This window comes from Terrapene carolina, unplaced genomic scaffold, assembly GCF_002925995.2.
Source record: "Terrapene carolina triunguis isolate 2854851 unplaced genomic scaffold, T_m_triunguis-2.0 Scaffold130, whole genome shotgun sequence".
Classification (NCBI taxonomy): domain Eukaryota; kingdom Metazoa; phylum Chordata; order Testudines; family Emydidae; genus Terrapene; species Terrapene triunguis.
The window spans coordinates 4,985,796-5,057,884 of record NW_020664481.1 but is presented as its reverse complement, the minus strand read 5'-3'; the positions used below and the strand labels follow the sequence as shown (position 1 = coordinate 5,057,884).

At 45.3% G+C, this 72,089-nt stretch overlaps 1 protein-coding gene across 2 annotated transcripts; it reads right to left on the bottom strand.

Moving 5' to 3' along the window:
* Nucleotides 1–26,833: 26,833 nt before the first annotated feature.
* On the bottom strand, nucleotides 26,834–57,974 carry OPRL1 (opioid related nociceptin receptor 1). Of its 2 annotated transcripts, XM_024219193.1 has the most exons (4): nucleotides 57,895–57,974; nucleotides 57,070–57,322; nucleotides 30,089–30,444; nucleotides 26,834–27,357 (listed from the first exon to the last, which is right to left on the bottom strand). In XM_024219193.1, the coding sequence occupies exons 2-4, from the start codon at nucleotides 57,291–57,293 to the stop codon at nucleotides 26,834–26,836; spliced, it is 1,104 nt and encodes a 367-aa protein (XP_024074961.1). In that variant the 5' UTR covers nucleotides 57,294–57,322; nucleotides 57,895–57,974. The 2 variants fall into 2 exon arrangements, with proteins under 2 accessions (XP_024074961.1, XP_024074962.1); XM_024219194.1 differs by lacking the exon at nucleotides 57,895–57,974 and having other exon boundaries at nucleotides 57,085–57,167.
* Nucleotides 57,975–72,089: the final 14,115 nt, after the last annotated feature.

Sequence of the window (72,089 nt, the reverse complement as noted above, 5' to 3'; positions counted from 1 at the left end):
GTGTCTTGGATATAGTTTGATTTCTGACGGGAGTCTGTTTTCCCCCAAGATTTCTCCTTTCCTGAATTCCTAACGTGATTCACATTGAAACCAAAATTTTAAAAAGCGTCTGAAAGTTACACTATCCAAACAAGACAATATACAAATATTGTGGTGATTGTAGAAAAAATATTTTTTGTATTATCAATGCCAAGATTTAACTTTTCATTTTTTAATGTTTAAAAAGATAGAGACTTTAAAGTGTTTGATGAAATAAATCACATTGAAAAGTGTCTGGCGTTTCTACTAAAAGCAACTTTTATAAGAAACTCTGTGTTATCCCACTCATCCCAATATCACTGCCCTGTAAATTTCATGTCACCTGATCTATAACCCTGCATTGTTGCTTATAATATAGCAAAGATGTGCTGCCAACCACAAGAAAAGCCCAGAAAAGGTGGCACATAGAGACCTTCATTCAGCCAAGCAAATGCTTAACTTGAAACAGGTGAGTAGTCCTATTAATGGATGATGGTCACGTGAAGTACATGCATATGTATATAAGGGTATATGTACACTGCAATTAAGCACCTGTGGCTGGCCCATGTAAGCTGACTTTGGCTTGCAGAGCTCGGGCTGTGGGGCTATAAAACTGAAGTGTCTATGGGACCTGGTGAGGGCTATGAACCCAAGGTTCAGATAGGTCAGATACATGGGAACTTAGGACTTTCTCTAATGCAATAAACCAATAGTCCCTCAATCCTGGCAGCCCATACTCAACAGTTCTCAGCACCTGCTGCTTCAGAAGAGGGTGTGGGGGAAAAGTCCCTAACATGTGCTTAGCGGATTGTGCAATGGTGCAGATGGGAAGAAAATCCATCCAGACCTTGAATGGTGCTGCCCTGAAACAAAAGGACTGAGAGCCTGTTAACTGTATTCCACAAGTAGTGCAACTGCGGATGTTCAAGGGATTTGCAGAGGGTGTAAGTCAGAGCAGAATCTGGCCCACTGTTCTCACTGTATTTAGCATTAGATTCCTCAAATGTACCCAATGCAATGTCTTTGGGCAACCGTGTTATTCTCAGGCAAAGCTAGAACTGTCAGCCAAGTCAAAATCAAAAGTCTCATGCTCAAAAATTCCCTCAAGCGCTTCCCTGCTCCTTGGGGTTTGGCTACCTTTGCGAGTTAGAGCTGCCCCCAGACAGCCGCGACACTAGCAACAGAGCCAAATATATGGGTGGATTCTTCTTTTGTATCTCACCAATATATTTCCTGCTAAAATATCCTGCAGCAGGAAGTTCTGAAGGTTAACAAAACATTTGTGTAGACTTGTGTCTCCATATATTTTTAAATCCTTTCTATTAAAGGAACTTTAAATATTGTTATTATTTATTATTTGTACTATTGTAGTGGTTACCTCCACGGTGGTAGGCTCTGTGTCATAACTTTCCCATAGACAGGGGGAAATGGACTTCAAGTAGTAAAAGAGCTACCAGTTTCCCCATCTCTACGATCAGGATGATGATACTTAAACCACCTGAGCTCTGAGCTCTAGGGATAAAGTATTGTTATTATTAGCGCAGGGGAGGATCATAAGAATGGCCATACTGGGTCAGACCAAAGGTCCATCCAGCCCAGAATCCTGTCTACCGACAGTGGCCAATGCCAGGTGCCCCAGAGGGAGTGAACCTAACAGGTAATGATCAAGTGATCTCTCCTGCCGTCCATCACCACCCTCTGACAAACAGAGGCTAGGGACACCATTCCTTACCCATCCTGGCTAATAGCCATTAATGGACTTAACCACCATGAATTTATCCAGTTCTCTTTTAAATGCTGTTATAGTCCTAGCCTTCACAACCTCCTCAGGTAAGGAGTTCCACAAGTTGACTGTGCGCTGCGTGAAGAAGAACTTCTTGGTATTTGTTTTAAACCTGCTGCCTATTAATTTCATTTGGTGACCCCTAGTTCTTGTATTATGGGAATAAGTAAATAACTTTTCCTTATCCACTTTCTCCACATCACTCATGATTTTATATACCTCTATCATATCCCCCCTTAGTCTCCTCTTTTCCAAGCTGAAAAGTCCTAGCCTCTTTAATCTCTCCTCATATGGGACCCGTTCCAAACCCCTGATCATTTTAGTTGCCCTTTTCTGAACCTTTTCAGGAAGATGGCAACCTTGACGCAGTCCTCCCTCTTAAGTGCACGGACACAATCAATGTGGGCAACCAAATGCCAGTTGACGGCCTCACGGTCTAAAAAGCCACTCAAGTGCCAGGACTCAAAGTAGGTGTAACGGGGTGCATGGTGCACCGCTCTGTGCTCAGCCCGTTGGCCCCGCTCCTTAGAGCCTCAGAGACACTCCTAGCTGGTGCAACACCCGTGCTCTTTATTTGGGTCCGTTTCCCACCACTAGTTTCCTGCTATTTACAGTGGCTTGGCCTAACACAGGCCTGGTCAGCAACAGAGTAACAGGCTCCTACCTCTCCCTGAACCTCCTTTCCCTCCTGGTCTCCACCCCCTCTTCATTCACTTCCTCCCTCCCAGCCTTATAGCACCTCCCTAATGAGGCTGGCAGCTGCGGTCAGTGATTAGGCAAACCTAGGCTATTTACCCAGCCCCAACCCATTCCCCCTGATTGAGGCTTCCCCAGCAGCGCCCTGCCACACACCTCCCCCCTTAAGCAATCACCTGGGGGGGGCCTGCTCCGGCCCCTTCTCCCCCTGCCCTCTCCTGCTCTCCCTTCTTCACTCTGGCTTTGTTGTCTAGGGATTTTCTCTGTTGGGAGCTGGGTCCTCCCCCTCACTAGGGTCGAGGGGCATAGCGGCTTCCCCTCCCTTCAAGGGGGTCTCAGCCCTTTTTCTGCCGGCGCATTCCCTGCAACGGCCTCCTTTCCCCTTTGGGAAGGGGCCCCAATCTGTCCCCAGTGTCACGGGGTACGGCAGCCCCTCTACCACCCCTACCTGTTGCCAGGCAAACCAGCCCCCTACCACAGGGTAGGGCCTCCAATCCCCCTGGATGCACTTAAGCATCATTCTTGCTCCGGGGATCAACCACTGGGGCTTCACTAGCCCCCTTTGAATGAGGGAGCGGGCCAAGGTTGTGTCCACTGAGCCTCTCTGGCAGGGCCGGCTCCAGGGGTTTTGCCGCCTCAAGCGTCGGGGGGGGGGGGGAAGCCGCGGCACTTCGGCGGCAGTTCCACCACGCCGCTTTCTTCTTCAGCAGCACTTCGACGGCAGGTCCTTCCCTCCGAGAGGGACCGAGGGACCCGCCGCCGAATTGCCTCCATAGAGCCAGACGTGCCACCCCTACCCCTTGGCTGCCCCAAGCACCTACTTGCTGCGCTGGTGCCTGGAGTCGGCCGTGCTCTCTGGGGCTTCCTCCCCACCCTCACGAGGATGGTGGCCAGTCCTCGCCCCTGCTTCCTCCCTCCACCATTCGTCCAGCCACAGAATTCGACTAGCCCACACTCCTTTTCTGGGCAATCTAGGCTTTTGTGTCCCGGCCACCCACATCGCCAGCAGATCAACTGGCCCTGGCAACTAGGGGCTCCCTTAGCCTTCTCCTTCTTTTTCTCTGGGTTCCTCCCAGGGGAGGGCTGTTCCCTCAGAATTTCTTCCCCGAGTCCCAGTCCCGGCCTGTCCACCCGTCCCTTCGAGGCAAGTCCACCTCGGTGTATTCCTCAGTCAGTTTAACCGGGGCGTCCACCGAACTCGGCTGGTGCTGCCGGAGCCAGACTCGAATGTTTTCCAGGAGGCCCCTGCACAAATTGCTCCAGAATCACCTGGTCCAATATCTCCCCCACTGTCTGGGTGTCTGGCCTTAACCACCGCGTGGCCCCGTCTATACGTTTTAGGGCAAAAGCTCGGGGCCGCAAACCCCCTGTCCACCGGGCCACCCGAAACTTTTGCCTGTAGCTCTCCACAGACAGCCCCATCCAATCCAGGACTGCCGCCTTCACCGCCTCATAATCTTTGGCCTGTTCATTACTTAGGGCCATGTAGGCCACCTGCGCCGCTCTGACCAGATAGGGGGCCAGTCGCAGGGCCCCGATTGCCTTGTCCTGCCCGGCGCCCATGGCTACCCGTTCAAAAGTGCACAGGAAGGCATCAGGGTCATCGGTGGGGCCCATTTTACAGAGTCCCAGCCCTGGTGCATGTTGGGATATGTAGGGTCAAAGTAAAGACCTGGGGAGACCACTGGTGTGCTGGCATGGTATTAGGGAGTAGGCACAGGCACGCACTATTCCTTCGCTTGATAGATAAAGTGTCATCCTGCCATAAAGTTCCCTTCTGCTCGTTAAGGATTGATAAGCGTTGCAGCTGTGTAAGGAATGTGGGGATCTAAGAGATACTCTTTGGGTAAAGCAGTGTTATTTCCCCCTCCCTTCCTTTCCCAGCTACATAAACAAGCTCGGGGTCATGGCCCCTTCCTCCCTTCCCTGTGAACTGCTGATCAAGGGAAATTTGTGACTGTAATTATTGCAAAAAAATTTATCTTCAAGGCAAAAATGTCGGTATTATATGTTTAATGCTGCAAACAGTAAACAGGGGTGGGTATGATCAGATTCAGCTTATATCTATTAATATTCATTGTATGGGCGTTCATATTACTCACTAAGGGTTTTGGGGGTGTTGTAGTAAATGTGGGTATTTACATAGTAACTTAACTAAAAGAGTGTGAGGTAATTAACTCAGTGCTTACTCGACAATTGAGTCGAGGGGAACAAGTCCTGCCATAAAGAAGCCTGTCTACTCAATCCGCCTCTGGGGCCTCCTGTTCTTCTTCTGACAGCGCGCGGTTGCCGTCCCCTCCTGGGGGACTCACCAACTGGTGCAGAAGCGGCTCCCAGATGAATTCCTGAAGGGTCTTTTGTTGCTCAGCCTGCCAGGCGAGTAAGGCTTGTCTCTGCACCTGGTGGGACTGCTGGAAAGTCTGCAGGGTCTTCCGCAGCTCCTCCTGCTGCTTATCCAGCCACGGAGTGCCCTCCATTCTCGGGTTGCCACTCCCTGGTGGTGGCTTCAGATCCCGGACAAGCCCCCATGTGTAACAGGGAGCACAGCAAGCACCTGTGTATTCAGCCCCTTAGCCCCGCTCCTCACAGACTCAGGGACACTCCCAGCTGGTGCAACACCCGTGCACTTTATTTGTGTCTATACACCTCTACCTCCATATAATGCTGTCCTCGGGAGCCAAAAAATCTTACCGTGTTATAGGTGAAATCGCGTTATATCGAACTTGCTTTGATCCACCGGAATGCGCAGCCCTGCCGCCCCGGAGCGCTGCTTTACCGTGTTATATCCGAATTCGTGTTATATCGGGGTAGAGGTGTACTTACATTGGCATGTAGAGTGCACACACTGCATGACCAGCTAACGCGGGTATAAGCAGCAGTGTAGACAGTGAGGCATTGCTTAGACAAGCAGAGTAGAGTGCCCAACATGCCTGACCCTGGTGTATATGCCCTACACACGTCCAAGCCGTGCCTCCCATAGCTACACTGCAATTTTTAGCACTGGTGTCCTGCTGCCGGAGTCTTTCCCCACTGCCTCCCCCTTCCCGGAGCCTTTCCTCGCTGCAGTGTAAGCATAGACATAGCTTAAGAAAGCCTAACGAGAAAAATCTGTTGCCATTCAGTTTCACAGAGTTTTCCTTTGTGCTAGTATCACATTGGCTCAATCGGGATACCTGTTCATTCTCTATACATCTGTATCATACCTCCCATGGATGGAAGGCACTATTTCAGTGCAGAGTACCGTGGTTACTGTTTGGTGCATGGAAATGCTGAAGTGCACAGCATGGCTTACAATCACACTCTGCCCCTGGCTCGGTCATCAACAGAGGTGGTTGAAAAATGGAATTTTCCTTTCGTGGGAAATTTCCACATTCCAAAATTAAGTCCCGTTTTGAATGGGAAGGAAAAGTCGAAATGCCGTTTTTTTTGTTTTTTTTTACATTGAAAAATTCCAAAAAAGTTTTAAATCAGAGATACTGAAACAGAAAATGTAGAGATTTCCAGTCAAAACAAAATGATTTGATGGGTCACAATGGCAATTGTCATTTCAGTTCTCCCAGGCAGGAAACTGAAAAAACTGCCAAAACAACATTTTCCAGGGCCAAATGACAATTTCAACACTTTTCCAGTGGGAAAATTTTGACCAGCTCTAATTGTTAACCTGTCACAAAACAGGTGCTGAATCCTCATGCAGAGCCAATTGTGGAAACAGGCCTGAACCATAATCCCAGATGATTAACTCCCTGAATTTCATTGTGTAAACTCCAGACCCAATTTTCATGGCTTGGTTCTATTCCCAGTTAGCTGTGATGTGTGACTGGACAAGGAACTGTCTTGTGTTTCATTTCGACAGAATGCTCTTTATTAGAAACCTAAGGAATCTGTCAAAGCAGGGTTTGCTGAGGTCTTGAGTTAGGTAATTTGTGCAAGCATCCCACATTAACTCCAGTGACCCTCAAAGCACCTGCAGGAGTGGGGGAAGATTTGGCAGATGAGAGACTACAAGTTGCTTTTCAGGAAGTGAATGCCAGAAGTGTTGTGCTAGGAACAAAGAATTAGATAGATAGATAGATGTTGAGCATTTGCTAGGGAAGTGAGGAGAGGCTGAGGAAACTGGGCTTATTTAGTCTGCAGAAGAGAAGGGTGAGGGGGGCATTTGATAGCAGCCTTCAACTACCCTGAAGGGGGGTTCCAAAGAGGATGGAGCTCGGCTGTTCTCAGTGGTGGCAGATGACAGAACAAGAAGCAATGGTCTCAAGTTGCAGTGGGGGAGGTTTAGGTTGGATATTAGGAAAAACTTTTTCACTAGGAGGGTGGTGAAGCACTGGAATGGGTTACCTAGGGAGGTGGTGGAGTCTCCTTCCTTGGAGGTTTTTAAGGCCTGGCTTGACAAAGCCCTGGCTGGGATGATTTAGTTGGGGATCGGCCCTGCTTTGAGCAGGGGGTTGGACTAGATGACCTCCTGAGGTCCCTTCCAACCCTGATATTCTATGATTCTATGATAACATTGCTTACCTTAGAGGCTGGAAAGGGAGTTTGTCACTGGAAGTTTGCGGTCTGTTGACCCCCCCCAGGGTTAATCTTCCAAGGCGGCAGACATGGGAGCTTAAGAGTGTTAGCAGCTGTTTGAGGAAGATGCAGGAGCCTTGTGCAAGGAAAGTGCTGGCCCTTGGGTGACTATGGTCATTTAGGCCCAGATCTATGAGCAGATTTATTTAATAAATGTCTCAGTTGAAGGGAGAGGGCATTTTGGAGGGTTTCCTATTCTTTAGCAAGTATGCCCCTGTGACGGGGTTGGGACTCACCACCTGGCGCCTCCTACTGGTTGTCTCGGGAATTAGCTCTGTCCAGTGGAGCGCCCCCTCCTGGTGGTGTCCCGTCCGTCGTCTCGCCCTCGGTTGGCGTGTCCGGACCCGCGTTGCTCCCAAGCTCGCGGCGTCCTCTTCGAGCTACTGCCCTCCGGCAGTGCCCCTTAGTCCATCCTCGCCCCCTTCCGGGGGGGGGGGGTATCAATCGGCTGCCTCTCTGCGTCCTGGCCGATGTGGCCAACTGCACCCTCAAAGTCACTCCCCTCTTGGCAGGGGGTTGGTGCAGCTCTAGATGGCCGCTCCGTCGGCCGGGTGCAAGGCAAGGGGGAAAGGGGAGGACCCAGGCCCGCCCACTACTCTGGGTCCCAACCCAGGGACCCTCTAGTGGCAGCCGCCCTGCCCTCCTTCTCTCCCTCCGTCTGTCCACGTCCCTGGACTGCTTCCCCTTCGGCCCCTCGCACCGGCTAGGCCCTTCCCTTCAGGGCCTGCAGCCTGACAGACTCCGGGCTGAAGTTACCCTCTGCTGTCCCGGGTGCTAGTCTCCCATCCTGGAGACAGACCTTCCCCTGTCAAAAGCCTGGGACAGACTGACTGCTCCTTTCCAGAGCAGCCTTCTTATAGGGCTGAGCCTGGCCCTGATTGGCTCCCTCCAATCTGGGCCCTGATTGGCTCCCTATAAGGCCTTCCCTGATTGGCTTCCTGTCTGCGCAGGCCCACTGGCCTGCTGCAGCCCAAATTCAGGGAGTGGGGCAGCCGCCCCACTACAGCCCCCTGGTGGAAATATATATCTATATTCTGTATATTCCCATATAAAAAAGGATCTTCAGTAAGGAAAATTAACCTAAACAAAATGAAGCTTCATTGATCAAGGTGTAGAAAATTAGCTTGACTCAACCAATGTGTCACAAAGAGAATTCAAGTGCCATCACTTCAAATGGGATGTTGGCCTTTCACCTGCTTTAGTCAAATGTACAAACACTATAGTATTACTGGTCCTAGAAGGACATCATTGTCAAGAAGTATGAGCCAAAGTCCATTACAATCAGCGGGCCTAGGCCAAAGAGTTATCTTTACACATTTGGTAACATATTGTGTTTTAGCTATTATTGTTGGAAAAAAACCAATATCGACAAGTATTTTCAATGTGTGTGTGTGACACACCATTTACAATGACTTTTCAAAGAGATATAAGAGAAAAATAATGCAGCTGGGAGCTCTCCCAGCATAACAATGTCCATTTAAGAGGAGAGTGATCAGAAACCATTTAGACTAAGCAAGAAGCTCCAATCTGGGATTCTTGGGCCTGACACAGCTAGAAAATGTTTGCTTGGGATGCCTGACTTCATGTCAGATGTAGAAAGGACTCCTATACGCTGTTCATCCCCTTAGAGCAATTCATTACCAACAGTTCTTTGCTTGGGGCAGTCACGGCTAAATCCCATTCTGGGCTTTCTTGACATATCTAAGAGGATTCTCCTTAATTCCGTTGTCCTTTAAACATAACTAGAAAGAGCCTGCTCCAGCACTGAGCTATTCTAGTTTTATGCCGGGGTTGATTTCTCCAGTCAGAATGACATAAAAACGGAGAAAGTTCATGGAGAATTGGGCCCAAAATATATGTAAGTAGAATGAATAAAGGCAATATATTTCCCACTTTAATCAGCACAGCCATAGAATAAGCGCCTTTATTTTCAGCTCTTACATAAAACTCAGGTTTACTTCTGCTACTGCACTGACTCTCCGGAATTCCAGAGTGTGTCACTATTAGTCAGGGATTCTGCAAGCCTCATACTCAGTTTCTGCTTTTGGGTTCCAGACAATGAAGCTCTCTCTGAGCATGCGAGGCCCTTGGTGGCATATTCTATCCCTGCCAAGTCTCATGGGAGATACAAGGATGCAGAATACTCCTTTTTGTCACTGATTTCACATCTGATCATTTTGCTAGCACGCTGGTTTGTTGCACAATATTGATGCCTTTGCACATCTTTACTGATTTAAACTATTTTGACTTATGCTACCAGTTTAAAAGCCTTTGCACAGATTATCATCCAGAATCTTTGTCAAGGTCTTCATCCACTCATGAATATTATATATCATGAGCCTGATCTTACAAACACTTTTTCTACCCATTGGCTCACTCCAGCTTCACTTCTGTCAAGGTCCCTTCTCTGAAAACATCTTGCCTCCATCTCTATCCTTTTAAAACCCAGGAGCAGATAGGTCCATCTTGGCAGACTAACATAGTAGTTGTATCACAACTGCATGCCTAAACAGCGTACAGATACGGTGAGTGCACATGCAAATGGATCAGCTATGCGCACAGATGTCTAATTAATTACAAAGCAATTACATGGTTTGCTTGCACATGCTTTTTGCATAGAATTCTGGTGTGAGCACGTGTGTGACTCCTTTTTTGAAAACCTCTCCCTACATCTTTTTTTCCCCTAAGCCTGTCATAATGCAGCAGGTCACTAGTGGCCCAGTAAACAATACTCCACTCTAAATCAGTCTTTTGGAAATCACCATAACAGAACATTGTCACAGATTGAGATTCCCATTTCAAATTAAATGGCTCTTTGCTGTCCCATTGTCCTTACCACTGTGCAGTGGTCAACACAGACACAGAATATAATAATCTAAAGGAATGCCTCTGAACTAAGCATGAAATGCCTATGAAATCTAAGCATGAAATCAACTATGTTGATTAAGCAAAACCTGGACCTACTACTGCTTTAAAATTAAATGCTGAAAAATCATATCAAGAATGCCAGCACACATCTCTGAAAACAAGCAGTTAATGATATATATTCAAATGATATTCTAATCTGAATAACATGGTCACAGCATCGCCAGCCCCACATTCAAAAATTACAAGTCAGGACCCCTAAAATCAGGAGATTGCTTTAAAAATCATGAAATCTTTAAAAGAATAACCACTTTGGAGTTCTTTAATTTGATTTCTTTGTTTTCGCACCTTTAGAATACACCTGATTCACATTTCCAGGTGTTTCTCTGCAGCCACGAGGCCTGGAATCTGACATTTTAAAAAAATGGAAGCTGAAATTCTTAACTTAAGGAGCTACTGCCTTAAGAAAAACTATAAATTTTGCAAGACTCAGGAGAATTGACAACAGTGTGCTCATTAAAATTCTGAATTTGTGCAGTAATGATCACTATTGTACATTTTTCTAAATATCAGAAAAAATGCAAAAGCAGACTTTGTTGTTAGTTTGTTTGTTTATTCTCTAGGTGTCACTATTTTCATAGATTCATATATTTTAAGGTCAGAAGGGACCTTTATGATCGTATCATCTGACTTCCTGCATGACAGAAGCCAGAAAATTTCACCCAGTGATTCCTGCATCGTGCCTGCAACTTCTGCTTGAGCTACGGCATGTAGAAATTTCCTGCACTTCACTTTAGTTCCACTAAGGGGCACTCTCCTTTCAGGTTTTTGAGCCTTTAAGGCAGTGGCTCTCAACCTTTCCAGACTCCTGGACCCCTTTCAGGATTCTGATTTGTCTTGTGAGTGTACCCCCAAGTTTCACCTCACTTCAAAACTACTTGCTAACAAAACCAGACATAAAAATACAAGTCACAACACACTAGTACTGAACAATTGCTGACTTTCTCATTTTTACCATATAATTATAAAATAAATCAACTAGAATATAAATATTGTACCTACATTTCAGTGTATAGTCTAGAGTCTGTATGAAATTTTAGTTTGTACTGACTTCACTAGTGCTTTTTATGTAGTCTGTTGTAAAACTAGGCAAATATCTAGATGAGTTGATGGACCCCCTGGGAGACCTCTGTGTACCCCCAAGGGCACACGTACCCCTGGTTGAGAACCACTGCTTTAAGGTTCCCTGTTTCCAAGCTTTTCTCCACAACGGTTATGGCTTGATACTTACTTTTGAAACATATGAATGCTGAGCGTCTCAAATAATCACATGACTGCTCATAGGAGCTGCTATGTACTACTTAGGGCCCTACCAAATTCAGGGCCAGAGGGTTTTAAAATTGGTCAATTCACGATTTCAGTTGTTTACCTCTGAAATTACCTGTGTCCCAACCCAAAAGGTACCCAGAAGTGTGTCTGATCTCCCCCTGATCCCCCCCCCCCGTCCCGCCTCAGAGCTGCCATGCAAGGGAAGGACAAGTCCTGTCTCTCTCAAGCCCAGCAGGGGCATATCGGACCCACCTCCACAAGTCTCCTCCAGCTGCAGGAACCTCCAGGGCTGGAGCTTCCTGCAGCAGGGGGAGGCACTCCAAGGTGGGTCTGATCTCCCCTGAGAGCGAGAGTGGCCCTGCAGGGGAAGGACAAGTCTTCTCCCTCCCCAGCCCAGCTGGGACGAGGAGCCCCATGACTGGAGCGCTCCCAGCAGCAAGGGGGAGATCAGATTTCATGGGGAAGGGCTTATTTCACGGTCTGTGACACATTTTTCATGGCCATGAAATTGGTAGGGTGGGGCCCTAGTAATACTTATCTGCAATCATTTCCTGAGTATTTTGTGTGATCTGGGACTCAGTCACTAGGATGCACAGTGAGATAGTCATTGTATAGTTATATTGGGTTACTGAAGTATGAATCTATTGATCTACTTAATAGGGAGGCTACTGGAAAAACAATCAGGAAGGCAACACAGTGGCTCTAGGGACGCAATCTCCCAAAAAAACATTTTGGGGAAAGTATGAGACAGTGGCTGAGCTATAAGTGGGGAAGAGGCAACTTCCATAATTGTTTTGCCCAGGTTAGCAACCTAGAGATTAAAAGGACACGAAATGATTCCAGAGCCTCTGTAGAGAGAGGGAGGTGGGAATTGTCAAGGAGCTGTTCTTGGTGAGAATGAACAGGTAAGATGGAACTGTCTGAAGGAGTTAGGGCTTTTCCCAGCTTCCAGAGAATGGAAAGCCTTAAGGAAAGACAGAATCATAGAATCATAGAATATCAGGGTTGGAAGGGACCTCAGGAGGTCATCTAGTCCAACCCCCTGCTCAAACAGCCTGTGAACAGACTGTTTATTGTTTTAAGACCTTTTTCTCTGAAACAATTCTAGATGAATACTACTTCCCTGTAAAAGGCTGTGTGGTCTCTGGATACCTCTGGTCACTGCTCCTAGAAGGAAATGACCTTGCAGGTATAGCACCTAAATTGGATGGCCTGAGGGAATCGCAGTTGCCACATGGGGACTGCAGCCCAAGGCCCAGGCTGAAAGTATCATGTGATTCCATGCCAGGAAAGGGGACAGCCCAAGACCTGAGTGGAGGTGCACTCAAGGAGAGCAGGAAGAGTCAGAGATGCCATTCCCCTGGTAACTATGACATTCAGGCTTTAAGAAAAACACCACATATCACAAGACTTGGCCCGCATAATAGCATACAACACTTTACCCACATCTCAACCAGAGTCAGAATCACAGTCTGTTAGCAATTCAATAGTCATTAGCATTGACAGTCTACAAATTTAGGTCTCTGAAATCAGTGAAGCTCACGTAGATTTTTTTCTCCATTCAGGAAAAGTTTTCATTCATTTTTCTCTTGTTCTATACATTTTAAGCCTGCAAAACCGGCCAAAGCATTTATATCTAATATACGCTTGTGATTTGTTACTGTCAACTATTCTGCTTATTTGAGCACGGCCTTCGTTTTATTTTTAAAAAGAGCGAGGGAGTGAATATTTAAATAAATGCAAGACCAGGAACATACCAGTGCTGCAATTAAAAAGCCTTAATCCTTGAACCAAACTATCCTTTCATGCAGAGGCAAAACCTTAGTCTCTGCTTTAACATTGGTTAACACTTAGGTAATTCCATGGAAGGCAATGGCATTATATTGGTATAAAACCAACACCACAGAAGGCAGTTCCAGCCCAAGGAAGCTAGCTACGTATTTCAGCAGAAAATATCACTTGCCTTTTACTAATTTATTAACACGTGCACACACCTGGGCGGTGCGAATGCAGCCATTGTGTGCATCGAGTCAGAGGTTTGAACACGGGACTCCTACTACAGAAGACAGCATGGCCCAGTTGATTGGGCTCTGCGAAGACATTGGGGCTCTTCCTGACTCTGCCACTTATCTCCTATGTGTATATGGTTGGGCCACTTCCCCTCCCTACGCCGCTGTGTCCCTTCCCACTGTTTCTCTGTCTCGTTTATTTAGAATGTAAGTTCTTCAGGGCTAGGGTGACCAGACAGCAAGTGTGAAATATCAGGACAGGGGGTCGGGGGTAATAGGAACCTATATAAGAAAAAGACCCAAAAACCGGGACTGTCCCTATAAAGTCAGGACATCTGGTCACCCTATTCAGGGCAGGAATTGTCTCCCACTATGGGCCTGAGCACGGTGGGGCTCAGAACCTGGCTAGGGATTTTAGCCTCACTGTAACATACAATCACTAAAAATGATGACTAATAAGTAACTTTTTACTGCAGCTCCAAAAATGTCTATAACATCTGATGTCCCCCTGCGTTCTTGACAGGGACTTTGAACCAATCAAAGAAGATTCAGCCCATGTTTGACAGTGGGCCAGGGACACTCTGGGATAGGATTCTGGAAGTTAATCAATGTTGTCTGAATACTCAGGCAGTGCTGATAGGATCAGTCTCACTCATAGCTATGCATCAACTCTCAGTGCTATTGTAAGAAGCCACCAGTGACCTAAGACAACAGTCTGCATTTCCCAAAGGGTCTGTAGACAAAACTCTCAAAGGCATACGCTGAGCAAATCTAATAACTAAAACACAGAAATGGGGATTCAACTGTATCGCACTTCTTTTATTTTTTATTTTTTGTGTAATTACCTCTAAAGAGATCAGAGATTGATCATTAATAAAGTCAGATTTCAGTGTAGTGAAAATGGTCTCAAAAACTCAGCCCTCTGCTGCTTTGTATTTATGTAAATGATTTGGGTAGTTAATTACATTTCACTTCTTATCAGTGCAATTCAGACAATACTCTCCTTCTGACTTCTCTCTGACCGAACTGCAAATTGTGTTCCCATCTGATTCCGTTCAATCTGAACTAGAATTGTGAAAAGAAATTAATACAAAACAGGTGATGAGGTGGCCAGATGGTACAATGGGTCAGATCTAGAGAGAGAGATTTGTGGGGCTGAAATGATGTAGCTTTGATCTTGTGGTAAGTAAAAAATTCTGGGAGGAGAATGTGGTGTATTGAAAACTGTGTTAAAATTATATGCTATTACTTTAAATTTCTGTGGTTTTTCTAGTCCAGTTTGCAGGGTAGGAGGCTCCTGGGGAAGCTTGAGATCTGGGCCTACCAGCAGTCAGTCAGCAGACAGACAGCCTTGAGTAATGTGGGGTGTATTGTGCCTCTCGGTTTTTAGGGAGCAGCCTGCTTTGTCTCTCTCTGTTTGGGGGTTCTGGTGTGTCACCATTATGGATTCTAAGAAATAAAGTCATGTTACTTTGCAACCTTCCAGCAAGAGTATTTATGGTTTTATCTAAGTTCATTGTTTGTATGCCATGTTTCATATTATTTTGTCCTTATGAATGACTCCAAGAGGCAAAATAATACCTATAAAAATCAAACAAAGACGAAAGCAAAGACATTTTGGACACCAAAGGTTCCTCATTGGATCCCGTTCAAGGTTTGCCAGAAGAAGCCACACCATCTGGAGCATGAAACAAATATCAGCTTTATCACTGGCCTCATCCCAAAGCACAGAACAGACAGGAATGGGTTCCCCACCGCCCACAGAGACACTGCCGGCCAGCACATAGCAGGAATCCTGGGGTGGGATGGGGCAACTTGCTGCAAAACAAATGCACTTTGCTACTTATCTGAGCTGGAGTAACTTGTTCATCATCCACCCCCTGCCAGCCAATGTTTGCCACTGACGGCAGCATATGTGTTCGCCCTGCATCTCTAACTATCTCATATCCTCTTGTGGACTCAGACGTGTGGATAGGCCTCAGTTCCCACTGATTTCATATAATTTTTTTGACTTCTCCAGAGACTTCTGTGCACTTTGGGGTGACTACAGTCCCTCCAGGAAAACCTGGCTCTGTGCCACTCTTGTGCACCACACGGCAGAAGGTCTTATTATTATTATTATTATTTATTCTTTGTATTAACATATAGCACCTAGAAGCCCAGACACAGATTAGGACCCCATTGAACTAGGCCCTGGATAAACACAGAACAAGACGACAGTCCCTGTTCCTGGGAGCTTACAAATTAAGCAGCCATTTCATCAGGGTGTGCCATGGCTCTGCATCCCACCAAAGTCTGACTGTCAATCTCAGAGTCAAATCAATGGAGTCGTGCTGCAGATGAAAGCAAGCCTGTCACCAGTAGAAACCACTGGCCATCACTGGCATGCACCACCCATTAGGGGGCATCTTCTCTGGGGAAAAAAGGTGCGTTCTTAACTTGTGTTGGCTCACATGAGGTAACTCACCTGAGGTAAAATCCAGTCGAGATGAGGCAGTTTGTAGTTTTCACACATATTAGCGGGTCAAGTTTAAAATGATGGGGGAACTTAGGGCTTGCCTTGACCAGCTAAATGATGTGAAAACTAGAACCAGCCTTATCTTCTGAAGGAGTTTACCTCATGTTAGCTAACACGAATTAAGAACAGGCCTTTTTTCCTCATCAAGACAAGGCCTTAGCATCCTTGTACAGGGCTTTGTAGTGCATCCATTTCATTGACTCCTGTGAGCCCCCGAAGTATCAACTGAGAGCCACCCCCACCCCACTAGTGCATGCCAGCTATCTTATTTGCATACAACCCTTTGAACTGAGGCAAAGCATAGGTGGCATTTACATTAATTCGGCCTCTGTGTCCTTATTGGGGTGCTATGAGAAGGGTGTGAGGTGGTCTTTGTTAGATTGCAATGATCACAGAGAATGAAGGATTTGATTCTGATCTGAATAATGATACTATAATCACCACAAACCAATCTTGACAACCGCTACAAGCCAAAAGGGCTCAGTTGCTTCCCTAATACATTCTAATGAAAATCTAGTGGCGGTTTTCCAGCAAAGCACATTCAAGCTAAGCCATAGTCTGGCAGCTGAAGCAAAATATGGAGGGTATCTCATCATTACAATTTCCATTCCCAGCTTTCCATCTTCTCCAGGAAGAGACGGGGCACAAAAACAATCTCTCTCTGGGTCAGGCTCATTTTCTGCTTTCTTATGCTTATTCCTTGGAGGAGGGTGGATTATCTCTCAGAATCCTCTCAGTGATGAAGCAAATACATTGAAACGGCGAGATTAGAACAAATCCAAAATATCATACAAAGGCATGACATTAAAATGCAGCGGGGCACTTTTAATGTTTCATGTTAAACAAACATTCAACAGCAAAATCTGCCAGCCGAGTCACCACCCAGGATTGAGTTTTCACACGGACGAAAGTAAGCCGAAAAGCCACTGAGCATGATTACATATCGGCAGCATTGTTCTGCAGAGTTGAGCCAATCAGTGCGTCTGGTGCAGTCTCTCCACACAACTCTTTGCAGAGGATGGAATCTAGAGCCTGGGGAAAGGAAAATGGTCAAAAGCATGGCCTTATAACCTGGGGAGAGCAGGGGAAAATGTTTTTGACAGAACAGTTTTCCACCGGAAAATGCTAGTTGGATAGATTCACAACATTCCATGAGCACAGGTCAATTCCATCCCATCCCAGGCTTCCTGGCTTATGGACTGTTGGAATGCCCTGCGGCCATGCTCGCCGGCTTGTGGCTTGCCCGGCCACCTGGCTTGCAGAACTGATATGTTTTCCGCTGGAAGGTTGGGGGGATTCCATTTTTTTTTTAAATGAAAACACAGAACAGTTAAAAGAACAATTGTAACGAAACAAACCCTTTGTCAGTTTGTTACAGTTTTTTTGCAGGAATGAAAAAAACAATGGGTTCCAGCTCTCATCCGCATGTGGGCCTTGCAGCGAAGGTTCTCCAGGCTGCTGACTCGTAAGCTGCCTGCTGATCTTTTGGACTGTGTGCTCCTATCCCCATTGCACAGAGGGGGAACGAAGGCATGGAGAGGCTGGGACTTGCCCAAGGTCACAGAGGAAACCCATGTGGAGCTGGCAATTGGACCCAGCTCCTCAGCCAGTACCCTAACCACTGGACCATCCTTCCCCCAGCAAGGGCTGGAGCATTGTCCAGTACTGACAGGGAGGGCTTATTGCTCATCGGCAGGTTCCCAGTGGGTGTGAACTATCTTCCTCCTGTCTCTGCCTGTCTTTAGCTACATTCCTTATAAGGCAAATACTGCTGCTTCCTCCACTCCCAAGGAAGACCCTGCTGGGGCTGTGTGAATAGTCCAAGTACTTTGTGGAATCCAGCACTAGGAGGACTTGAGAGGTGAGGCAGGGGAGAGGGCGGGACCGGGGAGATCGATAACTACTCAGAGATACAGCTGTTGGCCCCCCTCACTGTGCAAATGGAGAAGAGGCCCCAGCAGTCCTGTGGCAACAGGGCCGGTGCTACCATTTAGGCCAACTAGGCGGTTGCCTAGGGCGCCAAGATTTGGGGTCGCCAAAAAGCGGCGCCCTCAATTTTTTTTTTTTTTTAACAGCAGCCGCTGCGCTGGGAGGGAGAGAGAGTCTGAGCTGCCGCCGGCAGCCCAAGGGTTCCCCGGGTCAGTGCGCTGCCGACAGCCCAGGGGTTCCCCTGGTCAGTGCGCCGCCGGCAGCCCAGGGGAACCCTTGGGTCAGACCTGCCGCACGGATCCCCGGGCCGGGGGGTGGGGAGCTGCCACGGGGGGGTGCCTCAGGGCGGGGGGGGAGCTGCCGCATGGCTCCCCGAGCAGGGGGGGAGCTGCCGCAGGGGGAGCAACTCAGGATGGGGGGGGTGGGGAGCTGCCGCAGGGCTGAGGGAGGGGGCGCAAGGTGGAAGTTTCGCCTAGGGCGCGAAACTTCCTTGCACCGGCCCTGTGTGGCAGTCACGGCTGAGGGTATCTCCACCCCTTCTCTACAGCCTGGGAAGGCCCCTGCTGACTCCCACACCAAGTCCCTGTGTTCTTGCTTGTCACAAAGGACAGGATTTTCCCCTCTATGCGAGAGAGGGTCTCTGACTGTGGCTAGCTCCTTTCCCCAGGATACATTAAAAAGCATGTAGCCGTGTTGGTCCCAGGATATTAGAGAGACAAGGCAGGGGAGGTAATATCTTTTATTGGACCAAGACAAGCTTTCAAGAGTTCTTCTTCAGGCCGGCTTCTTCAGCTTGTCTCTCTCACCAGCTGAAGTTGGTCCGGTAAAAGATATCACCCCTCCTCCCCCCATCTTGTCGCATTAAAAAGCAAGCAGACTTCAGCAGCCCCCTTACGTGGCAGGGCTGTGGGGCAGTCGTTACACCAAGGCGTATTGCAGGGGTTCTCAAACCGGGGGTCGAGACCCCTCAGGGGGTCACGAGGTTATTACATGGGGGGTCGCGAGCTGTCAACCTCCACCCCAAGCCCTGCTTGCCTCCAACATTTATAATGGTGTTAAATATATTAAAAAGTGTGTTTAGTCTATTATGGGGGGTTGCACTCAGAGGCTTGCTGTGTGAAAGGGGTCGCCAGTAAAAAAGGTTGAGACCCACTGGCGTATTGTTCCTGTCAGTGTAAAAACAGTTCCTTCCATCCTGAAGTTGTGATTGTAACATCTGCAGAAAGCTATTTGCATCAGGGAGCAATTTCCAGCACGCCTGTTACTCAAGCCTAGCAAATTGTGGTCGGAGTGGAATTGCGAGCCAGCTCAGAGAGTAATGAAGTCTGCCGGAACGCGTGGGCGGGTGTCTGGTGCAGAGGCCTGCAAGAGCTACAGCAAGGTAACTCGCCTGATACTGTGAATATGAAGAACCAATAAGCAAGAAGCAGAACATGAGCGAGGTGAATATGATCTCAGTTTGTTTCTGATATTATGGTGCACTTCCTACTCCAGGGTGTGTTTAGAGTTTCCATGGTGCTGAAGCAGGAAGCTCAATGTTTTGCCATCAGAGGGAGAATAATTGCTCTGCAGAAGAGTCTGTGAAAAGGCCTTCTGCATTCCCCTGCAGGTCGAGACTCACTGCCAGGTTTTAACACACCCGTATCCAGGAGCTACTTTTTTTAGGTTAAAGATGCGTCACAGTGGATTTATACAATTCATTAATTAATGTCGTTGCCAAGATTTGTAACGCCTCTTGATGCTATTTCTGTATTAACTATTTCAGGTATATTATGCAACCTACCCAGGAATCAGGGTATTAAAAAAAATGACATGGCAACTATATAGCCAATATGAGCCATCGTTGATTTCTTTAGCCTCAGAATTGTGCACACCACTGAAAGCCTTTTGGCACATCCCATTTGTATTTGCAATTACTACCCTTGTGTGTACAACAGTGTTTCTCAAACTGGGGTCACCACTTGTGTAGGGAAAGCCCCTGGCGGGCTGGGCCGGTTTGTTTATCTGCCCCATCCGCAGGTCCGGCCAATCGCGGCTCCCACTGGCCGCGGTTCGCTGCTCTGGGCCAATGGGAGCTGCTGGAAGCGGCGCAGGCCGAGGGACATACTGGCCGCCGCTTCCAGCAGCTCCCATTGGCCTGCAGCGGCGAACCGCGGACGGGGCAGGTAAACAAACCGGCCCGGCCCGCCAGGGGCTTTCCCTACACAAGCGGCAACCCCAGCCTGAGAAACACTGATCTATGGTGCACATTTATAGGAATTTCTTTCTTCGTTTTGCTGGTTGTCATAAACACGTGGTTTGGGATAAGGGTTTCCTCTCTGACAGTTCACCGCCTCCCCTTATCCTGACACTGACTCTCCTTCCATACTTGTGCATCCTCCTATTATTGACTGGTTAGGACAAGTCCTCTAATCCCCCGCTGAAGTCCACCTCCATGACTTCATCTCCTGTCACCTCGCCCATTCTAGTTCCCTTCTCCAAGGTTTCCCCAGCTTCCAGACTTCCCTGTGAGCCGATTGCCACTGCCCCCAGTTCTCATGTGCACAGAAGCAGGATGGGATCACTCCAATCTCCGCACCACACCACTGGCTTCTCAGTCATTTCAGGAGCTTGCTTTCTTGATGAAGCTCTCCTGAGACTCACTTCAGCCTCTCTCATGGACCTCCACCTGTCACCCCTTTTTCTCCTTTTCTAGCACTTATAATACCCAGCTCTTACATAGCACTTTTCATCAGTAGGCTTCAAGGCACTTCCAAATCTTCAATGTATTTTTCCTCACAACAGCCCCGTGAGATAGGGAAGTGCTATTGTCCCCATTTTAGAGATAGGGCACGGAGGAACAGAGAAGCTCAGTGACTTGCACAAGGTCTCACAAGAAGTTTGTGGCGTGGCAAGGAAATAGACTCAGGTCTCTTAACTGCTGAACTATCGTTCCCCTCTCAAACATTCTTCCAGCTGTTGATGTGAGAACCTTCCCCTCTGTAGAAGAGAAGAATGAACGGGGATTTGATAGCTGCTTTCAACTACCTGAAAGGGGGTTCCAAAGAGGATGGATCTAGACTGTTCTCAGTGGTACCAGATGACAGAACAAGGAGTAATGGTCTCAAGTTGCAGTGGGGAAGGTTTAGGTTGGATATTAGGAAAAACTGTTTCACTAGGAGGGTGGTGAAGCACTGGAATGGGTTACCTAGGGAGGTGGTGAAATCTCCTTCCTTAGAGGTTTTTAAGGCCGGGCTAGACAAAGCTCTGGCTGGGATGATTTAGTTGGGAATTGGTCCTGCTTTGAGCAGGGGGTTGGACTAGATGACCTCCTGAGGTCCCTTCCAACCCTGATATTCTATGAGTCTATGCTGCTTTCACCATCTGGAACAAACCTCCAGTTCCTATCTCTTCAATTCTACAGTCAGCTACATTGTCCTTGCTAAGCACAGTATTCAGTGGCACATAGAGAGAGGTAGTGCCTCATGTAGCTTTCAGTCAGGGTTTTGAGAATGAGGACTATAATCTTAAATTGCATGTAAGGAATGAGAAATTAATGCAATGTGCAGAATGTGAAAGTTGTGCTGAATCCTGCAAAGTCATAATGATGAATCTATGCAATCATCAGCATAGGCATAGCAACACAGCATGAAGTCGGGAATACACAGAGTTTCAATTCAAGATGCAGCAAAAAGTAAAAGCTTCTTTTTGAAGAACAAAGGATCTTTTTTAAACAAATATCGTCAGAAGTATAAGAAGATGTAAATTTAGAAGATGTATACAGCAGGAACAGGGCAGATGTGGGAACAGACCATGCACACTAGTGGTAGCTCAGTTGGGAATAAAAATAAGAACAAAGAACAGATCTGAACAACAGAGATGGCCACAATATAATACCACAAAGCCAAAACAGATGACAACACAACAGGAGTTTAGAATTACACTAGCAAATAAGAACCTAAGAATGGTCATACTGGGTCAGACCAATGGACCATCTAGCCCATTATCCTATCTTCTGACAGTGGCCAATGCCAGATGCTTCAAAGGGAATGAACAGAACAGGGCATCATCAAGTGATCCATCTCCTGTCGTCTAGTCCCAGTATCTTGAGAATCAACACACAACAAGAAATGTCATTAATGCTTTTTGGGACTGACATAGAAGAGGTCTGATATTTCACATATCTTGGCAGCATTTTAAGCACAACACCGAAAACAAATTAAAGACATTAAAGCCAGAATAGTGACAGCCAGACATGTCTATGTAATTCTAAAGCTGATATGGAGAAACAGAAATCTTGTCCTCCAAACTAAACTTTAAATATTTAACACCATTGTAAAGTCAGTTTTACTATATGATGCTGAAACTTGGAGACTTATTAAGACCTTACTATCTAAACTCCAAGTTTTCATAAACAGCTGCCTTAGATAAATCCTCAATATCAGATGGCTAGGGGAAAAAAACACAAAGAACTCTGGAGGAGGGCAAAACAGAAACCGATAGGACAGGAGATTACAGAACAAAAATTGAGATGGTTAGGGCATACATGGAGGAAAGACCTGATTAACATAACAAGACAGACATTGGACTGGAACTCCTAAGGCAAAAGGTGGCATGGTAGACCAAGAATAACATGGAAATACAGAACAGAAACAGAACTGAAAGCTATAAAAAAATATGGGTAGATAGCTAAGATTGCAGCAAAGAGGGAAGGTCCTATGTTCTGCATAGACTAGAGAGGCATAAATGAGAGAAAGTTCTTCAGAAATCTATGGGGAAATACAGAAAATTAGTGGGAAAGTTAACACCTTTTGCGATAGCTGATCTCTCTTTTGTTCCATTTTAAAAAATCCCTTTCTGTTTAATGTGAAATAAAAGGGATTGTAGCTCTAATCTTCTTCTGGAGAAGTCTGTTTCATTAAAATATACAAACAATAGCGATCAACAGCATTCACTTTAAATGTGCAGCTATAAAGCAGCAGTCAGTGAGAAGAATCACAGAGTCTCTCTGCACATATTATCATGTCTAGCAATAATGTATCAGAGACTGGAGTGCAGAGGCGGAGGTGCAGTTCTTTGGGGATTTAACGAATCTTCACCAGGAAATCTGAGACGTTAATGAGTATTTCTGCATTAACATGAAGATCTTTATCGACTTTGTGCTTTGTCTGCATCAGAGGATGTTTTTACTAAGGGCACATCTTCCGTAGAAATATAAATAATAAGCATTCTTCCATAGATAAGCTGCAGCTGTAGGTTTTCACAATCAAGTTTTCTTCCAGGTACTATTCCTGTGTCTTTACCTTGGGGTTTTGGTTCACTGGAATATTGAGAATTCAGTATGGGGGAGAGGTGGTTGTTACCTTTTTCATGGATTCATTGATTTTTAAGACCAGAAGGGACTATTGGGACTATCTAGTTCAGTGGTTCTCAAACTGGGGCCGCCGCTTGTGTAGGGAAAGCCCCTGGCGGGCTGGGCCGGTTTGTTTACCTGCCGGGTCCGCAGGTTCGGCCGATCGCAGCTCTCACTGGCTGCGGTTCACCGCTCCAGGCCAATGGGGGCTGCGGGAAGCAGCGCGGGCCGAGGGATGTGCTGGCCGCCACTTCCTGCAACCGCCACTGGCCTAGAGCAGCAAACCGCGGCCAGTGGGAGCCGCAATCGGCGAACCTGCGGACCCGGCAGGTAAACAAACCGGCCCGGCCCGCCAGGGGCTTTCCCTACACAAGCGGCGGCCCCAGTTTGAGAACCACTGAGCTAAACCAATTACAAATGGCTAATTTTAACAGCACAAGAGCCAGAAGTGATTGGGTGTGACTAAATTTTAGTAGCTGGGATTATCTTGCTTATGGAATGGCCATCTGGTTTTGTCTCTAACGACCAATCAGCAGTTGTGGACTCTTTCCCCAATTGTACAATATGGGCCAGATCCCAGTCCATGAGATCCTTTCCATTGTCTTCAACAGGTTTTGGATCAGTCCTGTACTGATTAATTTAATGAACAGATACAGTTGAACTTGGGCTGTTAGCATCTAGCTACCTATTTTCTATCATTTCTATTTTAGCTGTTTCTAGGTTGCCTTGCTTCAAGTGAAGTCAACATCAAAAAACTCCCATTGACTTCAGGGGGTGTTGGGATCAACCCCACCAATCTTACTGATTGGGACTGACCCATAAATGGCTACTACCCTATAAATCAGCCTATGTATTAAAGAGCAAATATTCCAGTAGTTCCACTGTGGCAACAACCAGGCAGTTCATAGAATTAAGCCATCACATTCCACATCATTCAAAGTGCAGGAGTTTATTTTCCTTTATTAAAGCACAAGTAACCATGTAGGAAATTGCCATTTACACTGCAATAGTCATAAGCTCAATCATACCACCACAACAATTTCAGAAGATAATTAAAGGGCTTGCATTTCAGCCAGCCATGATTCTTTACTTCCAGAGGCACAGTACAATAAAGCGTCTATTGTTGTTGTAGTTGCTCTTCTTATAACAAATTCCATTGAGCATAAATCAGAATGTATAACACACTCACGGCAAAGGCCACGAATTATCCAAAAGCTGAGTAGGCAGACACTGAGTACATTGTTTCTGTAGGATTGTTGAGCATAGGTTAAGATAACAAAATCATTTCTGTTTAAAAAATGCCACCCAACTTTTAATATATATATATACGTGTGTGTGTCATCTTAAATGATAGAAGAAACCCAAGAGTTTTTCTTAAGGACATAAAAGTATTTAACAATCCAACCAAGAACTAAAAAGGGGTTCATTGAGGTTCTTTGATCAGTCATTCACTGAACCCTCTCCTGTCAAAAACCTCATTTGCCTGGGTCCCCTAACAGCACTTCAGAAAGTGATTGTGCATCGATTTCAACCTCTTCACACTTTGTGTACAACATGTAAACAACCCTATCAAAAGAGGTGATGGCTAATGGTTAAGAAAAATCAAGATTCTTCATTGAATAGTAGTGTTGTCATTACGTGCATTAAAAATTAAAAAAAAAAAAGAAAACTTATTTTTATCTTCCAAGGATATGGATGCAATTGCCAGCAATGGCTTTAAGATACATTGTTTTCAGGTGTTACTTCTCTGCATGCTTGATATTTTATTATGGGTAATCATATCAGTCCTCATTGCTGGTGCAATTGTTTGGGGGTAACTATCCATTGCAAAGTATTTACTGGGCCTGTCTTTTTCCCCTCAATGCTTAATAGAAAATATTAATTACAAAGTTTTCTACTGAATCCCTTTAAATCCCACGACAGATGCTTGAGACTCCTTCTGGTTCCCAGAGCATGTACAATTTAGCATAGTTTACAAGTGGTCTGGTTCCTAGGTGTGTGACTTAGGAATTTTAATTGTTCTCCAAGCCTTGCCAAAAGAGAAAAACTTTACATAGAAATATAACATTGTGTTCTCATCCAGCATATATATATAAAGAACAGTGCAGCATTAAAATGTCAGCATATCAACACATTAAAAATACATCATTTCGCAGAACAGAGCACAAGAAAATCTGTACAATTGGTATGAAGTGCAAGAGTTGCTGCCTCCTTCATTTTGGAGCCTACCACCCCCAGCTCAAACTGTTTTAAACAGTCCTGTTGCTTTCAGCCAGTCAGGAAACTTTTTTTCCACTCTTTGCCGCCCCCACTAGTCTCCTGGTCTCTTGTGCTACAGAAAGAAAAGGTTCCATTTTCAGAGGCAGCCCGTGGAGGGAGGGTTGAGTGGTTTATTCTTCATAAACACTTTCAGTTTTTAATGACACAACGGGGCAGATGATTTCACTTGAGGTGACAAGTCGGTTGTGTCATAAAAGCGACGCACAGCTGGGTGGGGGTGCCCACTAGCTGATTGGAGCAGTATGCCCAGAGCACTTTAGGGGGAAAGGCTCCCTCTTCCAGCATTCTGTCTGCAGTGCCACTCAGCCGATCTGTTTGTAGAACTGTTTGTCCATATTACAGGGAGCAGAAGGGAGGATAGCAGAGGAACTTGGAGTGTTTTCAGATGCCTTGCTGTCAAAATATCAGTACTTTCTTCAGGACATCATAACTAACTTGAAATGTCTTTGCATGTTAAGTCACTCCATTGATTTAACCTGTCATCTTGACTCCATTGGGAAATGCCTCTGAGAAATGTCTGGCAAGTTGAAATATTAATTATATCTCTATATAGACGTGTGTGTATATATACATACACAAACACACACAAACACACACACACACACACACACACACAAAGTACAATCCATTGTTATAATGAAAATGTAGAAAAAGCAATTCCAGCTCTTTCCTCTGAATTTACATTTGTCTCATTTGTCTTGCCTTCTACCCTTTCCAAGCAGTTGTTTGTCATTTTTTACAATCCCTTCACAGCCCTCCCGCCCTGTCCCCCACCTCTGTGGCACACGGTTTGATTTTAGTATGTTCCTTCACTGGAAGTTGTCCACTTCTCTTTCAGTGGCTTTGAGTTGAGATATCCAGCCATGCAGTGACACTGTCTAGTCTTCTTTCTTTCTTGGCTGGAGTGTCTGAATTCCCCCACGCGCACACACACACACACACACACACACCAGTCATAAGTAATTCTGGAAATGATCTTTGTTTTGTTTCACTGCTGTTCCTTGCTTTGGAGCCAATGAAGCCTCATTTCAGAGAGACGCGGCTGGCCTAAAATTCCCACACAAGCACGCGACAATCCATATTATTTGATGAGCCACTGAACTAACTCAAGCAAGAAAAGTTATTAGCATTTTGTCTGCTTTCCAGAAGCAATGGCAAAATAAACCTCAGGAGCAAAGTCTGAGTTTGATTCTAATTCCTGAATTCTTTATAACCGTAAGCAAAGTGCATGACCTTAGTGGCTCATAGGACTTAATGGTGGCTGAGTTAAAATATAGTATTTAATAGGGAGAGCAGTGTAATAAGAAAGGTGTCAAAATGGCTCACTTTTCTGCATGCTCTTGCAGTTCTTTTATTTGCCTTGCCCCCAGATTGCTGCCTAGGTTTCCAGTCTCCAATTCTGGTTCAGAAAGCTCCTGTTAAAGAGCTGTTATCTGAGTGAGCTCTGAAGTGGGGGTCGTTGGGCTCTGCTGGCTGACAGCCACCATGGGAATTTCCATGCCTAGTCATGCTGGATTGTTAGTCCCCTCTGAGTTCTTGCAGGCATAAACGACATCTTTTGCGATGCTGCACATCCTGTTGGACATCTGGAGCTCTGTTCTGAAGGCGGTGGGGAAGCAGAACTTTCTGAAGCACGTCTTGAAGTTCTCATCCAAGAAGGCATAGAGGACAGGATTCAAGCTGCTGTTGGCATATCCCAGTGCAGTACAGAAGCATGAGATGGCTAACTCGAGCTCGCTTTCGGCCTTTGCACCCAGGCACTGGACCAGCACGAAAATCTGAATGGGGGTCCAACAAATAATGAAGACAGCAACCACCACCAGGACCATTCGAGTGATGCGCCGCAGATTCCGATCCTTCTCCTTGGAGCCTGAGAGGACACGGACATTCTTAAGACGCCGGATCATAAGACTGTAGCAAATGGTGATGATCAACACAGGGATCATGAAGGAGAAGAGAAAGACACAAATCCCAAATACTGGATCCCAGTAATCCACAGGTTTAGGGAGCTTAATTAGACAATCAATCTCTGCAAAGAAAAGAAAAAGACAACTTGTATTGAGAACAACATTGGTACCATCTGTAAATCCGACAATTCTCTTGCAGTCACTCTTGTTGCTAATTTCATTTATTTTATTAATGCTCAACAGAGCTCAGGGCCTTGTTGTGCTAGGCTCTGTACAAACACAGAGCAGGAATCAGCCCTGCCCCTAAGAGTTTACAATTTAAGCAGACAAAAGGTGGGAGGGAAAACAGAGGCACGGTGAAGTGATTTGCCCTAGGAGACACAGCAGATCAGTTTCAGAACTGGAATAAAACCCAGGTCTCTGGAATCCCAGTCGAGTGACCTACCCATTAAAGTACGGTGCTTTCTCTGGGCGACTAGACACAGAGAGATGGATAAGCGACTTGCCCAAGGTCAAACAGGAAGTTTTCATTCCTTCTCTCTTCCAGCACCCTTTGGTCTCCCTGTAAGTGTCTTTAAACTGGAAATATCCGTATTCCCAGAGACTGTAAAGGCACTCCGAGTGGAATTCATTAACAAAGTCATGTCTAAAGGATGACACCCTTTGGGCTAAAACTTTCCGCGTCACACTGAGCATAAATGGACACGTAGGTGATGCAACTGCTCCTGTCCCACAGGAGCTGTAAAAAAAGAGCGATGTCATGTTAAGGAAGAGACCCTTTCACCACATTAGTGAAAGCATAAGGACAGCTAACAGCTCGAGGCATCTTGCCTTCGTGTTCAGCTTCCCATGTAGCCACACATTAGGACAAGTGCTTAGGAAGAATTTTAGAAAGTCTGTTGATGAAATGTAGAGAGACAACTTGGGGGAGGGAATACGTTTTATTGGACCAACGTGTTCTGGTGTGAGGGACAAGCTTTTGAGCTACACAGAGCTCTTTTTCGGGTCTGGGAAAGGTACTGAGAGCCTCACCGCTAAATAAAAGATCGAACCGATAGTTTAGCATAAGTAATGAACACATAGTCTAAAGAGACCATTCAAGGTCATGAAATGTGTCAGGCTTAATCCACCCGAAGGTCATGAAATATGATTCACTGTGCTTTATGGCGTCACAGATACAGTCTCTTCCTTCTTCTCAATTCCAAAAATTGTGCTGATCGTTTGAGTTGCATGCTAAGGATGGCATTAAAGCGAAAGTTAAAACCCTGGAAGCCCAAGATTACCCCGTCTCGTTTCAAGCCAGGCAAGCAGTCAGGAAAGCTTATTGGTCCCTTGAGGCTTGTGTGCAAGTGGAGAGAACAGGCGGAAGATAATGTTCTTTTCATCATTCTCAGCCACGTGAAACGAGAATCGGCAAGGGCTTTTATTTTATTTTTTTAATTAATTATTTGTTTGCTTAGAAAAAATACTCTGGGTGCCAAGATAAGGATTAATTTCCCTGGCTCAGGAATTGTTATGGCTTCAACACTGTGGACATGGCAACTGCTGGTTGCAGAGATTTTAAAGGCTGATAGTGTTACCCACACACCTTCTGGATGTGGTGGTCTGTCCCATCTAGTGGCCCCAAGACTACTTAGAGAGCGAGCTAAAATGAGTCTGGTCTACAGCCTTAGCTAACAGCCAATTGGCTTTTAGCTCATACTGTAGAGCAGTGGTCCCCAACCTTTTTCATCTGGCGGGTGCCGGACGATGAGCCACCGAGGACCGTGGCTGGCGGACAAGCCTTCGCCGAAATGCCGCCGAGAAGCGGCAACGTCAAGAGGCGTCGCCGCTGAAATGCCGCCAAAAATCAGCGGCATTTCGGCGGTGACGCCTCTTGATGACGCTGCTTCTCGGCGGCATTTCGGCGGATGCTTGCCCGCCGGCCAGTGCACGGGTGCACATAGATGACCCGGCAGGCGCCATGGCGCCTGCGGGCACCGCGTTGGGGACCACTGCTGTAGAGGCTCATGCACTAAGCTCCAGAGGTCCCAGGTTCAATCCCGCCCACCGATGACTGAGGTCTGTCAGTATTATAATAGCTTCTGTGAATACTGACCATCAATGTCGATTGGCTCTGAAGGGATCCTGCATCCAGCCCCCTTCAACTAGAAAAGCAGTGGCTCTGATAGAAAACCTTGCAGCGAAAGAGGGGTTAAGATGGGGGAAACCAAGAGGATTTTCAGAATTTCCAAAAAAGGAAAGATTCTAAGGAAATGGGCTAGGAAGACAGAGATACAGGCACTACATTTCTGACTCTCGTCCAGCAGCGATTGCTTTGAGATTGTCATTACATTTTTTGATTGGTCAGGATCCAACAGCTGAGTTGCCAGAGAATCAATTCCACCATGGTGTATCCGTACATACTATAGGATCACCATTAACACTCTTTTTTAAAGGACTCACTGTAAGATTGTAAGAGGGACTCTTGCATGCAGGAGGATGGATAACAGATGCATATGAACTGATTAACAGACATTAGGGAAATCAAGTCTCATGCTTCAGATTGTAAACTGAGTGCCACTGGGTAGGAAAGGATTATTTTCCCCAACCACGTGCAACATTGCTCTTGTCACCAGAGGATAAAAGCCTATTACAGCTACCAACTTATGGAACTACTACTTTATCTCAAGTAACATTTTATATATTGTGGAGATGAAGATTGTGGTTTAAAACATGCTTATAGCCCATGAGGGAAGGGGTGTTACAGTAGCAGACAGACTTAATGAGCTAGTGATATTGGAACTCTGTGCACCTATCACATGGATGCAGAGTCTAGTTTGGAGAATATCCCGTTAGTTCATTTTTACTGACCATTATTTTCATTCTCTGCTGACCCCATCACCATAGCTGGGATACCGAAGACTGAAGCCAGGGCCCAGATGCAGATGTTGACCACTTTGGCCTTGTGGGGGGTACGGATATCCAGCGCCTTGATGGGGTGACAGATGGCGATGTAACGATCCACGCTCATCATGGTCAGGGTGAAAGTGCTGGTGAACATGTTGTAGTAGTCAATGGAGATGGCGATCTTGCAGAGGATGTTTCCAAAGGGCCAGAACCCTAGGAACGTGTCCGTACCCTGGAAGGGTAAGGTTATCAGACACAGGGTATCGGCCAGGGCGAGATTGAAGATGTAAATGTTGGTGGCCGTCTTCATCTTGGTGAATCTAAAACAAAGGAGAGATCGATATACAAATTTCCACTTGATTTCCAGCCCCACTGCTTGTGATAGGACTAGCATCGGCAATGAGTTACACTTATGTGGCACCTTTCTTCCAGAAGGAACACAAGAGCATTTACAAATTGTGATCCGGATCCTGCAATCGAATCCACATAGGCAGAGCCCTGTGCCTGTGTGGATTCCCGCTGACGTCAATGGGACTGCCCATCCAGATCCATTCCAGGATCAACACTTATACCTAAAATCTCCTTCCAAATGCCCAGCCCAAATAACCCAGCAGGAGACTCTTCTCTTCCTCCCAAAGTCCACTGGCTTCTCCCAAGCACTGTGTTGATTAACACATTTCTAGATTTTTAAATTCCAATGCAACACCAGATCTGAAGGAGAGGACTTAAGCCCCTACCATGTTTGCAAGCCACAGATGTCAATGTTGTAGTGCAAGAGAACCTGAAGGTAAAACTGACCCATCTATTTTCATTGTCTCCCCAGACTAATTGTAGTGCAAAATGTAAACGGCATAAATGGTCAAAAGCAAATAATATTTTTAAAAATCCATTTTCCGAGTCTAAGGTATTATTAAAGGGAGTGAAGAGAAATGTGCTTTTGGGGGGATTGATCCTGTTCCATTGAAGGCAATGCCCAAATCCCCATTAACTTAATGGACAGCAAGATCAGGTCTAAAAGTGTTTTAACCTGGGCACCCCACATTTTCGGTTCGACATCTCCATTTTAAATCTCTATTTTCAAATGTATAATTTCTCTGTAAAAATGCACTCATGGCTGAAATAACAGTGAATCACAACTAGAGAGAACTTGGAAAAAATCAGTTGTTTAACAGAGAAGGCTTTCTAATGAAGGTGCAGTAAACTGTGCTTAACATGTTTGTGGATACTTTGAGGGCAACCTCTTAAGACAGAAGGTTGCCCATTAAGCGGCATCTTCTGTACAGGGGCTTTTAATTCCTTTAGCAGTTTTAGGCTCATTGCAGGTTTCATTAGAGATCTCCAAACACTCCATTCAATGCAAAGCAAATATGAATGATAATAGCTCAAAATACTGCTTACTTGTGGACTAATAACCTACAAGTACCCAATTTGGCCTAAGTGTGGTCTGTGGACAGTTTGTTACCAAACACAAACATCAAATTGTCAGATGTTGGCTTGATGTTTGCATTTTCTACTAATCAGCGTCTAATCATATTTATGACTATAGAGGACTTTTTAAAGCTGATGACGTTCTGGAAATAAACCTCTTTCATCTGTTGGCATTTAAATCTTGACGGAGAGATTAAAAATAAAATAAAAACCTTGGCAACCTCTTCTAGAAAGGGAAGAACATGAATATGTGGAGAATTTTGGAAATCAGCGCTGCTCATTCTTGTTAGCATTTTTTTGTGCTTAGTATTTACAGCACTGTATTTTTTAAAAAATGTTGTGGAAATCAGAAAACTGAAACATTGCACCCAGCTCTATTCATGTTAGTGCGGGTGACAGGTGCTGGAATAACAGCTGTATATCTGAAGATCTATTAAAGAGTAAGTGCTGTAATTTTGGGGAGGATAAGCTGTGTTTTTCATATATAACTACAGGTTGACTCCCTCTGCATTGCACAAAACTTAATCTTAACTATGGGGCTGCAACTGGCGCCTCCATAATTAGCTACGGGGGCAGTGAACGCACTTTTCTGTAGAATGTCAGCTTCAGGGCTGGGAAGACAGCCATTAAAGCCTTGATTGCGCAGAGAGGTATCAATTAATGTTAACTACAATGCGGACTGCTGGCCATGGCTCTGAGACCACCCATCCATTTCACAAAGGCAATCAGTCCTCGATCAGGTGGTAACCATTTTTAGTTACTATTGACCTGGGCTGATTTGGGCCTAAAGCTCCAAGATGAGGATGGTGGTTGACACCTTGAGTTCTAGAGCACAATGGAACTTTCTTCCACAAAGGTGAAGCTCATCTGTGCAGGAAACAGAGCTTTCTTGAAGGCTTGTCTGAGACTATGGAACAAACTCCCACAGGAACCAAGGACCGTCCTAAACCTCACAATGCCACTCACAAGGCAAGGCATACTTCTGTGACTTGCCTTCTCTCATGTAGACATGGAGCAGCATGGACATACAAAGAAAAAAACCAAATAACCTACCATAACACTACACTGCTCTCATGATTCTCCCCCTGGGGAGAAAATGAACCATGCGTGACAGATGTTAGTCATGTCATTTATACACTACTGGGAAGCTATCAGACGCTATGTTGATGAGGGTGATAAAAGAATGTATGTAGAACAGAATTTGAAGCTAGAAGCCAAATACTTTGCATGGCATTTTCATTCATTCTTCATTGTATTCAGCCATTCATCCCCCAACATACTTCAATGTATGTAAAGTATGTGTACAATACTGCACAACCTTCATCATCCAGAAGGCTCAGGAAATCCCAGAAAACATTGGAAAATAAGGGGTTTGGCTGGCTCTGCAGACCCTGAGGTCTGTGTTTCAAGCTCTCTAATTGATCATAGCCTTGAAGGCTCTGAATATTGATGGCCTTTGCCTACACAGCTAAATGTCCTACTTTATATAGATCTCCTGTCTATATCTGCATGCATGCAGTTAGCATATGACCATGCCTCCTTGGACTGTCTTATGATTTCTCACTGATGGATTTCTTCACGGGATATTTAACTTGGAGGTGCATGTTACTCCAAAATCAGGAGCCAACAAGCTTCTTGGTCAGACTGATTTTGCATTAAAAAGTAGAATTTTGAGTTCTTCTGCGGACGGTGATGAGATCAACAAATTCATGGACATGTACATCCACTCCAGTGAAGGTTACATAAAAAAGCCACAACTGTATGTCTTTCACCATTGTTGCAGTCCACTATAGACAGAATTTAAATGTTTTAAACAATAGCAAGGGGCATGAAAAAATAAATGGCATGGCTTTTTTTTCTGGTTGTAAAAATTAACTGGAAAATGCTGGGGGAGGTACAGCCCAATACCAACCTCAAATATGACATCATTTTCTCTTCAAGCTCAACTGCTCCCTAAACAACTCCCAATTATTTAGTGGTTTATTTAATAGGAACCTGTGTTTGCATCTAAATTATTAAAGCGGTTCTGGAACACTGCAAAGAGGTTATATGAATTGTTTTTATTTAAAAAAAATGCAATTGTGGGGTGTAATGAGATAACTATAGGTGGGAACATGTTCCCGTAATTTGTAGTAACAAACAGATTTCCATGGAGAGGAATGTTGTTTATAGATTCTCAAGCATCAGAAAAAGCAAAATGACAACAGAGTTTTCGTATTTATTTCTGCTTCAAAATTCTTTCAGCTGATTCCTATGGGACCAATTTTACTGTCTGACAGCTAAGAAAAGTTGAAACGCCCCCAAAGGTTCTGACTTTTTCATTTTTGACTGAATATTCTAAAAGCAACAATAATCATAATAATTAAGACAAAATATTAAATTGTTTTTAACGCCAGTGAGATGAGCCTGGAATTAATATTCTCCCATAATAGAAGCACTTTTAGATGGAACCTCATCAGCTTTTCTAGCTTATGCCCACCAGTAACAGAGGGGGAAACCCACACTAATACTATCAGCCAAATGAGTCATTCTCCCCCTCACAGACAGGTGGAATTAATCTTTCCCAGTGTTAGAAAGGGGTTGATGGTAAGATTTGGTCACAGGGGAATTTCAGATCATTTGTGGGGTTTGATTTGGGTAAGAATCCCTTATTCAGATCTCATCCGAACTATTCAAAACCTCCTGAGTTTGCAGAAGTAGGCTGGAAATATTGAGAGAGCCATCTCATGGGGTGCCATATATCTCACAGCTGCCCCCAGGCATTCTTTTCACTCTCTGACGCCTGTGGAAGTAAGTGAGAACACAAACCATTGACGGGTTCACTATCACCGTTGACACTGACAACGCAAAAACTCTGCAAGTGTAGACATAGCCTCAGGAAGGCTTAAGCCAGGAGCGTATCGCATATCGCCCAGGTAGGATAACGCTGCTCTGAATTTTACCCGAGCAGCTATCTGCAAGGCAGCAAATGGCTCAGAAGTCAGCAGCTTGGCCACTAGCTGAGTTGAAATAGCTAAACAAAGCCTATTATTATTTCTAGCGCCACTTCATTAGCTCACTGGTAAATAAAAGGCAGGCTCTAATCATTTATCACAAAGGCAGGGCGGCATTCCCCTGCAGCCATCCTTTCTGCAGACTTAGATTCGGTGGAATGGCATTCTTAGTAGTGCTGTCCCTAGGTTGCGTTTCCGAGAATGATCTGACAACATTCAGCCAGGCTGAATGGTCAATGCTGTCTCCTAGGCATGAGGAGTGACACTTGAAATGGGTGGGGGCGGCGGTTTTGAAATACATCTTCCTTTGGTTCCACTCATTTTAACAGGCATTGTTCTGGATAACTTCTGCGGGGATTCTTGTATATTAGGGGCTTGATTCAAAGCATGTAGAATTCAGTGGCAATCTTCCCATTGATCTCAATAGCCTTCAGATCAGGCCCTTGGTCAATAGTGAAATGATTAACATAAGAATTTAGTTGATCTAAAGATTACAGGTGTTAAATTCAAATTTTGGGATGAACAAAACCTCAATTTTTGGAGTAACTGATCCTAAACTAAAGATCGCATGTTGGATCTATATGCATGTACTGCCTGCCCCCCTTACCAATTCTCAGCTGGGGTTATATTTACATGTTAAGGGTTCATAAACTGCTTTACTTTAAAAGGAAGAGAGGCCAGTATCATGCCATGGAACAAACATCTCCTGGAGATTACAAACGCCTTGTTTCACGATCCACAGAGCAGAGCAACACAACAGGGTAGAAAGTCTCCTGTTGCAGATGAACGCAGGCTGCTTCTTCCCAACATACTATTTTATTCACAAACAAATATCTCAAAACAAATCGGACAAATGATTTCTTTGCACTTAAAGGGCCATTCCCTCCCCTTTAACAATGGGCAAACACCCCAGCAGCTCTTCTTGTGAAATAAAATCTCCTCAGCCTACCACCGCCCAGCACCACTCATGTCATTTAGGAAAAATGCTAGCCATCTAGAGAACTGGCCTATTTCTCAAGGTCCTGTACATTGGTTGTTCTTAGACACAGTGAGCCAGATCCTCAAACGGACCAGCGTGTTACCCAGCACAGCTGAGCAGAAAGGGAAGGCAAAAGTACCTTCAGGTCAACTCTGCACTCTCATGATCCCCTAGGCTCTCCGGGGTAGCTTTGGCCTCCAGATACGTTTAAAAGAGCCTTGGAACTTTTGTAGAAGGAATCTATGGGATGCCCAGGCACCATTAGGGCAATCCTCGGCATGAGGCTTTGCCTTCACTTTACATAAGGTCAGGGCCAAGGTAATGGGGTTTTGATCATTTTTAAAGTAAGTTTGGCTCTCCTCTTTGTTCATAGCCCGCTCCCATCTTGAAAATGTGAAACTGATGTTTATTGCTTTAGTGACATGTGTTTTCGTCCATCAGGTGCACACCCAACAGCCCCGTCCTGTCAGGCATGCACCACTGCCCTCACAGGCGCGATATTGAGGGTTGGGACTGGGTGCTTTGGCATTCATTCTAATTGGCTCTTTTTAGTCTCCTCTTGTAAGATAGATTCTTCAGGCCCCTGAACATCCTAGCAGCCCTTCTCTGTACCTTGTCCCAGTTACATTTATCTTTCCTGAACATGGGTGACCAGAATTCCAGATGAGGTACATGTATTAAGGCCATGTACATTGGCATTAATACATCCCTAGCTTGACCAGAAATTCCTCGCCTGAAATATCCTATCCCCCACACCCTCCTGAATGCAGAACTCCTGAGTGCAGCACCCTAACCACAAAACCAACTTCTCCTTTGCACAGTGATAATCCTAATGTAAGGTTTTAATCCTACCAATCTGTCCTGTCCGGCCATCTGCCACACTAACGGGTGTTTGCTGCATCATTGCCTGTTGGTAACAGATGGAACATGTGTGTTATTAACCAGCGCATGCTCCTTTTCCCATTTTGTTGATACTGATTAGCACCCCAGACCAATCTCTAGCTTCAAACAGGAAAGGAATGTCAGATGGCAAAGTAATAATATCACGACAAGGGTGCCAGAGATGAGAGTGAATCTGTGTTCCCCTGCGCTCAAGAGGCTTCAAGTAATCAGAAGAGGCTAAAGTGATTTACACTTGTCTCTTTTGCTACAACTGGATCAATGTGAATCTGAATTTCCAACAGGCTCTCTATTCTTGTTTTCAGTTACAAATGCCTAGCTTGCCTCCCTGTGTTTGTACAAAGGGAGAAAGCTCTTTGTTACACATGAGTTTGATACATAGAGTGCACTCTGCTAAGTGGCTGTTTGGAAGCTCTTTGACAAACCGGAAAGATTTTCAATACCCTACAGAAGGGAAAAGCTTCCAGCTACCTCAGCGTCAATTGCATTTGGAGCCCTGACTCCGAAGCGTACTCCCTCCAGTCCTGAATCCCATGTGGGAAGATATATACCGACTTTTAAAAGGGACTGTGTGTGTTTGCTGGGGTGGGGAATAGAGGGTGTAATAAAGTGGTATGCCCATTTAAAGGCCAAGAGGCCTGGGGCTGGCCAACCCTGTTTAATTCGCCCAGCCCTGCCACACCTGTGCTGGGTATAGGACTTTAAAAAGGGAGAAGCCCAGCAGTTTGGGGCTAGCTGTGGAGGGCAGCCAAGCCACTGGAGTGGAGCTATCTCCAGGAGCCAGGCTCCAGGGAGGCAGTCCTGTGGCCAGTGTTCTTCAAGGGGACAGGGAGCGGAGGAGAAGCCTGGAGAGGTGGAAGACCGTGGTGGTTTTGGTTGTACTTGGACACCCAGTGGGAAAAGCCCGGGAGACGCATTCTGATGAGAGTGAGAAGAACTGTGAGCTGAGCCCAGAAGGGGCAAAAGAACTTTTGTTCATGTGAATTTGGGACTCTTGTCAAATGTAGTGTTTATTTTGGGACTTTGAGTGCCCCAAAAGGGGAATCCAGCTGGAGGCATCAGCTACGTGAACCCGGGGAGAGATAGAAAACCGTGGGGAGGAGGAAACTGAGGCAGGTAACGCCTGCAGTGCCACACGTAGCCAGCAGGGGGTGCTCTGTGGCAGCCACACTACATGAGGGGGCTAATGCATGTTGAGGGTGGGACATCCCCTACCACATCACTTGGCAGGGGAAGGGAGCAGGAGATATTCCTATATGCCAACAAATGGAAGGGAGGATATGGTTGTATATTCCTAGGGACATTAACACTTGGGAGGGGAAGGATCAGGGCTATTTCCCCACCCTCAAAATGGACACCTGTTCTGGGGACATACGCAGACCAGGGAAGAGGACATGGCTATTATGGTGTCACACATGAAAACAGACTCAGGTTTTTAGATCTGTTATTCAATAGACTTTGGCAATGAAAGGAAGTCCTGGAATGGGTGGTAATTCTAGAGTGATATAATAAAAAAGCCCCATTGGGGGAGCAAAGAATAGTACCACTCACCCTGAGATACCCCTGTGATATATGTAAGATACATTTCTGAAACACATTTTCCTTTCGAGTGCCTGTCTGTAATGCCTATTGAGATTTTCAGTCTTCAGTCGGAGTTGGACTCAACTGGCAGCAATAGAGATGCCGATTGAATGATCTACTTTTAAAATCTAACCAGAAAGAGTGTGTGAACATGTGTGCACATGTGTACAGAGGGGAAGGGAGGAGCACATGGCATATACAAAGCACCATGCATGTGGTGCATACCATACGCAGAGTGTAAGCCCTTTCAGGAAGGAACTGTCTTTTTGTTCTATATTTGTACAGCATCTAGTTGAGGACAGTTGTTCCAGCTCATTATATATCTCATCTAAAGCTAAGTTTCTTGCTTTTCTGTCTGCTTGCTTTCCTGTTCGCTTGGAGGCCCTATAGGCAGCAAACTAAAACTACGGCCTCAAAATTAGTAAAGAAAAGACTGAAGTCCTGTGGGTGACTTGTGCAGAACCAAGGCAGATAAATGTCAGCATTGAGGGCCAGCATCTAAATTAGGTTTCTGCTTTTAAATACCATGGGGACTGGTTAGCAGCAAATGGAGAAAGCAGCAAAACTGCAAGCAAGTCTGTTGAGCATGGGGGAAGTCTGGTGCAAGATAAGTGGCGTGATTTGTGATAAACAGATGCCCATACAGTCTAAGGGACCACTATACAAAACCATGGTAAGATCAACTCTTCTGTACTGATCAGAGACATGGGGAACCAAAGAAAGGCACTTGGGAAGACTTGAAGCCAGTGAAGGGAGATGTTTGAGGGCAGTGAGAAGAGGAGAGGAGTGACATTGCTGAATGCTTGTGGAATGATGTTGTCAGGAGCGAGACCAGGGTCAGGGGTATGAGAGAGAAGCGGCAAGAGAAGAAGCTGAGATGGCATGGGCATGTACGAAGTTTAGATTAAGGGAGCCCTGTTAGGGCACCTTTTGAGACTAGCGTTCGCAGGCTGAGAACAAGAGGTTGGCCAAGAAAACAATGGATAGACTGTTTATAGAAGGACAGAGTAGCTATGGAGTGAGCACTGGACTGGCAAGACTGTTCCAGTGACCTGACCCCAGCTAGCTGGGAAAAGGGGAAGAAGTGGTTTTGTATTTCACCTAGGACATAATAGGGTCCTGGTACAGCACAGATAACAATAATTATCATTATTAAGTAGGGAACTAGCTGGTTAGTTACTAGATTTTCCCATCAGAATGATTTTCCCATGAAAAATGCAGTTTCTACAAAATCAATATTTTCTATGGGATATTTTCTATGCGGGGGACTGGACTAGATGACCTCTCGAGGGCCCTTCCAGTCCTATGATTCTACGAAAACAGAACTTGAAAGGTCAGAATTTCCTGCGGGACAGAAATTCCAGATTTCACTCAGCTTTCTTAGTTACAGTTGAATGCTGATGGAAATCAAGGAGCTGACGATGCAGCCTGCAGAAGAATTTTACCCCAAAAAGCTCTGCTAATGCTTCTTAATCTTGACCTGCAACAACCCACTGGTATTCCAGTCCTGGGGAGATATTTCCAGGTATCTGGCTACAAGAGATGGAACTGACACCACTACATTCATTTTCCCTTGTGATCTGAATATGTTTTACAACCAGGTGGCCAGAGGGGAAAAGTTGGTGCATTAACCTACTGAGCTCATTTTAATTGGTGATCGCTCTATTGCCCAGGGAAATTTCCTGTTCCTTAAATGTTCCTGCATCCTCCTCCTGTCCTGGGGCTCTCGCCAGTCTATAGCTGTCTCTATGGTTTCTTGTCTACAGAAATTCAGTGAGCCTCCAAGGCTGTGTGACTGTAGGGACTGCCTCCTTAAGGAATGTGGCTGTATTATATTGGTCGCAACAATGCCGTCAGCCAGCATTTGCACACTCCAAAAAACCAAGTCTATTTTTTTTTGAGAGGGCCCTTAGCTGAGTATATATTAGATGTCAGAGCTTCATAGACAGCAGACGCTTGAAAATTACGTTTATGTGACTGTTCCTCCAACAGAAATGCAACTGAATATGAAAAAAAGATCTTTGGCTTTAAAAAGCAAAAAGCTATCGGCTTTAATGCTTGACTGTGATTATCAAAGGAATCTGCCAGGGAGAAGACGCATTGGACCATGTTTGGTAATCACAAAACCCCTCTTGGTCCAGAAACAGAAACACCAAGCGACAAGGTGGATTCTCAAGACTCCAGCTCACTTCAGATAGATCAATATTACTCAAATCTGTTGGGGGAAAGAGATTGGTTTCTTTTCTCTCTTGACAGGGAAACAAATAAAGCTGTTACCCCAACATACCTAGGAGGCTGGATGACCCTGTGCAATTTGGAGCGTGATCTGGTTCAGTGCAAGTCCATTTAAAGAAGAATCTAAGCATGGCATCCAATAGGGGGCAATCAGACCTATGTGTAGGTGTAATTTTTTTTTTAAGTTGGCATGAATTTTGAAACTAATCACCTTTGGGAACCGGGTTAAACTGGAAAATGGCTATAAAGATCAATGGTTCAGAGCAGGGCTAGTTCAGCATTAACAGAAAATCACTATCATCCGTTGAGCAGTTGTGTTGTCCACATGAAGTCAATTAGCAATCTCAACCTGGGATACAGGAATTTATTTCAATTCTTGATGGCAGTTTCAGCAAAAAAGGTGAGTCTAGCTGCCTGGAGTGTTTTTATCGGGCCCTGGAAAGTCCAGTAACTTTCAGACAGATAGATCCAAAGGTCAACCTTGTTCAGATCCAGGGTTTTAGTTCAAGCCCCTCTCTACTCAAAGGAAAAATTGTTAAGCAGCCATCAAACCCTTGATGCCCCAAAAAATGGCACTCCAGCTGACCTGTTAGACAAAGCTTCCACAAACTGATGTGGCAAACAAATACTTAGCTTAAGATTAACCTTAACCTTGGTATTTAACAGTCAAAAGCCTCTAGAGGGTAATTTCTAATTTGAAATCACCTAAGACAGATTTGTTGTGCGTTACAAAGCACGTTGCAAAAAATCAGTGTTCTTTTGTACCATTTGGCCATGTTTTTAACCATCCCTGTGCCACTCCATAGAGCAGAGTCACTGTCCTACAGTAGGTCTTCTGTCTGTTCCACTAGACGGTAACAATGCCCCTTGGTCACCCATCCATTGGCTGACTCAAGGCCTGGAAAAGGCTGAAGTAGACTTCTTACATGAACAGACCATGATTCACTATCCCTTGACACCTTAAGCATTCTCAGGGGGAGGAAAGCTGTTGTGTTCGGGACAGCGGTTTTGACATCTGAAGGATGTACAGTATTAGGAAATAGTCTTGCTGAGTGATAAACCATGAAAGCTCATCCGTGTGATCTTTTCAGGGGAGTTTCTATTTGAGGCAATTTGTCAATAGCTTAACCCCTCCCTCCCCCAAATCCTTGGCCTGTTTTGCAAATGTTACCACTTGAAAGAATATTGTTCAGATTCATAACACCTGTATGTTACAACAAAGAAAAACCACTACATCACTGACGGGGTGGGGGAGGGGAGCCATGTTTTTCTGAGTGCACAGAACAATAATGCACCTCTCCATACTACTAGCTAGACTGGGTCAAAAATCTAGCAGAGGTGGGGCTTGTGTCCCCATGGACTGAGCAAAGGACATAGCCCCCCAACTCCACCCCTGTCCCAAGACCCACTGAGACATCCTATGAGTAGCAAAGTATCCCTGGAGGACTGGTGCTTCTATATAGACAGACAGCCAACCCCTCCTTTCTACTCTCTGGTTCCCTTTCCACCTTGCCCAGAATGTTTCCTTCTGCACTTGTGTTGCCAAAGCTGTTCCATCTGCCGCTGGCTCTTGCCCCAGTCCTTCTGAGGGATTGTGCCAGCACAGAGCACAGAGGGGAACAATCAGCATCCATTCCTATGGGCGTTTTCCAGAGGGGAGTCTACGTAGAGCTGCTTTTCCTCAGCTGTGCCCTTGTCCTGCCCAGCCACGTCTCAGTAATCCTGCAGCGACCCCCACACACGGAGGTGCAGTCAGAAGGGGATGATACCATGTGGGTTCTCTGCCACCAATCAAATTTTGGGGTCCCTTTAACAGGTTTCCCATACTTCCACCCCTCTGCAACAACGCACAGAGGAGATGGGATGAGGAGAATGAATGATCATCTGGCCCAGCACTTAAAGATAAGTTGGGGAAGCCAAGTGGTTTCTGAAAGAGGAGATTGCATTGGCTGTGCTCTTACAAGATGATCAAAAAATAGAATGAATTAATTCCCACTCAGTGGAAACGTGGCTAGCTCACTCTCTCTGCTTCCTGACAGCCTCCAAGGAAGCAAACATCACCCCAGCCGACCAATGTTCGCAAACACTTCCAGAATATTCAGCGCAAACAAAATCAATTAATCTTCTGTGGATTATTTTTTGCCAGGAACTCAGACCAACAGATCCTTAAATCAGTCCCAACAAAGGCAGAAATTAAATGTAAGATTTAAGAGCTGGAGACAGTTTCCCTTATTAACCCAGTCCCATGCAAATAAGCATATGAACACAGCAGGGGAATGAGCCATCCGCCAGAGCTGCTGCTTTCGCATGAGATTGAACAGGAAATGTACTGAAGGGAGCAGTGTATCCATTGGCCAGAGTGAGTACTGGGAATTCCCAGCTCTGCTACTGATTTGCTGGGTAGTTTTGAGCCAGTCATTTACCCCTCCCTGGACCCCATCTTTCAAATGGATGTGATAATCAGGGGATGGTTGAACTTCCTGGTCTACAAACTCTCAAAGTCCACAAATTGCTGTGAGGTGTTTTTGTTTTTTTGGATTTTGGGGGAGGGGAGGGGGCCGGGGAAATGTTAATTAAACCCAGCACATTCAGCCACTTGAGAATTCTTCTTATGCAAGGGCATTCTCTGGTAGTATATAGCTACCATAGCAACTCCAACACCATTCTCCTATTTGCCTGCATAGAGGGCATGGCCAGGTAATCCTTACAGTCTTGCAATCTCCAGCTGCTGGAATTGGAATGGCCCCTTGGCTCAATTCCCTAAGAGGTACAGAGGGACCAACTTTGCCCCATTGGCTCCCAGATTGATGGAGTGCAAGTTAGTTAGCTCAAAACCACACCCCTCCTGAGCCAGACTTTGTTGTCTCCTGGCTCGAAGAACCACCACAAACCCCACTATAGCAACCTGCATGGGACCTGAATGGAGGAACTCAGGTTGAAGGAAGGAAGGGTTTGGAGGTGGCACTAGGAAGTCGGTCTGTGTGCACATGGCTGGAATGCTAGCACCTCAGTAAATCATTCTCTTAATAAAGAGCCAGTCTAGTTTCACAAGTATGAAGTCCTCTGAGGCTATTACCCAGCACAACAGCCACCACCCTTTATTCCAAGCACACTTCTTCAACCTTTTCTTCGACAACACACAGCACCGCATGCATCTGCTACACAACACAACAATTTATCCCTGGGGAGAGAGCGGGACAAAGAAAGAATCATACCTGGCAGATGCTGGATGCGTCAGTTAATGCACTGCTGGAAGGTGCTCCGGTGCTGCCATGAGGAGGTTGGAATAAGGACTCGAAAGAAGATTCAATCAGGAGCTGGATCTGAGTTTGCCAATTTTGTCTTCCTGCAATTTTGTTTTTAGCAAGGTCATTCAATCACTAATGAGAGGGAAGCTGTGCTATGAGTAAGAGCCCTCATGAGCTCAACCTGATTTAAGGGCAAGCCAGGATCCAGTGTATCAACTCTGCCTTTTGCCCTTAGCTTTTCTCTTGTCTCAGCTCCTTGCTTGCTCTCTTTCTCGTTATTTTTCATCATGTTCCCTGTCCCTTTTCAGCCTATTTTTGCCTTTATTTTTTCTCTCTTCTTGTACTGCTCACCCAATATAACACTCGTACCTAAGCTTTAATTTCCCACTGAGGAAATTAAGATCAGGCTCATGTATTGTTCTCGCCACTATTTAAATCGAAGCGCTCAGAAGTAAAAGCCAGGTGCATTAACCTACAGCTCTGCTTCAGCCCCCCTCCACCAAGCAAGCCCTGAACAATGTTAGACCAAAGCGTGTGCACTGGGTAGAGCCAGGAACGTGCAGCTCGCAAACCGGCAGGCAGTGAGAGAAGATGGAAATGTCCCTTCCTGCACCTGTACTTTCACAGAGATGCAGAATGTTTCCTATGATGCTTTTTAGCCCATCCCCCCAGCATGTTGCAAAGCTTCCCATCTGACGGCATAGCTACATTTCCCCACATTTACCAGACTCAGGGCCTGTGGGCTTAGCGATCAGATCCATAAAGCCCCGTCACTGAACTAACAGCCAGGCTGCAAAAATGAGACTCCTGAACAGATTGTTCACTGACATCACAGTCACAAACTGAATACAAATGTCGGGGGGGGAGGGGGGAGGGACAGACTGAAACCTCTCGCCCTGGGGAGCCATTAGCATTACCGTTTGGCTCTGGATCCTGATTCTCTTGATTAGGTTATTCATAATCCCATCTAACTGAGACACAGCCGGTGCCATCCATCTGCACGCAGCTTGTACGCATTCCTTCCCCCACTAGACCTCTAGCTGCAATGACACGCTTCCTCTTCCCCTCCCTCGGCAGACAGTCGGGTTCTGTAAGGGCTGCAGTGGCTGGAATGACAAGGGATATGAAACAGGCAAAAAAGGCCACTGCTCTTTCACATCTATCAGCTCCATTGGCGTCAGTCAGCATAGCCTCGTTGAAGTCAGTACTCCCATTTAAACCAGCCGAGGGACTGGCCCGTATATTTTAGATCGGATCTTGGAAACCCTATCACATGCCTATCACAATTGTCATTGTCCCAGGTCACTAACACTAACTGGTTTTATCCCTGCTGTTACTATACGGCAGCTGTCTGTCGCAGAAGACAATGGTTTAAGTGCCAAAGCCGTTCAGGTACTAAATGTCACGCTGCAGTAAAACATACATGGGTAAAATGTCCAATTCCCAAGCAACAGATAATGTAGGCACAAGGCACAGGGCTAGCGGATGAAGCTGGTGCACTAATAGCGCTTGAAGCCTACTGCTCTTTCCTCTTCACTCGCTTTGCTTCCTTCTCTCTCAGCCACTCTGGTGCAGCTCCAGTGTAGCCTGTTGCTAGCTACATCTGTCCAGCTTGCCACGTCGATGTTGAAAATTTTCAACAAGTCCTTCTGGCAAATGTCCTTGAACCTAAGCCTAGGCCTCGGCGCATCCACAATACAGGGGATCCTTTAGAATGTACCCATCATCTATCCATTGCAAATGGTCAAGCCAATGGAGATGTCTTTGAGAACAGTGATTGGACATGGCAATTTTTCTTTCTCAAGTATTTCAGTGTCAGGAACTTTGGTTTCTTACTTGATATTTAGAATATGGTAAAGGCAGTGAGTGTGGAAGGTGTTTAGCCTTCCTTTGTACCTGCCGTAGGCAGTCCAGGCTTCACCACTATACTGCGGCATGCTCAGAACACACATATGGTAGACCAATATCTTCATGTTCAATGTTAGTTTCCTGTTCTCTCCCATGTGTTTGGTCAGTTGACCGAATGCGGTGGCTGCCTTTCCGATGCAAGAATTAAGCTTATCATCTAGAGATAAATCATCCAATACAATTGATCCCACATAGCATTACTTGTGCACAACTTCTAGCACCATCAACACACCTTTTGCCATCATCATTGTCTTCTTTAGAGTGTTGGTTGGTCCAAACTCATCACAAGCTAGCGCGGAGCTACTGCAAAGTTGCTGGAGGTCCTCTTCACTGTATGTCACGAGCACTGCACCAGCAATGAAAAGAAGTTCTCTTAGCAGCAGGTATTTGACTTTGCTTTGTGCTCTGAGATGTGCAGTGTTAAAGAGTTTTCCATCTGCTCTTGTCTGGAGATGTACAACCTCAGTGCAAAATGAAAAAACATGATGGAGCAGCAGAGAAAAGACTGTACCAAAACACATCCCTGTTTGACACCACTGTGGATTTTTAAGCTGTCATCATCATACCAGACTATAGCCTTCATGGAAGAACTAAATCAGACTGAGGGCAATCAATTCTATCTAATAATTGGAAAAGGTCCTTTCTGCTGACCAGGTCAAAAGCCGTACTAAGATCCATGAAAGCCATGTAGAGAGGTTTTCCTTGTTCTTGACACTTTTCTTGCAGTTGCCTTCATGTGAAGAGCATGGGAATAGTTGATTTACCAGCACTGACTCTCTGCATATACATGTTCAGCAAGAAATTGCACTCTTTGGGGAATGACTCATGCAAATACCTGGCCAGAACAGTAAGGAGAGAAGTTCCTCTGTAGGTATTACAATCACTCCAATCTCCTTTGTTTTATCCTGGCTGCTACTATCGCATGACTATCCTGTCCCCCAGATTTCCAGACTATTCAGGCCTGCATGGCAGTTCAACAGCACTCTGTTCCCAATGGGTGTATGGATCCCACACAGGGGATTAACCATCCTGGACTAAGCAGACAGATGTCTCAACAGAAACTGCCAACTTTATAGTCAAAAAAGGCCCAATTAATTACCTAGCTGCTTGCAATCTGCTAACGGGGGTTAATGAGCCAGCAGACTCTCCATAGAAGAATGCAAACAAGCACCACTCCTGCACAAGTGTCTTCTTTACTATTAGCTTCAGAAGAGAGGTAAAGGACTGAATGTGCCATGAAGACCTGGCAGTTGACTCTTCCCTCTCTCCATCTCTTGGGGACAGGACTGAAATATGTTAATAGGCCAGTGCACAGGAAAATTTCATTGCTCTTACCTGTGCCATGCCTGTTCTGTGGATGAGCACAGCACTTTAATCTACACGCCTGGCAATCAGGCACTTTCAGAAGCACAGACAGATTCGTAACCAGCCATGTGGCAGATTATGAGCGACGCTGCTTTGGTTTAAGGAGTATGGATGTTTGAAAATTTTCCTTTAGCAATCTATTCTCCTCCTGATACATTTGCCGGAATTCCACTTCCATCTTGAACTTGACACCTCTGGCCTCTGGAACTTCTTTGCCACTTGACCTGAAAAGTGCTGTGGACTTAGTCCCAATTAAACAGGATTTAGAAACCTCGCCAAAGTTTGTCATTTCAATGTTTTTAGTCTGGATTTTTAACCATATTTGGGTTTTGAGGTGAGATTGCTAGTCCTACAGTGCTTTTGAGACTCTTACTCAACCTGTAGTATTATTGACATTGAAAGCAGCTGCTGGTGTACATTAGGCACAGTTTTTTAACAGCGTGCATGCACTTGTGTGCAACTGACTTGTGCTCATGCACATCCCAAAGCCAGCGTATGGCCAGGATTTGCCTGCGTGACAACCCATCAAACATGCGATACCACAGAACCCTTCAGCTCCAAAAGCACAGGCCTCTACCTCTTGAGCTAAAGAGTAAATCCATCAGCTGGTAGCAGTGGTGGGCTATTATACTCTCCATGGGCCAGCCCCTAGAGGGGAATGTTAGTCATATAGGTATGTGCACATGGAAGCTGTGAGTTGCAAGCATGCATATTTCAGCCTTGATCTTGGAAAAATCAAGTTTCCTTTGCCATTGTACCACAGTAATAACCAAAAGACTTCGTTTTCCATCCATTTGTATCATTTGTATTTCTTGTCCTTCTGCATTCTTTATGGTATAATAACTTTTGATTACTCCACACAGTACAGACCACTCAATATTAATTTCATTTCTATCCAATCTGCACCAATTGCCTCTTGCAAAGGGAAAAGAAAAGCAAAGGACATAGAGAGACACAAGGTCTCAAAGGGTTCATTCATGTCCACTGGATTTGTGTTACTTTATACTCCAGCTCTGTTTCATCGCTAAGAAGTACAGCTTGTTAAACTGTTCCCATTAGGGAGCCTTCTCGTAAGACGTCACGTAATTGAAATGTTATAATTTCTCACAACGGGCCTCTGATCCTGATCCGTGCCCTAGGGACTGAGGGCCAGATTTTTAAAGGTGTTGAGGTATCTAAAGCTGTAGATAAAAGTCAATGCCTACATATATTTTTAGGGGCCTAAATACTTTTTAAAATCTGCTCTTGAGGCAACGTTAATAAGTAAGTAGAATTGAAAGCCCATGAACACGCTATTGAGTTGACTGGCTGCAAAGGAGTCTAATTCACCATAGAAGAAAGAGCACTAGAGACCAATTAGCAGACTTGAGGGCTGGAGAAGAACAAGTATGAGCAAACTGGTGGAAGAATTCAAGGCGTTCAGTCAAATGTCTTTACTCGGAGGGTGTGTATGAAACAGGAGCCGCATGGAAAGAAAAGAGCTGTGGAAGGAGATCGATGTTCCGGGCTACAAGTCTGAATATTGCTGGAGTTGTGGGAGTAAAAAATGGCACAGGTACTTGTGCCTAAAGCCCCATGACTAAATATGCACATGTGATGGTCACCCTCTTGGCCAAAACATGGGGGACTGACCTGGGGACCTCCAGAGCTAAAACGGTTACAACTCATAGCCTCTGGCCTGGCACACAGGGGGATTCATAACATGCACTCACCAGTGGGTTGCACACACAACTGGGTGTCTGGGAGTAACAGGCGATCGCAGAGGCTGGATGTTGTTTCTGAATCTTCTTGCTTTGGAGGCATCATTGGGAACAGGGTTTGTTTTTTTCCCCTTTAATCAAACTACTGGGAAATAGAAGAATTCAGGAGAGTTTAATATGCCAGCTTTTCCCTTCTCAAATAACCCTTTCCCTCTGCTGCTGCCCAACTACCTGCTTCAAATTCATTGAAAACTGTAGGGGAAACACATGCATAAGGAACACCTTAAAGGTACCAAGTAGATGGAGAGGTTGGAGGGGGAGAAATTATCTGAATTTGCAGGAAACTCAAACAATGGTCAGTAATTTGAAGCAGCAAGAGGCAGCCAACTTAAACTGATAGCCCTTTGCTGTCAAGGACATAGAACTCCTATGGAGAGCCCTTTTCAGTCTTCTCCAATTAGTACTGCTCAGCGGTAGAAGTGAATTTGACAGTCACATGATTACAGGACCAACAAATTAATCACTTCAGCTTTTCAGTCACTCTAAATATAATAGAGATGTAGGCTGGGCCATGCGACGGATAGTAAAGCCTAGAGGAAGCTTTGGGATTTGTTTTAAATGGCTCCAGGTGATTTTGGAAACACCAAGAAGTTTTAGAAGCTTCCTTCTGTATCTCAGGAAATTCATCCTCGCCTCCCCTAAAGCGATAAACAGCAAACCTCCCTGTAGCCTTAACATTGCGGAAACGTGAGCATTAAAGCCGCTGTGTTCCACTAACAACTGAAAAATGGGCAAGGAGTATTCTCTGGCTTGTGGTACAGTGGATCTGGGTTCCTTTTATGGGAGATGTGGAGTGGCAGGGGGGTTGTGGCTAACCCCCTGGTATATATTATTTCTCAGGTACCACGTGATTTACAGAAGTCTACTGTGCATCTTTAAGAATGGCTCCTTGGATCATAGGCGCCGACTTCTAATGGCGCCGGTGGGTGCCCGACCCCCCTCTGCCCCCAGAGCACTCATGGAGTCGGCGCCTATGCCTTGGATCCAGTAGCACAATTATCAAATTGAGAGGCAGGATGCCTGGATTCTATTCCCAGCTCTGCCACAGACTTCCTGTATGATCTTGGGCAAGTCACTTCACCTGCCGGTGCCTCCGTTTCCCCTATATGTAGCTAATGATATTTATTCCTCTTCTTGTAAAGCACTTTCATATATAGGGGTGAAAAGTGCTACATTAAGGGCTAAGCATTGCACTGAAAATGGGCATTGGTGTGTGACACAGTCTGGGTCACTGTGAGTGTACAAATCCCCCTCTTCTTATCCCATGTGATCCCCACACACCTCAAGATAAGGTGATCACATTTCAAGCAGTCAGTGGTTTGACAGCGTCTGCATATCAGTGTTATTCGCCAGATTTGAGGTAACACCCAGGCCCCAGCAGTGGCAAAAGAGCTAAGTGTGGGCAGACCCCTCACTGAGCCATGGACGATAAGAGGTGCCTAGAAGCACGAAGAGCAGGTGTACAGAAAGTGTGAGTGGCTGTTCCTGTTACTTTCCTGGGGTGTTTCTCCACAGGGATAGCTATTGGATGGACTGTGACCAGAAAAGGGTGGCCAAGTGGAAACAGGTTTTCTCATCACTTAGGCTACACATTTGACTTCTTATCTGCCTTAGTGCTCTTTCCCATGGCCTTATGTGAGGGACATCAATAAGCAGACACCAAGATTCAGATCATGCCTTTTCATGCATGAGCTCTTGCCAGCTAGGCCATCACCATCTATGAGCTTCTTGTGGATGAGTTGCTGGTTCTTGTAAGCGTTGTTTAGACATTGCTGGATGATTCTGCTGCCCCTGTGCAGCTCAACTTTTCCTCCCTGTGCACATGTCATCCACAATGTTCATACCGGGAAACACTTGTGTGCATTACAAGATAGAGCAGAGAAACTTCAGACACTTGAAATTTCAAGGAGAAATGCAAGCAGAATAATCTCATAAAATTTGGCTGTGCCAGCTTGAATGTGAGCACTGGAACAAAGAACTTGCTTTTCCAAAAGCGATCGGGCAAAATATATTGTTATAATTGACTGGGCTCTTATCTGCCTTTCTGTTGTCCATAAAAAGAAAGACTGTGAATGGGGGCTCATGCAAAGCTTATCAAAAGCTGAATCCCGGGTCCACTAGCTAGCACCTGAATTTCAACCTATTAAAGACGAGAGTCGAGTCCTGAAGCTAATAAGCATTGACATTCTCTTCTGTCCCAAGGTGAATCACTTTTCTTGTGTCATCACAGCCATTAGCTATCTTAGGAAATGGTACAGAGCCAAACCTCTGCTTGCCAAGGCTGCTAAATCAGAGGCTTCCTTCCTTTTGCTGTAAGCTAATTTGTCACCATAACTCTTTACAGACAAATGGCCAGCTTCCAGAGTTTGTAAATGCTAAGCCGCGTTCATCCCTGGTGTTGGCTTGAGTGGCCTTCTTTGTCTGACCAGCTGAGCAAGCGAATGTAGTGCAAAACATTCCTTCTGTCTAACACTACTGGCTAAGATGCTTATTGAAAAACCAAAGAGACATGATAAGGCCTGAGAAAGTGGGATAGATTCGTGACCAGACATGATAGAAGCAGTTTTATTTACCCACTGGACAAGGAAGCATTCTTCAACTGGACACTATCCATTATTATTAGTTTAAAAACAGAATCCTGGAATACCAGTAGATGTCAAATGAAAAGGATAAATTGGAGAGAGCAGCACTGCAGGCAAATGTGCAGACTGATTTATGGCTTTCCTCAACACACACACTATTCGAGAAACCTTGTCAGGGTCATTCCTTGGAAAACCATATGATAATATAGGCAAATCTCAAGAAAGAATGGCCAAGTGTGCCTCTGTCTAAGTGGGAAGGTAGAAGAAACTTTCAAAGGAAGAGGGAAGAATGTTGCTTAAAAGATACAGCAGAAAACTTCCTAGAAGTGAGATATACATAATGCTGTGGGAAAATCTCAAAAGGGAAGAGCTAGAAGCCCCATCTCTTGGAACATTTAAAACTAAACCAAGGAAAACATTAGATTATACAGAACAATCCTGGACGAGCAGGAGTTGGACTCATTGATGTGTTAGGTATTGCTCATTTCTATGTTCTGTGAGACTTTGTTATGATTCATGGCTAAGACCTTGTGAAATAGATAGGTTACATAGCCACAAATCATGATCACATTTAAATTCTCCCTGTCACTTACCTAACATAAGCAAAATCTCTGCAACTTTGGCTGAGTTCCTTGCAAGTCTCAGTAAGGGACAATGTTTGTGCATAAAGTTGTTATTGGTCTTGCTGGAAGTTAAGTGTCGGCAGATCATGAACAATCTTGCGTGGCTGCTGTATCTAGAAAGAGCGAGTGCTAGGGAGTTAACAATGTGTTCCATTTGAAAGCTCTTGTCAGAAGTGACAGAGTAGCAAACCACTTATCAGTTTAGTACAAAGGCATGGAAGTATGAGAAATAAACAGCTCCAAGAACAAACACCCTGTAAACATCACAGGTGGCAGAAATGGTTTATTGGGTGCAATTGTCTATCCATTTAGTGGGTGTGAACGAGACTGTAGGAAAGTGGCAGATTTGAGAGTCTTCATAGGGATTCAGGGCTTCTTCCAGTCACCCTCATGCCTAGTGCTTGAACCCTGTACAAAGATGTTGGGTACTTACTGCTGATTCATAGTGCTGAGACATTATATCCAACTAGGATATAAGTGAGGTTGGAGGGAAGCAGGAGTTGGGACAGAAAGGGAGCTGTAAGGAAACCTAGGAATAATCAAGCTTAGGGAGGAAACTGAGGTTTGTATCACCATTATTTGAGTTAAAGCCAATCCTCTGGGAGGGGCTAAGGATGGACTACATACAGTGTGTATATACACTATTTTCAGAGTTACATTTATTTACATGCTACCTCCTCAGAGCAAACATCATCACCCAGTAGCCAGACCCAAATATCTATGAAAACACAAAGGCGGGCAAGCCATGAAACTATTCCATGGACCTCTGGGGCAATTTGGGCTACTGTTCCCTTGTCTAGTGTTCATGGTCTTGTATTCAGTGAAGATGGAAAGGGTCACTATTGGTCAAAATATCCTGCGTCTGTTTTTCCACACCCCCTAAACAGAAAAACATCAGTGTGGTTTTTTAAATGCATCATGTCAAAGTTCAAAAGGGCTGAGGCTCCCCTGTCTTTTTATAGGCGCTCTTTGCCTCTGAAAAATTTGCATCTGCAATCTTGGATAGTGAACTTCAGGAGCAAAATGGTGGCCACCATTATGAAAATTTGGCCTAGTATGTTTATGTTTCAGGTTGATGTTCTTCTGCCTACACTGCCAGTGAGAGATGGATGAATAATGTTCCTGGTTGTCCTCGTAACACTCCTTTCAATCCAGCCAATATCTATTTAGTACCTGCCAGGGCACAGGGATGGCGCTGAGCAGGACTCGCATAATCTCCTCTGCCTTCTCCTTTTCCTTTATGGGACTGGTCGAAACTAGAATGGATTGTTTCCCCCAAACATTTCAGTTGACATTAGGCATGAATTGCTCTATTAGCAAGCAGAGAGAATTAGCTTCATTTGCTCACATTTCCCTAAGACACGAATATGAAATAGCACTTTGCTTCAGTTAAACACAAGCTGCTCAATGGAAGAGGAGTGCGATGACATCCATGAGACCTTTCCATTGACATTTTTGATACTCAGTCTTATTTATTATTTCCATCACTGTAACACCTACAAACCCCAACCATGGATCAGAGATCCACTGTGCTAGAAACTCTATGGACAAGTCACAACTCACAATACTGCCGGCGGGGGGGGAGGGGAGCGGGTTGTTTGTATGTCTGTTTTTAATCACCCTTATAGAAAGGTTCATTAAAATATATATTTTTTTAAATTGCAAGAATCTTAAAGCCAAGAAGAAGTAAAAAGTCCATTAGGAAATGGAAGCAAGGGAGTGAAGATGTCCTGGAAGAGGTCATTTATGTGGTACAAACCCGAGCTGGTCAGAAAAATGGGTGCACTTGGGGTTGGAGGGATTCCACTGAAAATTTCAGCTTTATTTTTTCCAAAAACCTAGAAGTCAAAATATTTTCAATTTTCAGATGCCAAAAACTGAATTTTTTGGACCAAAAACTGAAACATTTTTAGTTTTCTACACACAAAAAAGATAAATGATCAAGTAAAGCAAACATTTTCTGTGAATTTTTGTATTTAATCTAAAACCCCACTTTTCACTGAAAAAAATGCTTTTATGGAAATTTTTCATCCAGCTTTAGCCCAAACTGAGGCTGTAGGGTGCCTGAGCTGGAGGGATTTATGTATAAAAACTTCCCATGTACTTTTTCTTGGGAGCACATGACATGTGTCCCTTCGCCAACCAGTTTAGCCAGTTCACTCCCCCGTCCCCTGTACACAGACCCTCCGCACCCCATATTGGACCTCAGGTTTCCCTGAAGGACCCCATAGGATTTCATGAGAGCTAGACCAAAATGCTGCATCTGGATTCTGAACCTTTAAACTGCAGGGATGTTAAGATCTAGGGTTTGGGGTTGACCATTTATCAAAACCGGGGCTCTTTGGATGTGGATTTTGAAACCCCTTCTCCAGCTCCCTAGAGTTCAGGGCTGTTCAGATCCAGGGCTGGGGTTCAGGCCTGTCTCCCGGTAAGGCAGGAATATCTGGGGTCATAAAACATTCCTACACATATTTTTTTACTGGGAGAAGGGTTAAAACTTCCTAGGCACTTCTTACACAGGGGTGGGGGGGAAGGGTTCCATTTCGGCAGGGAAGGAATACATCTTTCAGGGGCCTAAAAAATCAAATCATAAATAAATCGCCTGTGCAGCCATTTCAATCCAGCACTTAGGTTGGCCGAGGAAGTAAGTGCATTGTAGAGTTAGCCAAGGCGTGGCACAGAACCCCTCTTCAGCGCATTACTCAGCAGTGCAGGCGAAATGTGGCCAGCTGTACAATATCACAGCCACAGCGCAGTAAACAAGCATCATGTTGCCTACTTCCATTTGTTCCTGCTGTTAGCCCAGAGTGCGGAGTTGTGTGAAATGACTGTATCCATGTGCACACCGCGCACTTCTGTAGGCGCTTCTCCTGAATGTTACCGAGACCAAATTTCATCAACAGTCTGACTTTGTGTGGGGAACTCCATGGGACAGAAACCACTCCCCACAACCTGCAGGCTGCCTTCAGTCGCTGCTCTTAGAATATTGGAATATTGGCTCCAGCCCCGAGCGCATTAGGACACATCCAATGGCCCTGGCTTGCCACACCCCCATGCTCCTCTTCTGAGCCAGACCACTTGGGGCATCTGCAACCCACAACTGTACTACATGCAGGCGCTCTACAGAGGCAACAGATGAGTGCAGGGCCGGGGGGAAGAACACCCGTGTGCCCCATTTGAAATGACGGTCCTGGAGTTACAGGGTTCTCTTCCTTCTAACTTCAGAAGCTCGCCCAACACTTGTCCCCATTCCCATTTCCGTCACCCGACGGTTCCTCTCCCGGCACCATCAGTCATGCGCGGTGTTTATTATGTCTGTGGATGTAGGTCTTGGATTGCAGACAGGTCATGCAATGAAGGCTCCAGCCTGCACTGGATGAGGTGCGCAGCCGAATGACCCCCGGGGACGCCCCAAGAGGCACAGCCCTTCCCAGTGGAGGGACTGCTCTTGGCATGCTACAGTCTATGCCCCTCTCCGCACCCGGTCAGGGTGGAAAGGGAAAGGTATCACAGCTCTAGCCCTATCTCCTCCCAGTACCCATTGGAGTGGATTAGTCCCAGGAGGGGCCCAGCATGAGCAATCCCTATGCTCCTGCAAATGCAGACACTTCTTGATCCTGGGGCTTGCACGAGGAGAGAGGGGAGGGATGCAGAAGGCCTTGCCTGATTGGCTATCGATAAGCATCATGCCCAACTCTGGTGCTAAACAGATGGTACTGAATAATAATACTAATAACAACATAAATGGATCAGAAAGGCAAAGATTAGCCGAACACTGATCCCCTTGCAACAGACCAAGTAAACATGGTGCAGCAGCTGCAGCATGGCCCCCCCATGTCTCCACACTCTCCAGGGTCAGCCCCTCCCTGTCCAGGGGGTTTTGTCATGGTCTCCTCCTTCCATCCACCAACTTCTCTGCCGTAAGAGCACTGAAAGGCTGCCTGCTCAAAACAGCAAGTCTTGGCCTTTTTCTCACCGAGCCAGACTCATTCGAATGGCTGTGATATTTAGGGCCAGGTTCTGCGACCCTTCCTCAGCACGTACTCACAGGAGTCCCATTGGGATTACTCACAAGAGTAAGGGCTTCTCAGCATGAATGAGAGATGCAGCATCAGGCCCAGAATAAAGAAAATATAATCATGCAACCCTTTATTTTACTTCAATAAACATTTCCCAGCTTGATGTGCTCAGACCAGTATAAAATAACTCCAGCATTTAGAGCTCCATATTCCAGGCCAGACTGTGAACCCCGTCACATTACTGAGCAGTTACTCACCTGAGTGACTCCATTCCCAATAGAAAGGGGGTCACAATCCAGCCCTAAATAAGCAGTGACCTGAGTCAAAAGTGACACACTGGTTCTATCAACAGAGGGTGATGCCCCCTCCCGATGCAAATTTTTATTTTACTTTACAGGAAATGATTTGCTCTGGCTTCATGGGGAGAGGTGGTTTAAATCATGGAAGAAAATGAGAGTTTTTACTCCTTTGAGTTTTTCTACGTACAGAATCATTGATACATTAAATATTAAAGGCCAGAAACATGTCACTAAATGCCGGGAGATGGACCCTGGTGGGGACAACATCTGCTCATTGCTCTACCCTCCCCCCCCGCACAAAAGTCTTTCTGCTATAGAAAATCAATCCAATGCATCTCGAGCCGGACGTTCATCTGCAGTTAGAGATGCTGCCCTCATCTCTGGAACATTGTGTTGCATTCTATTTTTATGGTGTTTTTAAAAATAGTGACGCTCGGAACTTTTAAGATTTGTACCCTGCAGAGATATGAGGCCGCCAAGCACTTCGTTTCCCTTTTGCATAGAACCAAAGGAAGGGATTAGACTCCCTCTCCAGTCTAAACCCAAACCCTAACATGGCACAGGAGCTGCGGTGTGAAATGGGGGTGCCCGTAGTCCCCCAGGGACCTTCACAGACTGCCAGCTGGTTATTTCCAAATCCTTGCTCTTCCTGCTGACAGATAGTGCAGCGCCTTGCACAATTTGCAGAGTCCACCTTTTGAAATATATTTTACCCTTCTGTTCTGTTCTCTGGGTTAACTCTGCTTCCTTTAGGAGGCACCAGAGGGTTGTTTAATATGAACTGTGGCTGAAAACCTTCATCATCCCTGAGGAACCATAGGGAGGGAAAAAACTCCTTAGCTAAAATACAAAGGAAATAACTTGGAGAAGTGCAAGAGTTTCAAACATGGTCTCTATCACCCAGGGCATCAGTTCACTTCCGCTTGCAGTCTAAGGTTATCCCCCCCCCCCCCCCCCCGCTCACTCCCCACTCTCAGGAAGACTAGCGAGGGGAGGGGGGTTGGTGAGATGTGTGCATTGCCTACCTGACAATGACATACATGACCGAGCAGTTGCCCACCAGCCCCACTATGCACACGATGGAGTAGACGACCACAATGGTGATCTTGATGCCCAGTGGGAGGAAGCTGTCCCCTGTGCCGTTGTTAAACCAGTTACTGGGAAAACTCAGGTTCAGCATTGAGGAGTCGTTCAGCAGTTTCCTCAGATCAGGATCTTCCAAAATATGAGCAGGGAAGAGAGGATCCATCCTGAACCTAGCCAGCCTGTGGCAAAGACCTGGGGCACCAACAGAGCAATAATGAAAATGGGATTAATAACAAGCAATAATTGTCTAGACCAGCAATCATCATACACTGGGGGGCAAACCCTTAGGAAAAGAGATTTTGTCAAGCCAGCAGAGCCCTACCTCTGCAACATAGGCACAGTAATCTTATTCGTGTTTCTGTGTCACACACACAAATGTAGAGATACAACACACAAACACATTGCACTCATTTGAGGGGACTGTATGTCCTTATCTACTGTAGCATCAGTCCCTTTGCATGCGTGTACACACACACACACACACACACACACACACACACACACACACACAGCATCTGTATTGCCCTGCCTGCTTTTGTGCTGCAGAACTGGTTAGATGATCACCTCTGTATTCTGGCAGGTGAGATGACATACAGAAAATACATCATTGTTGTTTGCAATGCCCATTTTCAGCTGCTGTCTGTCATCTCCGTTCATTGCTATGGGAGCCCCACGCTGCCCTTGCATGCAGTCATATCGTAACCGAAATAATTCAGCTGGAATCTTGGACTAGGTAAAGTTAAATAAGCATGCTCGCTCCTTACCTCAATGCACACACTTCCTTTCCCTTCTGTTAGGAAACTAGATCTTCCCCCCTTTGGCTTCAGCAGTGCTCTGGTCCATCAATTCAATCCAGATGAGAAAAGAGAAACAAAGCAAATGCAGGAGAGCTCTGCCAGCCTTCTGTCTCCCTGATTGTGAGCGGCTGCTGCTGCTTTAGCAGGCATTTGAATGTGGTGCTCACAGAGAAGGAAGATATTTCTACAGGGGGAAAATCTCACACCCATGCACACGTTTCTAAGCTCGGGGAGGTGAGGAGAGGTGTGAGCTGAGCAGAGCGGATCTGCCAACCAAAGCTGCTCCAGGGCTGTCTGCAGTTCTAGGTCTCCTGGTGCAGAGGGACTGGCTTGCAGTTCCAGGCTAGCTCAGTTGGACTGTGATTTCTCCCAATGTGTAAAACACCTGAGGGGTTTTTTTCCTCCCCCTTCATTCCCACGTATAACTGTCCACCCCAGCCTGAAAGCCTTCTAGTGGGTCCGGCTAAGCTCTGCTTACATCACCTCTCTACCAGTTGCAGAGCGAAGCAAACTTGGGGGAAGCAGTCTCCTGTTGGCCAGTCATGCTGCCACTGCACTGCAATCCACCCTCCTTACCCCTCCCTTTGCACAGTGTCAATGCATCTCTCCGCCAGCGAACCACAGACCAGAGCTGGAGCTCAGTGCCAGACAAAGCCAGACAATGTACTCGTATAGGGACAGCCAACTTAAAAAAATACAACAGAGTTTGAGATGGGCTGAAAAATTGACCAGACACTGAGGGGAGAGCGGGAGACCAAAGCGGGCCCAAAATGAAGATTTTGCCAAGAGAAAAGCTTATACAACGCATCAGACCAATGGAAATCTCCCCATGCTTCTTTCTTTTAAATTCAAATGGAACCTGGGTTATTTTTTCTTTTTAACAAATTAACATTCCCCCGCAGTATTTCCTTGTAATTCGCACATTATGCCCTGTGCTAGTGCCCAAGAACCGGAAGCAGCATAACAAAGGGGAAGTACAGTGTACTGGGGTTTTTGGGTTGCTGTTGTTTGTTTTGTGGGGGGAGAGAGTGGGGTTATTATTTTTATTCCAGTTCAGGTTTTTGTAACACAGCCCAAGACATCTGGGACCAGATTGACAATAGCGCCTGTTTGCACATGAGTGGCCACCTGGAGTTGCCTCACGCAATCCCTAAAATTCGCAAAAGTACCCTCTAAAAAATCTGGCCCTAGCAGGACACTGTCCTTTTGAAAACAACCAACGCATAGGCGCAAGTGGTCAGCTGATGCTTGTAAATTTGGCATTTCAATGCTGCACAACAACTGAGAGCACCATCTTACAACCTGACTTCAGTGGGAGATACCGCAGCTGGAGTTGGGCAAGCTGCAGGGGCTTGCCACTCAGATCTATGGGCAGGAGATCTTGCGGGGTGGGCCCTTAGTTTTAGTTTGATCCTAAACCAGGACAGCAGGATGGTACGGGCACTCACCTAGGAAGCATAAGGAGCAGGGGTCTGCTACAGACCTTGGTCAGTTACTGTCCCCTCCCCTCCTTTGTTTGTCTTATGTATGTTGTTTGGCGTAGGTGCTGTCTCTCACTATGCGTTTACAGTCCCCTGCCCTATGTGGCTCTGATCTCCTGGGGCCTCAAAGGATACTAGAATATAAATAATGATTTAGGGCTTAATAGCAACTCCTAGACTCACTTGTCTCAGGACTCAAAAGCAGACATCAAAAGGGGTGGCTCAAACCAGAGTGGAACACATCTGGGTATGTTTTCAGCACATTTTTTTTGGTCAGTGCGTTAAAAAATGTATGAGATAAATAATGGGCTAGCCATTACTTTAACTGTTAAGGGATTGATTTTCCAAACCTGCAGGAAGGACAGCAATATATCAGTGCAAGAAGGAGGAAGAGCGACTGGAGACAGGATGTTCAGAGAAGAACACTTGTGAATTCTGCTCGGCTCTTTTCTGCTGGCTCCCAATCTGATTAATGTTTTCAAGTCGTCGGATATTCATTTTATGTTAATTTATGCAGCAAATACAGTGTGTTAAAGCTGTTTGTTTTGTCGCAGTTGCTTTGATTTTTTGAACTGAGACTGGAGGCTATGCAGGGGGCTGAGTAAAGGGGGTTGTGTGATCTCCACCCTGCAGTTGGTTGCCTGGAGTTGGGAGCAAATGATTCTTTGTAGATTTGTTTGAAGGCTTGAGTTAAAGTAACTTGACTCTATCAAGGAACACCCCCCCCCCATTCACCAGCCCCCTTCATCCTGCATACCCACCCTGTCTTGGGATAGCTCACTGGTTTGAGCATTAGCCTGCTAAACCCAGAGTTGTGAGTTCAATCCTTGAGGGGGCCACTAATTAACAACAGACATCAGAACCATGTTGTCAGCAAGATGAAATCATTTTATGGGTTATGCTTGTACATGAATAAATGCTGATATTTGTGTTAAAGTCCAGTGCACATGTAGAGAATTCCTTACAAACACATAGATCCCATGAAAGTATTGAGTGCCCATTGCAACACTCATTGAAATTAATGGAAGACAACCACTGCCCACTTCAATCTGATCCAACATCAGCATTGGCTCAGGCCCGGCATGACATAGATACTCTGATAATATGCAGAACAGTTTGTTGTATAATTTTAGTGCCAAATCCATATTATCTGAGAGTCTGGCAGTTACTTTAACAAAGATTTTGGACCCTGATAAAAATAACGTGCTTGAACTGACTTTTTTGGATGTGTTTCGACTTGCTTTGTAAAGTCTCAGATGTTTGCATCATAAAGCATGCTAGAAAAATCACATGTAGGGTAGGATGAGTATTCTCTTCTACAGAGGTTCTTGAAAAGGAGTGTAAGTGTGTCATTAGCACCCTTTGGCAGACATGCTTACAATGCTTCTATATGGTTGTGAGACATGGACAACATATTGCTGCCACATTAGGAAGTTTGATCAGTTTCATATACACCATCTTCGGTCTGTTTGGAGGTTCAAATGGGGGAACAAGATTCCCAGTATTGAAATCCAAACTCATTGTCTGATGTCAAGCATTCAAAGTATGTTCATGAAAGCTCAGCTGTGTTGGTCTGGACATGTGGCTGACCTAAGAACACCCCAGGCCATATTTTAGGTCAGCTAAAGCCATCCATTCTCATGGGGGTCAGAACAAACAATAGAAAGGCACACTGAAGTCAAACTTGAAAGCATGTCAGGTTGACCCTAGGAGTTGGGAAGTAACAGCCGACACCGACCAAGGCGGTGATAGATTGGTCACGTTGCCATTAACCATGTGAAGCAAGGTGCATTAACAGCTTATGGGAAAAACCTGAACATCGCAAGCAGGGATACAACAGCCTGGAATGGTCATGAACAGTGTTGGCTGTCCCACATGTAACCATTTTGGTGGTTCTCACATTGGTCTGACCTCTCATATATGTGTTCACCTCTAGTGTTTGCTGAATCCTTGTACGTCGATATCAATGTGGGACTCCATCATCATGATGTAAGTTCTAATAGAGCACTCATCACCATACTATCTGAGCACCTTCCAGTCGTGCCATAAGCAATGTCACTACTCATCTGTCGCATGTGGTTTGTTCTCTCATCCTGTCCCCAGAGGGAGACGCATGTGTGGTGGAGTGTCTTCTTTGGGTAGGGTTGTTGGGGAAGGGCTGTATTAATGTTCCCGTTGCTCTGTGTTTATGTTAGTGGAGGCAGGGCAAAGAAACGTGCCTGGCACTTGGAGCAGAAAGCGGTAATGTGTGTCAAGTACTGGTTTTTTACCCACGAAAGCTTATGCCCAAATCAATCTGTTAGTCTTTAAGGTGCCACCAGACTCCCGGAAGGTATGTGTGGTGGTTAGTTCTTGGGGGGGAGTTCATCCAACAGTCTCAGGTCATGCCCGGAGAAGGTTCTGTGTCCTGAACAGACAAGTTTTACTCTTATCTTTGAGAGTTCCATTGTGCCAGGGATGCACAGCTGTCAACCACGGTCTTCAGAGCTTTAGATTAGCTTTTAAATATCCTGGGCCCAGCTACAGAGCACCTTGAAGATAAGGACTGAGACCTTGAACTTGCTGTGAAATTCTATAGGAAGTCAGAGCAGAGAGCAGGGGACAGGTCTGATGTGCTCACAGTAGCCTGTATAAAGCTTTAACCCCAGGTAAATAGTATCACTGAATGAGTACAGGTTTGTATCATCAGGTCCTTAATTTTACAGTGTGTCTGTACCAGACCTATCTCAAAATCACAGGAGTGTCAGTGCATAATCAAAAAAACATCATACAGCCATCTGGGTCCAATGTTTAGCCAGACAAACACTACCCAGAGAAAAAAATTTCATAAGTTTGTAGCTAGTCAAGCAAAATTTGCTGCCAATAACTAAAGAATCTGGCAGTTGTAGAAATAGATTTTTAAATCATAGACAGTATTCCAAAATACAGCAGATGTTTGTTACTGTTGCAGAAAACAGCTCCAACCCCCTGCAATTTACAATGGCAGCAACCTGTAACTTTGTCTTTTTGACCTTGCTCTTGGGAGGTGAAGATGTCTCTGTGTCGTGGCTGTTTTGCCACATTTTGCACAGTTTGCTGAACTGTTAATCAAGGCAACCAGGAGCAGAGAATTAATCTTACAAGGTGCGAAATCATTTTGCACATGGAGATACAAGTGAGTAATCTAGCAAGAGAGGAAAGCTTATTGGGAATGCAAAGTACATCTGATCGGTTTAAAGGAAAGGTCAGAAAATGCAGCTGTCTCTCTTGGATGATGGGTACCTGCAGTTTGTGTGCAGGTTGCAAATTAGCAACATCTTGCACTGCCTGCTATTGATGGTGGATGATATTCAATCATTTGTCATTAATCATTGCACATTATGCATCCAGCAACTGGTAAATGTTCACATTCATAAAAATATAGACACACCAAAAAATCACTTGTATTGCCACTGCCCACACACAAATTCCACAGAAGTCCCCAATTACTGTTGAAGTCCTGCTTCCACTGAAATCAACACCAAAAGCCCCATTAATTTTATTGAGTACAAGATTGAGGTCCTTATCCCAGATGTAAAAAATGACTGAATATTCTTATCATTCCAAAATCCTTTATATTTCAGTGAAATTAGGTTCATAGTAAACTATAATACTAATCATCTCTATTTGTGATGGCTCATGAATTATTTGTATTACCAAAGCATCTAGGAGACCTAGTCATAGACCAGGGCCCCATTGTGCCAGGCGCTGTACAAACACAGAACAAAAGACAGCGCCAGTCCCAAGGAGCTTACAATGGAAGTATAAGACAAGACATTGCACATGGTTACAAATAGACTGATGGGGAAGGCAAGGGAACAATGAGACAATATGTCAATACAAATAATAAATAATAATAGGCCAACATGACCAGCAGCCATGTTTTGAAGGCATAGTGGAAAAGGAGAGTTTAAAGGCAGATAATAAGAACATAAGAACGGCCATACTGGGTCAGACCAAAGGTCCATCTAGCCCAGTATCCTGTCTTCCAACAGTGACCAATGCCAGGTACTTCAGAGGGAATGAACAGAACAGGTAATCATCAAGTGATCCATCCCCTGTCACCCATTCCCACCTTCTGGCAAACAGAGGCTAGGGAAACCATCCCTGCCCATCCTGGCTAATAGCCATTGATGGATCTATCCTCCAGGAACTTATCTAGTTCTTTTTTGAACCCTGTTATAATCTTGGCCTTCACAACATTCTCTGGCAAAGAGTTCCACAGGTTGACAGTGCGTTGTGTGAAGAAATACTTCCTTTTGTTTGTTTTCAACCTGCTGCCTATTAATTTCATTTGGTGACCCCCGGTTCTTGTGTTCTGAGAAGGAGTAAATAACACTTCCTTATTTACTTTCTCCACACCAGTCATGATTTTACAAACCTCTATCCTATCCCCCCTTAGGCATCTCTTTTCCAAGCTGACGTGCTAGTTGGGTGGATGTTTATGGGAAGCACCTCCCAAGATGTGAAGGACGGTATGAGAGGAAGAACATAATCAAAGCGGTGAGCTAGAAAAATGATCTTTGCAGCAGTATTCTGAATGGATACGAGTAGGACAAGATTGCATTTGACAAGACCGGGGAGAAAGATGGTAATCAAGACATGATAGGATGAAGGCCTGGATGAGAGTTTTAGCTGTGTGGATGGATAAGAAAGGCCACATCTTAAAGTTGTTACACAGAAAGAGTCAGCAAGATTTCGATATAGCCTGGATGTGGGAACCTAGAGAGAGACGAAGATGATGCCCAGGTTACAGGCCTGAGTGCCAGACATGATGGTGATGTTGTCAACCATGCTCGAGGAAAGCCTTCTCCGTTCCATCCTAAGAGCTCTGTTTCAGCCATGTTTGAGCTTCAGCTGATGGCTAGATCTCCATGAGGAACTGTCAGAGGGACAGGCTTGGATTTTAGTTTGGACAGAAGGGGACAGGTCTGGAGTACAGAGGCAGATCTGTGAGTTGTCAAGCATGGAGATGGTAGCTGAAATCGTGTCTGCTAATGAGAGAACGTGTAGCGGGAGAAGAGAAGGGAGCTGTCACAGATTCTAGCAGGTGCTCTTGCCTGGCCACCCACTGGGACTGCTGCGAGGGAAATCCAAGTCTTGTGCTATGTACCCCTTGGGGCATGTTACGTTTCTGGAGCCTGAACGGAGTCCAGACTCGGCCCCAATCTTGGGGTCCCTAGGCACACTCTCAGGGCCCAGACCTTCCATCTGGCACCCCCTCTGAGTGTTGGGGCCCGCTCACCAGCCACCTAGCCTCTTTGGACACTGCGCTGACCCTTCAGATTCCCCAGTACTTAAACATACAGTTCTCCCAGAACTCCACCCCAAAGGTGTGACGCTTCTGGTTCACAATCTAACCTTCTCAGAGGCACAGGGCAATTGTGAAGCAGTCAATGTGCACACACTTTGCCCAGTCAAACACCTTTATGCTCTTTTATCCTAAATCATGTGAAGTACAGGAGAGTACAGATCATACAAAAGAACAAATATCTGAAACCCAAATATCCCTCTCTTCCCATCTCACCCGTCCCTTGTGAGCCTTTGGGGAACCACCCAGGTCCAGGAAGGAAGGAAGGCAGGCTGTCACATAGTGAGTGGTCTCTCCCTCATGATTGGAGAAAATGGCCCCCATGCTGACCAGCCTCTGCCCTTTTAAAACCTTCACCCCCTGTGGCAGGTGACACCCTTGCCAGCTTTCCCACATGAGCACAGACCCAGGTCAGGCAACTTTGCTGCCAAGATGATTTCCCCCTCCGGTAAACGAGTTCTTCTGGGCAGGGACCAGTCTTTTGTCCAGAGTGAATGGATTTCCAAAGACTGGGCACTTAACAGTCAGCTACCCTCTATTGTTATTCTTTTGCCAGCAGTCTTTGGAATTTCCAACCCACAATGCAGGCAAACAGAGGAGAACATAGAAAAGGCAAAAGACTGCACATTCAGAATGGGGTTTGCAGCCTTACACAGACACCTAGGGTCCAGAATCTCACTCAGAATTCATAAATTGTACAGACATATTCCCAGTTCATCACAGGGACCCAGGAGAGAGCCCCGTGGAACCCCCACAGAAAGCAGAGCTCGCCAAAGAAAGGCAATTCTGTGTCATGGAAACTTTCGTGGTTTTGAAGAGATGTCCGTTTCCACCAGGCGCCTCGTGAATAATTTACAGCTGCGATGAGCTTAGCATAATACTTACACCATAACCTGGCAGAAGGTAATGCGAGGCAATCCGCTGTGCGAGCAAGGTCTCCTGGCACCAACGTACAGCCCCTCGCAGAACAAACCAAGCTCTGAGAATCCCTCAAGAGCCACCAGAGCAATTTCAAAGGAGGCACTAAGGAGGCTGAGACCAGGCAAGCATCTGGAAGCCACATACTACCCAAAGCAACCCAAGGGAAGGCAGTGCGGGGCTTGGAACTCCACAAGGTTCCAGTCCAAAGTTAACCAACTCCCCCCACACACACACACACATGAATAGAAGTACTGCCCCTAGGTAGGGCTGGATAATAATTTAAAAGAAAAACAACTGTCACTCATATATTCATGAATAAAGAGCTCAAATTCTATCTTCCGCTATTCATGGGATCGTATCCCCTGCTAATTGCTAATGTCTGGATGACCATCTGCTTTTCAGCTTCACTCTTTCCTTGTTCTTCTATTAGGGGATGGGTAACGTGGACACACATGACTCCTCGGAAGGACAGTGTTGTCCCATGATAAGAACATGGATAGGAGAACCAGGGAATTGAGCTCCTGGGAGCGTAGAGGTGTGGCCTCTGGAGCGCACAGGCTCATACAGAGCAGAGAGTTAGGTTGCGGATGTATTTTGTACACGGGTACTGGATTGCAGCCATGGTGAGGACAGTGCTGAGGATTCGGTCACACCTGGGATGCTTGACAAATGGAGGGTAAAACAATAGCAACGTTTCATCCCCTTAGCTCTGCATAAGCTTCCCACAAGGCTCACAACTCCTTTCTATTCAGAAGCTAGCATTACACACAAAGCTCAGGACAGCAGGACAAGAAGGGGTACATGAAGAGACGTATAAAAATGGCTCATATGGGACGCTTTGCCCCCACCCCCAATGGAGCTAACACTAGTGCATCCAGAACTTCGAATGACAATGTTTTCAAGAGACACTGGAGTCAGTTAAAAGGTCTAAGAATACATGACAGGAGGCCGTGCAATCTGGTAAAGCCGTGTAGACAGTCATGTTACCAGATGGATTCATTCCATCCCTCCCTTATCACGGACGCCCCTTTGGCCCCACCAGTTAGCTGATACTTGGGCCTTGCAGGGTTGTTTCTGATAGGATCTGAAATCAATAATATGAGTCAGGTTTATTCTTGGGTGTGATCTTAGTTACAAAAACGATGTGCTCAGACTCCTGTTGCCCTGAACACAGCAGAAACAAACAACAGCAGGCAATCTGCTTGCTCAGAAACCCCCCCAGCCTGCCACTCTGGTGAGTTCTGTGCCCAAGAAACCTTGTCTTTCTACTTCCTCTCAAGGTCAAGCTCACTACTGCTTCTCTAGGCTCTCTCCTGGCTTTCTCCAGGCTTTAGGTCTCTAACACATACAGGCTGCAAAACCAATGTCCTATCGCCTGTGTTTGCAATCTGGGAAACCGCTCCGCTCACATGGCTTAGCTCAGACCTACCATGTGCCTTGGGCAGTAACCTCCATTCTCTGTAGCTATTACATAATAGGGCTTAATTGTTCCTTCCATTTAACTAGGATCAAAGACTCTCCTAATGGCAGTCATTGATACCTTTCAGCTTAATAATATCTCAATGAGAGTTGGTCATATTTTTGCACACACAAAAAACTCTTTTTACATGTCCTACAGCTCTACCAATAACAAGAGTAACACCACGTGCAGATATTTAATTTTTCAGTCCTATTCGTCATTTACCACGTTTCGTTCTTTTATCCCAGGTCAGATTTTGTTTTCCAATGTGTAATAAAAACCTCAGCATTCAAATAATACCTTCCTTCATTATAAAATAATCCTCATCCCTCATCTTCTCCTCACTCACCCATGTCCCACAGTCCTCCACCTCCACGCATGCTTTTTACCCCACTTCCTCAGCACACGCTCCGTTCACATCTTTTTTTCCAACTTCTCTCTTCTTTTGTCTCCATTTTATTTCTTCCTTCTCCTTCGATCATTTCCCCTTTTCTCTCCTGCCTTTTCCCATTTGCTTGTTTCTGACGTTTCTTTATTTGCTGTGTCTTTTTTCCTGACACTTTTTAGTGATCTCCTCCCCTGTCTTCTGTCCTGTTTGCCTCTTCTCTTCCCCGCTTCACTCTCTGGCTGATTTCTTTCCCCATCCACCATGTCCCCTGGTTTCTTCTGTCCCCTAGTTTCTGGTGATTCCTCTTCTCTTTGTTATATTTGGATCTTAACTAAATGAAAGACACATCGGCTGCTGGCGAGCAGCAAACTCTCTTTCATTATCTCATTTCTTGCTACGGTACACGGGCTTGAGAGGGTGTCTGCAGATCAGAGAACCCATATTCAACCCCCCTTTGGGGTTTAGCACAAGCATAGCCCTGTGTGTTCAGAACTGGGCCCTAAATAATCTCCACCATGCTGGGAACGGCTCTTTTGCACAGTCTGGTATCCATGAGGTTTGTTATCATTTTTCACTTGTATTATTGTAATGCACAGAGGCCCCAGTCAAGATCAGCGGTATATAATGTATAAAACACTTAGTAAGAGGCAGTCCTCGCCCTGCAGTCTAAACAGACAAGACAAAGGGTGAAAGACCAGACATTCTAGCTCCATTCTGAAGATGGGGAATTGAGGCCAAGAGTCATTAAGGTACTTACCCATGTTCACACAGGAAGTCAGTGGCAAAGGAGGGAACTGAAGCAAGAGTTTTTGCATCTCAATCTGCACAGGTACCAATACAGACTCCATCACCCTAGTAATGGAACATCTCATAGTTATTAATTGATTTTGTCTTCATTACAGCCCTGCAAGGTATCCCCATTGTATTTAGTAAACAACTTCTCCAGTAGCAGAGGTTTGCTATAACAGAAAACTGCTCATCATCATGAAACAAAACCATTTAGGACTTTCTACTTCACTCTAGCTAGGTTCAGTTCCTCCAGACATCACGGGTGTACATCAACTCTCTAGCTGTATGGTTTGGTGGCTAAAGTTATGTGAACAGAGATTCCTAGATTCCAAGGCTAAAAGGGACCATTGTGACCAGCTGCTCTGACCTCTTGTACGACACAGACCACAGGACGTCCCTGAATTACTTCCCATTTGAACTAAAGCAGATCTTTAAAAACAAATCCAGTCTTGATTTAAAAATTGCCTGTGATGGAGAATCCACCACAACCCTTGGTAAATTATTCCAGTGGCTAATTACCCCACTGTTAAAAATTTACACCCTTCTTTCCAGTCTGAATTTGTCTAGCTTCAGCTTCCAGCCATTGGAGCTTGTTATACCTTTGTCTGCTAGACTGACAAGCCCTTTATCAAATATTTGTCCCCCATATAGATACTTACAGACTTAAGTCACCCCTTAACTTTCTCTCTATTAAGCTAAATAGAGTGAGCTCCTTAAGTCTATCACTGTAAGGCAGGTTTTCTAATCGTGGAATCATTCTCCCGGCTCTTCTCTGAACCCTCTCTAATCTATTAATATCCTTCCTGAATTGTGGACACCAGAACTGCACACTGGATTCCAGTAGTGGTTGCACCAGAGCCAAATACAAAGGTAAAATCATCTCTCTACTTCTGCTTGATATTCCCCTGTTTATGCATCCAGGGATTGCTTTAGTGCTTTTGGCCACAGTATTGCACATGTTCAGCTAATCATCCACCATGACCCCCAAATCTTTTTCAGTCATTTTGAGATATGGATCAGTAGCTACAGATGTTTGACAGTCTGCTTTTGGTCAATTTGTTTCACAATTTTGACCAATTTAAATGTAACTTTTTAATCTACAACTATTTTCATGGAATTGATTCTTTATGTTTATGGAAGTAAAGCGGGGAGGGGGAACTTTTAAATTACGAAGAAAATCCAAATTTGTTTCCTATGGTTTCCATCATGGAAATATGCAGCCGTGTGTGGAAAAATGTAATCCATTTGCTTTTTATTTATTCAAGAGATTTGAACACCTGCTTTGAAACAATTCGAGTCTCCCTAGAAAATCTATCATTAGGAAAGGGAAAACTGCATATAATTCAACTTTGAAACCCTGACTGGATACAGAATATTTATATAATGGGTACGCTGTCTGTAACTATCTTCTTATGTGTTGCAATCACAGTTAAGATGCTCACCATGAAGTGCATAAATCATTGGGGAAATTATGTGAAATACATTTAATATTCCTGCAGTCAATATTTTTAAATGTTGACATGTAATCTATTCTTTATAAATATAAAAATATCTAGTTTGTTAACTATATTGTTAAGTGGACTTTAGCATCAAATTCTTTGCTGGCATAAATCAACTCCAATACACCTCTGCCACTTTTTAACCAGACAACAAAATGCTTCCAAATCTAGCTAAATGTAATGTATGCTGATGTTTGTACAGATGCACACATTCATTGTGTGGGTGTGTGTGCATACATAGATTTACATATGGAGCAGAAAGGCAGCCAGTGTGTATGTGCAAACTTGCTTTTAACCTGCCTGGCCAGATTTTATATCTGAGTTACACACATCTTTGAAAACAGGGTCATATTTTTAGTTATATTAGCTATAATACACCAAGCCCTTTACTCACAACGTCACCTAGATTCACAATCCTAACCTCAAATGGGAAATGGCTGTCTTTCCAGTCCTACTCCTTTCAATCCCTTTCCCTAGCCTGCCACACGACACCAAAATCCAAAATCATTTCTTCAAAGAGCTGAATAATTTTAAATGAGAGTACAGTGTTTTCAATTTCACTTTTATTAAAACTGATAGTTCCCAGTAAGGGATGACCTGAGAACCGGTCTCTCTTCCTCACTCCACATTTGAGAGAAGCTGCATTTCTTGAAAGCTGCAATACTAATTAGTAACACAAGGGGATAGATTTACTCCTTGAGTGAAAAGATCTATCGGAGCAGACTGCAGCAGTGCTGGGGCGATGCAGTGAACAACAATCAAAAGGGAGAATTAAGTACCGAGCGCTCTCACTGCAGGAGTGGCAGTATAAACAGAAGCATACTTTTCAGAGCATGTCTCTCCCCGGGTCATTGCATCCTATTATTCCCTTAAATGGCCTACTGTCTTCCTGGAATAAACAACGTATAAATCCTGATATTGCTACGTTTACCCTTTTCCTCATGTGGGGAGGAACAGTGTGAATTTATCAGGATGCCCAGAAAGTGAAATCTGTTGTGTGTGTGACAGAGTCCAGACCACAGCTTACTCAGTTTGGGCTCTGCTGCTGCCTCAGTTTCCCCTTTCTCCCTAGTAAGACAGTTCCATATTGCAGGTGTTTCTCCCACTTTAGGAATGTGGCTGATTAACATAAAGTTCAGAACTCCCATACAGCTTCCCCATCTCATAGAACTGGAAGGGACCCTGAAAGGTCATTGAGTCGAGTCCAGCTCCCTGCCTTCACTAGCAGGACCAAGTACTGATTTTGCCCCATCCCTAAGTGGCCCTCTCAAGGATTGCACTCACAACCCTGGGTTTAGCAGACCAACGCTCAAACCACTGAGCTATTCCTGCTAAACCCAGGACTGTGAGTTCAATCCTCAAGGGGGCCATTTAGGGATCTGGGGCAAAAATCTGTCTGGGGATTGGTCCTACTGTGAGCAGGGGGTTGGACTAGATGACCTCCTGAGGTCCCTTCCAACCCTGGTATTCTATGATTCCCTAATGGTTCACACCCTTGAGGTAGGGTTTGGGCCTGTTCTTATAGCCCTCCTAGCTAGCTCCTGCTCGCTGTAAGCTTGCATTGTCCCAGGCCTTTCACCTGGAAGCTAAGTCTCTCTCTATATAAGCTCACCCACACAAGTATCCCCTTCCACGGAGAGTTACCCACCCTGAGCTCATCCTGCCTTTTATAACTTCCAACAGGCCTGGTTCTGAGTCACATGGTCTCATCACACTCTCTGGACTCATTCTGTGGAGGCGAGTTACCCCTAGCACAGGTGAGACTCAGCCCTAGCCCTCTTAAAGGGCTGGCTCCATTTATCAGAGCGCCCAGTACGATACCTTTTTAGTGAGGGGTGAACTTTAAGGGCTTCAGAGTTCCAATCTGATTCAGAGAAGTCTGATCGTTCTCTAAAGCTTATATGAACTAGCCACACCCCTCGTGTGTGCAAAATTGAGCAAGAAATCTCTCGGGAACAGGCATTCCTGTTTCTGAGACTTCCAGTGTCCGCTTGAGCCAACATATCGATGCTTCTCCGGCTGGGTGCAGAAGGAGAAAGACACACTTCCTAGGGTGGTAGGCATCACGTTCACGGGGGCATTTCAGAACATTGCAGAAGGGTTGATTACGTTTGGTCCTAAAAATGGGTGAAGGTCCAGGGTGGGCTGCAGATTTTCCAAGCCTTGTACCCACCCACAATGCCTGCACGGATACAGAGTTCTTCTGGCCGTACTTTGGCATATAGTCTCCTACCAAAGCTGAAAGACTCGCCTGGGTAGCTGCCCTTAGGGCAGCCATATAAGAACCTATGTTCCC

Coding starts and splice junctions, on each gene's coding strand:
- OPRL1 (XM_024219193.1), bottom strand. CDS start 57,293: ATGGATCCTCTCTTCCCTGCTCATATTTTGGAAGATCCTGATCTGAGG. Junction 30,445..57,069: donor GTCATGTATGTCATTGTCAG/GTAGGCAATGCA, acceptor CCTTTGTTTTAG/ATTCACCAAGATGAAGACGG. Junction 27,358..30,088: donor AGCAGAGAATGAAAATAATG/GTCAGTAAAAAT, acceptor TTTTCTTTGCAG/AGATTGATTGTCTAATTAAG.